This window comes from Hippopotamus amphibius, chromosome 1 (genome assembly GCF_030028045.1).
Source record: "Hippopotamus amphibius kiboko isolate mHipAmp2 chromosome 1, mHipAmp2.hap2, whole genome shotgun sequence".
Taxonomy (NCBI): Eukaryota; Metazoa; Chordata; class Mammalia; order Artiodactyla; family Hippopotamidae; genus Hippopotamus; species Hippopotamus amphibius.
Window position 1 is genome coordinate 130,552,852 of NC_080186.1, and position 72,089 is coordinate 130,624,940.

At 39.6% G+C, this 72,089-nt stretch overlaps 2 protein-coding genes across 5 annotated transcripts in view; both read right to left on the bottom strand.

Moving 5' to 3' along the window:
* Positions 1 to 8,679: 8,679 nt before the first annotated feature.
* C1H5orf47 (chromosome 1 C5orf47 homolog) lies at positions 8,680 to 25,151 on the bottom strand. The gene is made up of 5 exons (XM_057715834.1): positions 25,120 to 25,151; positions 19,179 to 19,609; positions 11,750 to 11,835; positions 10,229 to 10,328; positions 8,680 to 8,739 (listed from the first exon to the last, which is right to left on the bottom strand). The coding sequence occupies exons 1-5, from the start codon at positions 25,149 to 25,151 to the stop codon at positions 8,720 to 8,722; spliced, it is 669 nt and encodes a 222-aa protein (XP_057571817.1). The 3' UTR covers positions 8,680 to 8,719.
* Positions 25,152 to 39,045: 13,894 nt separating this feature from the next.
* CPEB4 (cytoplasmic polyadenylation element binding protein 4) overlaps positions 39,046 to 72,089 on the bottom strand; it is a 60,977-nt gene continuing 27,933 nt past the window's right edge. The window contains exons 3-10 of one of the 4 annotated variants that reach the window (XM_057728838.1): positions 63,528 to 63,578; positions 55,809 to 55,832; positions 53,899 to 54,102; positions 49,398 to 49,487; positions 48,768 to 48,886; positions 47,265 to 47,379; positions 45,928 to 46,109; positions 39,046 to 43,460 (exon numbers count right to left, since the gene is read on the bottom strand). In XM_057728838.1, the coding sequence (XP_057584821.1) occupies positions 43,233 to 43,460; positions 45,928 to 46,109; positions 47,265 to 47,379; positions 48,768 to 48,886; positions 49,398 to 49,487; positions 53,899 to 54,102; positions 55,809 to 55,832; positions 63,528 to 63,578 (1,013 nt within the window). In that variant the 3' untranslated portion in view covers positions 39,046 to 43,232. The remainder of the gene's footprint in view (positions 43,461 to 45,927; positions 46,110 to 47,264; positions 47,380 to 48,767; positions 48,887 to 49,397; positions 49,488 to 53,898; positions 54,103 to 55,808; positions 55,833 to 63,527; positions 63,579 to 72,089) is intronic. The other 3 variants (XM_057728843.1, XM_057728849.1, XM_057728857.1) reach the window with 3 other exon arrangements.

Genomic DNA, 72,089 nt, shown 5'->3' on the forward strand with positions numbered 1-72,089 from the left:
TACAGCCCAGGAATCCATATAGATTCTCGCCATGAGTCACTTCTGTAATAAGTGGATGGTCACTTAAGTTTTCTTTGTTGGAATCCTAAGATCTTCACTAAAAATTCAAGCAAGCCTTTGAAACTTTGCAGCATTTATCTCACACCCTCTGGAGTACATGTGCATCATCAAGGCTTTCAGAGTACTAGCCACCTCTTGTTTGACCTGCCTGCTCAGCATTTAATGTAATGGATCACTTGATGTTCTGTGGGATGACCAAGCAGGCCAGATCTCTTTGGACAACATTATGATGAAAGGCAGGAGAGTTAACATAGCCTTAAGGCAAAACTAAATGAACACTATCTGCCCTGCATGAATGCAACTGTCTCTGACCTCTGATTGAGACGGAAAACAATGCATCTGCCACATCAATAGCTACATATCATGTTCCTGCTCTACCAGTGGTACTTATCCAGCACAGCAGCTGCAAACAGCACTACTACTTGGTTAAGGCTGCAGGGGTCTACAGTCCTTCTTGGGGATCCATTTAGCTTTTTCAGGGATAAGACTGGTAAATTTAACAGAGTTATGACAGGAATCACCATCCTTGCATCCTTTAGATTTTTAATGGTGGCACTAATCTCTGCCACTCTCCCCCCATGCCACAGAATGTGATCTTGTTTTTTATTTAATATCTTGGCTGGGAAAAGGGGAAAGTTTCAGATACTTCCATTTGTCCTTCCCCGCTATGAGAACCCTTATGTCAAAGGACAGTATCCAATGTGAAAATTACCTGGGGACTATGGAAATGACCATTGAGAAGTCTGTATATCCAGTGGGCCTATTGTGAGCCAGACTTTAACCAGGATTCCATTTAGCACCTGGTCCTGAGATGCCCCCACTCTAATCAGAGTGCCTTGAAGATGCTTTGGGGCTCCAGATACTCAAGTAAACTCAGAACCTGTGTCTAAGAATCCTGAGTATTCCTCTTTTCCCATGTACCCCAAGAAAGTTCCAAAATGTCTATGAATTCTTTATTACCTATATAGTTTTATGTTTCAGCCCCTTTGATCAAGCACCTCAAAATCCAATCCTTGGGGTATGTTCCACTCTCATGACACTGCATGCTAGCTAATTTTTAGAGTTCTTTCTGTGTATAACCGCTTTCCTACCTTATCCAGCCTAGCACTTTTCCAGTTAGGTTACACTAGGCTTTAACCTTAGTCATGGCCTAGCAGCTGGGAGAGGAGGTGAGGGCAGCTTCTGAGGAGGGCACCCATTGCTTTGAAGGGGAGGGGCTTCTGCAACACCTTTCAGCACAGAGGAAGGGTGGACTACCTCGCAAACTCCAAGGGTTCAGAGGAATCTGCAGAGCCAACACCTTCAGGGATATCCATCCAGATAGTGCCATTACACATTCCAGGGCCTCAGATTTCCCCGAGTTGTGCCCTGACTTTGTGATAGCAGATCTGCCTTAACTGATCATCTATTCATCTCTGGAGCTCTGCAACTTTCGCTCTTAGACACTCTAATTGCCACTTAACAAGGTCTGCTCTTCCACTGCAACAGATAAAAACTTTACGATAAACTACCAGAGAGACCCGCTGGTCCTCACATTTATTCTTTAACTGCTTGTTAATGGACATACGGTTTCTTACCATCCTCTCTGTAGAATGTTAATACAACATAGCTGTAACCAGACATCTGAACTATGTTTGAAGGTATTACTCAGCCCATATCTTTCGAATGCTTGGATCATCATACCTGCAGACGTTCCACTCCACTGTGAAGTTTTCCCAAGTGACCTCAGTAGAGATCTTTAAGAATGGGACAACCACCACATGCCAGGGACTATCCACACTGCACATACCACTCAAGAAGGTGTCTTGTCGCCATCTAGATGGTGAATACACCATCCCAGTACCCCATCTTACTGCTTACTTTATCAGACCACTCCCCACATCACTTGCATTATTTTGAGTCCTCTCAGATGCCAAGGTGGAATTAGATGTGCAGGTATTTACTGGAGAAACACCTGTGAGGGAAAACTGAGCGAGCCAGGGGAGACTGGGAGAGCCATCCCACCATGACAAAGGGCTGACCTCTGCAGCAGAGAAAAAGAAGGAAAGAGGGTTAGGTAGGAAAAGTCTTAGACTCTCTCTCTCTCTCTCTGCTGTGGTTCTAAGAAAGTTTCAGCAAAGCAAATGAGTTTTTGAGGCATGTCTCGCAGAAATGTGTCTGTCGTAACATCCCTGCCATGCTTAATCAGTGGCTAGGAGCAACTAGTTGGGAAGCAGGGCCTCTTACAAACGCAGTAGTTGATTCACAATGCAGTACAGGTGGGCCATCGGTCAATTATGACCCCCATGGTAGGAAATCTGAGAAGCATATTTACCTAACTGCCATAAATATATGGTCCCTGACTTACGCAATTGGGATGCTACTCCACTGGCATACCAGTGCCCAGCCAAGCTTTCTCCCTTTAATTAAGGATGCACTAGTGTGTTTCCACCTCCACCCCCACAGTCCTGGCTCCCAAACTCAAAACGGGCCCTTCACCGCTGTATTATAAGTCAACTCTCAAAGACCCTAGGTTACCCAAAACTTTCCCCAAATTTTAACCTTTCTTCAGTTTACACTAGATGGGAACATATCTTGAATTTGACTTAGGTCCTTTGCTAAAAGATCCCACTGGTTTTTCCTCATAATTCCAAAGCTCACCTGAAATCTTCCAGATGACTGGAATAAATGGCTGATTAATATTGTGAAGTACAGACATGTTTCTCCTCTATTCTGTACTCACCCAAATCCTTAATTTGAAGCACTAAAATATCTTTTCTCCCCACCCTGCACAGCTAAGCACAAAACACCCACGGCAGAGCTCCAAAATGGAGTTGCAAATACTAGACTATTGGGCTAAAATAAAATGCCTTTGGTCTAAGCACAAGAAAGGAAAAGTCAGGTATACATTTGGCGAGTGAGTGCTCCTACTCATAGAGACCAGAAAAAAGATACTCCGGGCTGGAGATGAAGAGAAGGCAGGACCTCAGAGTAGTGTGAGGTCATTTAATGTAGGCATCATTAACTCCTTCTGGAATTACAGAACCAAAAATAAATCACAATATCATAGTTGATATTCAGTGATGTGTCAGCAAAGTTTTATTATATTTAGTATATTCTACTTAACAAAACAGAGATTTAATATATTTTCACCAGATATTATTAAATAAAAATTTAAAGGTTTAGAAGCAATATCTAGAACATTCATTTTAGTAAGAGTCTTCTTTTACTCCACAGTTCTAGAACAGTGAGACAAGCTAAGTTTGCATCCAGCATGAGACTCATTTTTTAAATCTAATAAATATTGACACCCTGGATAAATTAAAACAGACTACTTTACTATGTCAAGTAGTATAACTCACATAAACATAGACCTACATTGAAGGGAACCTAACATCCTCACTCACATTCATCAAAACCCTTTACGCAGCATAAACTGCAGTGTAAACAAGTAAAGGTCTCATTCTGCAATGATTTAAATTGTATAAGCTAAAATTGGAAGCTTCACCCAAGAATTTAGCAGCCTGAAAATTTTCCCAGTGAACTCCAAAGAAGTTGCATGACCCTCCCTGCCAGGAGACCTTTGGACACCGCACGGCAAACAGGGCCCATTCACTCAGGCAATGTGTCCTTCAACTGGAAACAGGCGGATCTGGTAAATAGTCACAAGAAGAACATGTTACCATAAATCCTAGTCTGTTCCAGTCTAATGAAGTAGTTAACTTATAACTAGAAGGAGAAACAAAACTATGAATTATTTTACAATCCTTACACATCTTGTACCATTTCATGAGCATTCTGTATTATTGCCACTCTGTAATGCCATTGTAAGAGAAATGAGGAAGCTCAGCCTCTCAGTACCCTCAAAAATAACGGATGTCACTGTTATCATGCTGGATAAAAAAAGAGGATGTTCACCTCAAGGGAAGAAGCAGGAGTGCACGTGGAGCCTGATTAAGAGAAAACCTCTTTTTGTCTCCTCCCTCCCATGTTTTCAGTTCAGCCTTTGATACAATTTAGGGAAAGAGACTGCATCAGCAAAAAGCAGAACTTGCATAGCTGCTAGATGATTACTACTAACATTGGGTAGAAAATAAAGGGACTTCACTGAAAAACACTTCTAAATTATTTTCAGAGATCTGAATCTCTCATTTATTGATTTAAAAATAATGTATCTAATTAGGGGCCTAGAAAGGAGAACGATTCCTCTGATCTTTATCCAGAAATTTCCCTAAAATACTCCATATTATAATATAGAATTTGCATAAATTTACTTTTTATCTTTTCCCTAGGATAAAAAGATGGCTTAAATAACTATTAGTTTAAATACCCAAAATAATTGTTGCTATGTAAATGGTAGGTTTTTATCATAAGATAATTGAGAAATTTAGAAAAAGTGAAGCCAAAAATAATTTAAATGAATCCAAATTTAACTCAAAACAATTAAATCTATATGAAGGGGTGAATAAAGCAGTGGTTGCAGACGCATAAATACAAGGGGAAAAGTTGGCAATTTTAAATACATGAGATTATACTGATATGCTAATTTAAATTTTATGTAAAATATTTGCAAATGATATGATCAGTAGGGGTTTAACATCCAACATATATAAACAGCTCATACAACTCTACATCAAAAAAAATTTTTTTACGTGGGCAGAAGAACTGAGTAGACATTTTGCCAAAGAAGAAATGCAGATGGCCAATAGGCACATGAAAACATGTTCAATATCACTAATCATCAGGGAAATGCAAATCAAAACCACAATGAGATCTCGCCTCTTACCTGTCAGAATGGCTATCATCAAAAGAACACAAATAACAAACGCTGCCTAGGATGTGGAGAGAAGGAAACCATGTTACACTGTTGGTGGGAATGTAAGTTCATGCAGCCACTGTAAAAAACAGTATGGAGGTTCCTCAAAAAATTAAAAATAGAAATACCATATGATCTAGGAATTCCACTCCTCGGTATATGTCTGAACAAAACAAAAACACTAATTCAAAAGGATACGTGCATCCCAATATTCACAGCAGCAGTATTTACACTAGCCAAGATATAGAAGCCACACAAGTGTCCATGAACAGATGAATGGATATATACATGCAATGAAATACTACTAAGCCATGAAAATGAATGAAATTTTGCCATTTGCAACAGCATGGATGGACTTGGAGGGTATTATGCTTAGTGAAATAAGTCAGACAGAGAAAGACAAATACTGCATAATATCACTTATATGTGGCATCTAAAAAATAAAACAAGCTGGTAAATATAACAAAAAGGAAACAGATCGCAGACATAGAGAACAAACTAGTGGTTACCAGTGGGGAGAGGGAAGGGAGAGGATTAAGGGGTACAAACTACTATGTATAAAATAAATAAGCTACAAGGATATATTTTACAGCAAAGGGAATATATCCAATATTTTATAATAACTATAAATCGAGCATAACTTTTAAAAATTGTGAATCACTACGTTGTACACCTGAAACTTAGACAGTATTACAAACCAACTATACCTCAAAAGAATAAAAATTTTTTTAAAAAAGCGGCAGTTGCAGACTCATTAATAAAAGGGAAAAGTTGGCAATTTTAAATGCATGCAATTATATTGATACACTAATGTAAATTTTATGTAAAATATTAATTTGAATAAATATGGAATAAGTATTAATTCTAAAAATAATGCTTGTATGCATGATAACAATATTTAAAATTTTTATTAATTTGCAAAGAAATACTACTAATTCATAAAGAACATAGTTTTTTCTGTTCAACTATTAAAGTTCCAATTCCAACAAAACACATCAAAATTAACATACAATTATGATTTAATTTAAAATTCCATCTTTAAACTCTTCATAATCTTCTTTGGTAATCAGATCCAAAGATACGTTAATTCTAAATAAAAGATGACAAAATTGAATCTTGTTAATATAAAAAGTCATAATCAGTAGTCACTGAAAAAATATAACATTTCTAAGACTGCAAAGCAACAGACTGCATTTACTGTTTTGATGACTTTTACTTTCTCCAGTTGACCATAAAAAGCTTCCAATGGATTCAGTGTGTAACTCATATTTTCTTCCCCACTCCAACTCCTGCCAATACCCTTGGTGACTTCAACAGCCCCAATTCCAAGAACTGTGCCACAGAAACACTATCCCACAGGCCTTCCTCCCCAGGCCACTTCATCCACTCACAAACAAAGGCACTGCTTGGATGGTCACCATCGTCACTTGGAACTTCTACTTTACTTCTAAGTGCTGGAACTCCTAAAGTGTTCCCAGCTGATATGCTCCTATCCCCACACTCTCACTGAACAAAGTCACTGCCCTCCTTTGAACTGTCAATCCCTTGATCTCCTGCAAGCTTCATTTGTATCCCCCCAAGCCACAATCATTTCTCTCATTACTCCTAATTAAGCCCCTAGGATCCCTCTTGGAGGGACTGAAACTTCCTCTTCATCCTAGACATGCCTGACATTCTGTTCTCAGTCCTCTCCTCTCCCTCCATCCCCACACTGAGGTTTCATCTGCGTCTACTGCTAGGACCTTTATGCAGTATAGATATCACACTGGCTCTGATACACTTCCAACTGCTTACAATTTTCATCTGAGTACCTATCGCCCAAAATTCTACATGCCAAAATAAAACTCAGTAGCTTCACAAAGCCAGTTCTTTCTCTTGACTTCCTTATCTACTCATTCTCAAACCTTAGTATCATCTTTCATATTTCCCTACACTTTTCCCACGGACTGCTAATACAATCCCTACATTTTCTTTTCCACCTTCTGTCTTGCCTCTATTCCAAACCTCTTCACAAAGCGACATTGTATTCTTTTTAAAATGCAGATCTGATCAACCCACTGCTTTAAAATGTTCTATACTGATGATGTACAAGATATTTGAGTAGTTTCTAATTATCTTTCCATAAAATACTTACTAACTACAAAAGGAAAAATAGTAACTATATATAGTGGAAAAATGGACATCTTAACCAATAGATCAAAGTTAACATCCTCAATAAGGGATAAATGAAAATCACATGACTCCAGATGTAATGTTCTGAGAAGGAAATACCATTACTTATATAATGTTCCAGCCAAAAATGCAAAATATGAATCAAATCATGAAAAGGTATCAGCAAGTCCAGAGGGACAGTCTGAAAAATAATTGGCCTGCATTCTTCAAAAATGTCAATGTCATAAAAAACAAAGAAAGGTTAAAGAATTGTTACACATTAAAGAAGACTAAAGAGACATGACAATTAAATGCGATACATGGCCCTGGACCTGCTATCAGGAAAAAAAAATGCCATTAAAGACATTATTGGCACAAGAAAAAACTGGAATATAGACTATAGATTATATAACAGTTTTATACCAATATTAAATTTCCTGAATTTGATAACTGTTGTGTGGTTATAAAAAAAGATATCCTGGTTCTTAGGATATATACACTAAAGTATTAATAGGCAATACTTTATACACATAACACAGAGAAAGAGAGAGGGAGTAGGATGACGATAACGCAAACGTGGCAAGATGTAAAATTCGGGGAACCCAGGTAATGGGTATTCTGAACATCTTTGTATTCTTCTTGCAATTTTTTGTATACTTGAAAGCATTTGGAATAAAGGGTTAAGAAAGGGTTCTGTGTTTCTTCATTGCCTACTAAACTGAGTACAAATCCCTGGCCAAGTATCCATGTGAGACCATTTGAAATACAATGTCAGTATACTGTATACCTTTCTTCACTAGGACTACCTTAAACAAGCTTTAATCGAGCTGTACGTTCTGAAACATTTTCCTGGACTCCATGAATTTGCTCATGTCCATGTCTTAAAGTATACTCCCTTCCCCCCACATTCCCACTTATAAAAGTCTAATTTCTCTATTCCAAAGCCCATCTTACTTACCCTTTCTACTACTTTCCAAACCCCACCAAACTGGGTGTAACCTATTCCTAACAACTGAATGACCCCAGATGATTAGTAATCATTTGGGCACAATTGAAAAAAAAAGAGTGGGAGGATGACATGCTCAGTTTAAACCATGTGGCATTTAAAAGTAACTGTAGAACAGTCTAAAGAAATTCAGAAGCAGAATAGAGATTTAAGGGTCATACACCCAGAAAGAGTAATTGAAGCTATAAAATGGGTGAGTCATCTCAGAATAAATATGTAAAGAGAGAGTAGGACCAACAATTCCTCCTAGGGGAAGCAGTTGTTATTAGATGGTAGCAAAAGGGACAAATAAAAAATACACAGAAAATATGGTCAGAAAGGTAGAAAGAGAACCATAACATAGTCTTCAGGATAATAAGTAAGAAGAAAACTTTGAAGGAGTAGTAGTAAAAAATATTAAATGTGACAGCATGCTCAAAAAGAAAAGAGATATGGACAAAAAGAAAAAACAAAAAACTTGGACCATGGAGAGAGCAGTTTCAATAGCATTGTGAATACGAGGCCCAAATGAAGCTTATTAAATTTCAACAAATATTTAATGAGTGCCTTCTATGTGCCAAACTCTGGGTTTAAGGAAGGAAACAGGCTGGAATTAGCAATGGGTATACACTAAAGGTTGCTAATGGTAGGATGTAAAGGGGAAGGAAAAAGTCTGTACCTTTTAACTGTCATCTAAGTGGATTCTTACCAGAAGATCACAAGAAGATTCATCTTGTGTAATTTAAATCTAGGAACAACATAAAATATTAGGAAAATTCAAGTTGGCCTCTGGCACTGGTTTTCTCATTAATAAATATATATTAAGGCACAAGAATTATAATACATTTTAAAAATATAATTATTAGTTTCTATAATCTGGTTTAAAATTATAATAGAAATAATGAATTATAAGGATACCTTTCATTTATAAGAGGCTACTTCTGGAAACCACAACATATTATTTTAAGTTGCTAAATAATCCTTACAAGATCACTTGATATTTAGTAGAAGGTCTAGTGCTGAGGCACAAAAGAACCTGACAAGTTCGAGGTAATGGCCAGACCAAACTTAGATGTAATCTAGTACGTTTATTAGAGTAATTGGGTCTTGATTAACACTCAGAACAATGTCCAGGGTTTCTGCACATTTCTCTGCCTGTTCAAACATCCTCGTCACCTAAGAAACCACTGTCAACTTTTTTCCTCCGAACTCCCTCTCCTGCCTCGTTCTCCTTAATTGGATAAGAAAAGTAAAACAGAGTATCACTAATGTGAACATTAGTTTATATGCCATTACTGCAAACAATTTATGCTATTATGAATGCAATATTACAGGAACAGTAACGAGTTTCCACCATTACATTGCTTACAAAATGGCATTCTGTTTTAATTATCTTATGAAAATATTCTTCACAAAATCAAATTCTGCAGATTTATTGACTATCAAAATAAAAGTTGTCATTGAGTGACTGTACTAAAAACTTATAGAAGCATTCAGCATGGTATTATATGTATTAGGACACTGCATGTGAAGGAAAGAAATTCACTTATGATTTAGCAATTCATGTGGCATTATTAGTTACATAAGTTTTATCCAACTTAATTGAGAATCCAAAACTTCCAATTACTTTAATAAATATACTAGATTATATCTAATTTTGCTCTGGCCACAATATCCACTCAATTTTGATGCAGCTTTAGAACATGGTTTAATTTATAAATTGTTTTCCAGGAATGAAATGATGACATCAAGGCCATAACTCAAGGGCAGACTTTGCTAAACACATTAAATTGGACTGCAGCATCATGAAAAGGAAGTGACTGTATGAACTGACACAGAATGTATACTGCTATAATGCAGTTAAAATCTTTTTCTTCATCAATATGGGTGAATTTTGTAATCTGTATTAAAAAGTTGGCATTTTAAAAAAAAAGTTGGCATCAAAATTCAGATTTAATAGACAAGCATGTTCCCTTGGCTCAGTAAGTTCCAGTCAACATTCATCTTCTGCACTCTTCCACTCATGCCTACACCTGTGGTCTACTCTACACTCAGTGCTTTACAATGCTTTGTACTTTTAGTTACGATGAACAGTGATAATATGTTAGCTTTTTCTCTATAGCTCTATACACTGAATGTGACAATTAGGAAAACTACTGGTCTAATGTGATCCAAGGGTAACTAAACTATTAGAGAAGCCAGTTCTCTTTAATACAATGAAAACTGTGTTAACTTACTGTCACTAAATAATTGTTGGCATTTCAGCCTATGTCTGTATTTTTCATTTTCTTCAAGCATTTTAGAAATGACTTTGTACACCCCATTCCATACTGAAACCTTAAAAAGACAAGCACAGTTAAGGAACACTGAGCAGAGAACCTGGACCACACTGTGATGCAGGCAACTGAGAGCGAGTCAACTGTGTTGCATGCACGATTTGATATTATCATTATAAAGTAATATTATACTTAGAGATCTGAAAATTAAACATGATTGTTTTCCCATATGCGATGAATTCTCTGGTATCTTTTCCCAAATTCCTAGCATTCCCTCTCTGTAGAGTTTAAATTAATTGTCCTGGATGAAAGCAATGTCTTTCGAAGGCAATATCTAGTAAGTCCAATAGTTTCAACATACTCAATTTTGTTTTGAAAGGCAGTAATAACAGTGAACTTCTCTTGCTATGTCTATGTCTAAACCACTGGACAATGATATGATTTTTAATGTATTTTATTCTAGTTAATAATTAAACATTTCTCCTAAGACATGCCACAGCAAACTTACTAGAGAGCATGAAGACACTAGAATAGGAGGAATGGAGACTACAGAAGCAAACAGACAGATTTGGGCTCAGATTCTGGCTTCACCACTCAACCAGTTGCTTGACATTGGGCAAGTGTTTTAAACTCATTGGGGAATAACTTCAAATACTGGATTATTAGAATTGATGAAAAGGATATGTAAATCACTTACCCCAGTGTCTGGCACGCAGTAGTTATAGGTAAATATTGGCTATTGCCCAAGAGGAATTGATTCTTAGAAGAAAATTTTCTTAGTATAATGGGAAGATTAAATGCTCACTCAAAATACACTTGCTGCAAGGGTTAGTCACTTTGCATGCTATTTCATACTCTACATGTGTTAGAAATCAAACAAACTCAAAGCTCAGAAATAACATGATTTTATGTGTCATCCTCAACCAACAATGTCTTTAAACTGAAGTGTAAAATATATGGTGGTAAACAAAAATTAGTAGAGTAACAGATCTTGAATATGTTTAAAACACTCAAGTTACCATGACATTTGGACAACCAGACATGAAAATGGTTCAGCATAAAGGTTTGTGCTTGTCAGCTGTCCTGCTAGAAACTCATACATCTCTTGTTTTTAAAACAGCAATGACACCAATGTAGATAACTTTTTCTTTTCCATGAAATCCATGATTTTCTTATGTTACACTATGGGAGTTTGTTATAGTCTATGGAACATATATTTTCATGCTTTGAAAAAGCTCATGGTCAGTTACGTTTTGATGAAAATGTATCTTCAAATACTCTAAGAACTATTTTTTATGGTTAATAAATATTTCCAAACCCAGTTTCATTTCTGCTAAATTAATTCTATTCTCTCATTTCAGTAAATTAAATTTTTCAAAAGATGGCACTATTTTTAATGTCTTCAGTATCTTCACATGTTTGTATTTAGACAGGTTAATCCAAAATTCAAAATATCATTCATTTCCCTTTACAGTAATATACCTTTTTCTTTTTCTTCATTATTTTGGAAGTTTCATTCAAAGGTATGGGGAAGTCAAACTTTTTAGCTAAATTCTTCTGGGTTAAACCTAATTTAAAAAAAAAAAAGAGTGACAAGGTAAAATATCAAGCTCAGCATATACTTTAAAGAATTCACTATCTTGAGAATTGACGATTATAAACGTCTCTTGAGCTCTCTTTGGGGAGTTTTATCCTTGCTGGTATATTTCAGATCCCTAGATAAATACCAGGTTACCAATTAGCTAATATTATACTGGAAAAAAAATAAAACAAGAAAACTAAGGATAAACTATCTTAGGGGTGCCTAGATCTCCTTCCTTTTCTGATTTGAAAGGTGAGCCCCAAAAAAGTCAGCAACAGAGTAAACAAATACCAGAAACCACATCTGGCCCAGGCTATCTCTACAGTCTTTCTCTGTTTAACTCCATGTACACATTAGGCTTCCAACTGCACAAAAAGACCAAATGGTTCCTCAAATATGTCTTGTTCTTACCCCTCCCAGCCTTTGCACATGCTGTTCTATCGGGCTAGACCACTGTGTGCATGTGTGCCTGTACACACACACACACCCCGCCAGCAGGCAAACATCCGCCTGCTTTTCAAGACAGCTCACACATCACCTCTTCTCTACAGTCTTCTCTCAAACACCCACAGCCCCGCAAACAGCACTGGTTCCAGGAACACTTTGCTCCCAGCACTTGGCACACTTTATATAGCATGTGTTTATACTGTTTCTTCCGCTAGGCTGTGACCTCCTGAAGGGGTAGCGTCACTGTGTACCTTATTCATCTTTCTATCTACACTACCAGACACATAGTAGGTACTAATAAAGGTCTGTCAGTGATAAGTTTTCTGACTCTACTCACTAAACCATACTGCCTTCCCAAATATTAACTGTGAAACAGAAAACCTAAAGGCTTGTCTGTCCAAAAGACAAAATTGTACAATAATAAGCATGTGTTCCCTGAAAGCCTTTACATTTATTCTCCTTTTGTCTGTAACACCCTGTACATACCCTAACCCTTCCCCACCTCATTCCTGCCCTAACACCACTCTATAGTTGGCTTTCTTCTACTCATCCAATATTTAGCTTTCCAGGGGCAAAAGGGCCTTCTCCAATTTCACAAAGCACAGACATAGCACTAAAGAACATTAACTCACATGGTGAGAAACATTCCCTTCCAAATTCTTTTTTAATCTTCTGATTACATCAAGGAGAAAGTCTGGGTTTGCAACAGTATCTCATTAAGACTTTTCTAAGACTTGCTAATCTCACTTTATGACTGCAGCGACCTCCAGCAGACAACCTGTTTGGCTAGAATTTAATAATATTGTTTTGCCTTTATTAGATTGTTTTTAATTAATTTCTATTTATGGAAAATGATACATGTTTTCCACTGAGGTAATGATCTAAACTGTTCTAAAAAGAAATTCAGTGGGAGGAAAAAAACGCACCTATTTAAATAAATATATTAAGTAAATGATAGTGCACATGAGGTACAGATATAGCACAGGAAAATAACAAGTTTGGGAAACTGTGCTCTTCATATACCCATATGGATCCTTCTCTCTAAGTGCCTACAATGTTTGGAATACTGTACTTGCATCATTTCCAAATGTTTTCTGCTTGTAAGTCTTATCTAACCTAGACATATACTCCTTGAGGTCAAGATAGGAGCCATCGTACCTATCTATATTAGTTGGGAATATAAAATATGTCAAAATATGTACTTTACTGAGGCTGTGGCTCCAGTGTGTCATAGATTTTGTCTCAGCTTATCCTTCAAATCTGTCTCTACCCCTTTCCACACACTCTGACCCAATCAAAATATACTTCTCTTTCTTCCCTAATCATCATCCATCACTGATCCATACTCGGTGCTTTGCTAACATGTTTTTCTCACCTGTAATCCCCTCCTATCTCAGGAACATGTGTAAATCTCATGGAGCTACTTCCACCACCATGAAGCCTTCTCTGATTCCTTCATCCCCAAATTATTCACCACCTCCAAAGCATTTATTTGTACCTCCACAACAGCATTCATCACCCTCTACTATATATAAATTATGGGTATTATCTCCCAAGTTCTGTGAGAACATGGAACCAGCTTTACTTACCAGTCTTGTTTGAGACATTAGAAGAGTTACCTGACTTGCCGGCCCCTGGATTTCTAAACTACATCTCACACACAGCTTACAAGTTTATCTTCCAGAAGTATATGTGTTTCTGATAACTTGACTTCCATCATTCAAAAATCTGCAGTGACTATGAGGGTCTCCAAGGCAATCCACAATGTGGTCCAAAATTTACTTTTCATTCATTTAATAAATATTTAGTATACAGACACTGGGCTAATCACCCCCTTTCCCTCAAGCCATTTCTGCTGAGTGTGCCAACATTTACTGGGCACCTACTCTACACCAAACACTGTGCTAGGCACTCTGCATGCATTATTTCATTTAATCTTCACAGTAACTCATTAAGGTAGGAACTATTATCCCCATTTAAGTTAGGAACTGAACATCAGAACTGTTAACTAACTTGGCCAATGTTACACTGCTAGTAAGTGAGTCAGCCAAGATTATTACTCTCTGACTTCAAAGCCAATGCTCTTGATAATATCCACTGTCCTACTAGCAATTTCTCCATTCATGTACCTTGATTTCTTGCTTCTATGTCTCCCTTTTCCTGAACTATCAAAGCCCTTCTAAGATGTCTCTCTCACAGCAGACTAGCTTATATTTCCATTCTTCATGTATAAGTCCCTTGAGAGTAAAATATTTGCTGGATTCATCTATGTCAATAGCAACTGACCTAGTGCCTACAGTATTAATGTTATTGAATGGATACATAATTCACCTTTGTTTCCCAGAGAGAGCCAGGCACAAGTATTCAATGAATGTCCACTTAATATTAAAATTATATACACCCAAGAATGAGTAAAATCTAAGCACCTAAGGACTTTCTGGCTTGATTGAAATATGTCTACCTCAGGACCCTCTTCCCTTGATTCTGTTGTTGGTCTGACAAGCACAGCAGAGTGGTCATCAGAGTTAATGTCTCCATCATTCACCCAGCTGCCCAGCACAGAAACTTCAGATTTGGTCTCAACCCGTCATCAATCCTGTCCATCCTGCCTCCACTGCCACTGTCTTACTTCAGGCCTTTTACCTGTCCACTTGATTACTGCCTCAGAATTGGTCTCTGGTTTCCAATCTCTCCCACCCCGACTCCCTCCCAGTTATCCTTCCTCCAGCTCTGATCATGTCACCCCTGCCACAAAGAAACATCAATAAATTTCAAAATTTCAGAACCAAACTTCAAAACAAATTGCCTTATCATTTCCCACCCCAGCAGAGCTGCCAACTAGAGGAAAGCCATTCTAGGTCAGCACAAACCAGTTAAAAGTGCAGAAAGCTGCTTTCACAATCTCAGCTCTTTGCCATTCTGTTATTTCTACCTGACTTACGTGGCGATCTCCAATCAATTCGTGCATCCTTTCCCTTCCCCCATGAGCTTCTTCATCTGTTTCTCAATATTCTTCATTTCCAACCCACTACCTTGGTGCTGGCCTATTATTTGTCTCTTTGATCTGCTGGTGCTAATGCAATACCAGATCTATTTTATTCTTTCCGCACTCCCTGCTCTCTACCCTTTAAAGCTGAAGAACTCACCACCACTACCAACATACTCTCTCCAATTCCTAGAATAAATCTTTTATCTGTTTTTATTATTCAAAGGAGCTGGAAACCTAGTGCTAAAGTTTCTTATACTACCCTTTAATTTTTTAATCACTAGCACAGGGGCCAAAAAATCTCAAAAAACCTGAGGGCCTTTTTAACAACGGGACCTTTGGAGGGGCATGAAGTCTAAAATAGTGGCCCTTCAGTGTCTCTGAAGAGCTCATTATCAAGAGTCAATCAAGTTACACAGAGTACAGTTGTATACTTCTAAAGTATCAAAGCAAAATTAAGTAAGTTCTGAAAGGATACCAAAAAAAATATTTATATGTTTTTCAACTTGGGCTTTAGTCTTGCCTGCCTCCAATTCAATCTCCCCTTTACAGTATGAACTAAGTAAATCTGACCCTATTACTTCTCTTGTTCAAAACTTTTCAATGCAGAACTTCTGGGTCGTTCTAGACAATGGGGTGGGGGGGGCGGGGCGGGGGGCAGAAAGGGTATAGTAATCAACTTCCCCAAATGTCTCCCCGAACAAACTTTACATTATAAAAATTCTACACAAAACACACCCTCAGCATTATTTGAAGACAGAGAATGCTGAAAATGCAAAATAAATGTAAGTAAAATGAGAAAAATCATTAAAATCGTGGTACTATGATTCCATTTGCTCCAACCTCACCCTAAGTAGGGCTTTGCAGTCAGCAACAAAGAGAAAGGAGGGACTCTAGAAAAGGTGCCTGCAGGAGAGCTGGAGCAACCAACAGAAAGATGAAATCCATCCTAACTCTGAAAATACTAGAAGATAACTAGGCAGATCACAGCACAGACTACAGGAAAGAATTTCAATGTACAATTTAAAGGGCCAGACACCACATAAAGTACCAAAAGCATGCAATTTAATGGGACTGACTTCATTAAAGGGGCAAGGATGATTTAAAAGGATAAACACAACTGAAAGGGACAGTCTTCCAATCTCTTGGCTTAGGGAGGAGAAAAAGAACCAGAAGGAAAGCTCACAGATTAGGTCACAAAGAAAACATCAGTAACATCCATAAAGTGGAGACATGACAAACAGCACTCTGATCACAATGCAATAAAACTAGAGTTTACTAGGGGGAAAAAAATAAAGAAAAAGAAAAGTCCTGGAAATTTTTGAAAAATTAAATCTATTAAGCAACTCTAGAGTGAAAGCAATAATACAAACTGAAATTACAAAAAAAAATTATTTTTAAATAGTGACAATAAAAGCACTATATATTAAAATCAATGGGATTTAAAGTAATAGAAGAAAACCCACTGTACTAAACACATCAATAAAAAGGAAGAAAAAATTAATTAAATTTCTTGCTCAAATATAAAAGCATAGAAAGGACAAAGTAAACCAAAAGAAAGTACCCACAGGGGAATAACAAAGTTTTATCTTTATTGTTTATCTTTACTTATTATTGAGGAAGAGAGTAGAAAAACAAAATACCTAATTAACAAATCAAAATCCTGTTTTAAAAAAAATTAACAAAATAGACAAAACACCGGCGAACTTGATCAAGTAAAAGGCAGAGAGCACGTACATCAAAAAAATGAAAAGGGGGACGTAACCATTGAAATATAAGAAATTTTTAAAAATCATAAGACACTACTTTGCAGACCTCTACGCAAACAAATTTGGAAACCAAGGTGAAATGGATAATTTCCTAGGAAAATACAGATTACCAAAACTGACCCATTAGAGTTAGAAAGTGTAAAGAGACCAGTTCCCAGAGAAGATACAGAGAAAGTTATTAAGGAATTATCCCACAAAAAGCACGAGACCTAGATGGTTTCACAGAAGAATTCTACCAAATCTTCAAACATCAGATAGTCTCAATGTTCTATAAATTATTCCAGAGCACTGAATAGGAAGGAAAAGTTCCTAATTCCTTTTATGAACTAAGTATAACCATGATACCTAAACCAGATGAAGTACAAAGGAATAAAAACTACCCTGTCTCAAATTCCAATGCAAAAAATCCTAAACAAATTATTAGCAAACAGAGCTCAACACTATATTAAGAAAAGAGTACACCATCACCAAGTGGGATTTATTTCAGGAATGCAAAGTTGGTTCAATCTTAGGAAAGCCATTTGTATCATACACCATATTAATAAATCTAAGGAAAAAAATATTTTCACAGATCTAAGAAAGCCTTTGACAAAATTCAACATCCATTCTTGGTAAAAACACTGAAGAAAATTAAAATTGAAGAATACATTTTACTGTTTCAAATATATACACTTCAGTCTTAAAGTGAATACCTTATTTAATGGGGAAATACTAAAGGGATTTCCCTAAGATCAGGAACAAGGCAAGAATGCTCACTATCTCCACTACTATTCAACACTGGATTCACGGTATTAGCCAGTGCAATTAGACCAAAAAAAAAAAAAAAAAATCAACTGCAGGCATACAAATGGGTTAAAAAGAAATAAAATTATCTCTACAAATAATACAATAGCATACCTGGAAAATCATGAGCATTAATGACAAAATTAACTCAAATAATAAAAGAATTCAGTGAAGTACTAGGATCAAAAATTAACATACAAAAAACAATAGGCTAAGTGAAAGAAGCCCCAATATTGTATGATTCCATTTATATGAAATGTCCAGAACAGGCAAATCTACGGCGACAGAAAGTAGGCTGGGGTTGGGGGCAGTGAGGGGGAATGGTGAGTGACTGCTAATGAGTACAGGGTTTGTTTGAGGGGGAAATAAAAATGTTGTAAATTGATTTTGATGATGGTAGCACAACACTGTAAAAACCACTGAATTGCACATTTTAAATGGGTAAACTGTGTGGATTGTAAATTACATCTCAATAAACTATTTTTTTTCTTTTAAAGCACAGGTAGAGGGATGGGACCTCAAAAGAGAGGCAGGATTTTTCCAGGTGATGGAAATGTTCTAGATCCTGATTGTGATGGTGTACTACCAGGTGTATAACTTTGTCAAATCTCCTCAAAGTTGTTGGGTTGTTTGTTTGTTTGAATCAAGAGGCTTTACATACATAAACGATGACCATCTGGAGGACATTATGGAAGAGGAAACCCCATTCACAACAACAGAGAAGGTAAAATGCCTAGGAATAAATTTAACAAGATAAAGGAAAAACCTCTAGAAGGAAAATTTTTACATATAAAACATTCCCGAAAGACACAAAAGTAGCGTGAAAATGGAAAGACATCCTCTGCTCTGTTTTCAAAGAGAAAGTGACATCATTAAAGACGTTGGTCCTCCACAGGCCAACTGACAAACTCAATGAGTCCTAAGAGGAGTACGGACACACGTGCCAAGGCCCCCATCATTCTGAAGGACTTCGGTGGCTGCGTCCAGGGGCCTCCCCTCTGGGATTCGGGTCTCGGGCTTGTCGCAAGTGACCTTCACTTGCACTTCCGCGCCCCCTCGGGGAGACACCGAGGCGCAGGCGGGCCTGGTCTCTCAGCCCCGGACCGACAGGAGGGCCGCCGACGGCGCCAGGGGCCCGCTGCCCGCGGCCTGGCGAGGCTGGGCCTGGCGGCCGCGGAGCTACACAAGCCCGGAGCGGCCCACGGGGAGGGAGGCTGACAGGAAGCCGACGGGGAGGCCGCAAGCTGAGAAGCCCACCGCCCTGAGCCTCGGATCCTCGGAAAGGCCGGCTGACCGGCCGGGGGCCCCCGCCCGAGTCCCCGCCCGCCCAGCCCTTCGGGCCACCTGCTTGTGCCGCCTGCCGGGGCCGGCTCCGCGCGCTCGACGCCCGCGCCGGCGAGGAGGTCGCAGGGGCCCGGGGCTGGGAGCCGGGGGGCAGCTCCCCGCCGCCCGGGGCCCCCGCCGCCGCGCGCGTCTCCTCCTGGCTTCGGCCGGCCCCGAGCCCGCGGCTCCACGGGCCCTGAGCCCGGCGGCCGCCCAGCCACAGGACGCCGCCACACTGGTGCGAGCCAAAGCGGTTCACGTAGACAAAGCGCGCCCGCTCCCGCTCCCGGCCTGTCGCCGCCATCGCTGCCTTCGTCGCGCAACCGCGGCCAGGTGCCCTCAGCGACCAGCCCCGCGCGACGGGCGAGCGGACGACGAGGGCAGGAGGGGGCACCTGGGGGCCAGACCACCGTGCGTGTGGGGGAAGGGAGCAGATCTGACGGAACGGACCACTGTGGGGCGGGGGGGGGGGGGGCAGAGCTGAGGGAAAGGACCACTGTGCCTGACGGCGGGGGCAGAGGCGGGGAGGAGAGGGGTTGGGGGTTGGGGTCTGACCCCTGTGCACTGCATAGCAGATGTGGGGCGAGCTGTAGAGCAGTACCCCGGAGGGGCGGGAGGCGGGGGCGGGCCATATGGGTTGGGGAGGGATAGGGATGTGGGAAGAAGTAGGGGAGTGAGAGAACCTAGAGAGTCCAGTCACTCTGTGGGCAGCGGCAAAAGGGGAGTTTGGACCACTCTGCAGGGAGGGGGGAGCTGGAAGATGTTTGGTTTGGGGGGGGGGGATGGTGGACCACTCATCTGAAAAGTGTGTTAGAGTTTGGGGACCAGATCACTTAGTGGTGGGGAGCAGACCACGACGGGCAGATCTCTCTGAGGAAATGAACTGAACCAAGAACAGGGTGGGGGAAAGGGAAGAGACCAGGTCAATTCGCTTTACCACGGACCATCTCTTTAAATCCATGCAGCATTTTACAACAGAGGGTCTGGGGCTCCAAAATGTGGAGTGACTTCCGCAAAGTAATAGAAAGTGACAGACATACTCTCTTAAACTTCAAAGAAATTGAATTATAAATATGTGCAGAAAAGTGCATCAATCACCAGTATACTTACGGATAGATTTTCACACAGTGATTACAGCCACGTAATATCCGCTGAGGTTAAGAAATGGTGCACTGCAGAAGCACCTCATGTCCTTGCCCAGTTCCGATCCCTTTCCCTTCTTTCCTGATTTCAAACAGCATCAGTTAGTTTTGCCTACTGTATTTGACTTCTTTCACTCAAGTTATGTTTATGAGATGCAAGTTATTGTGTAAGTTTATACATTATTTGAATATACCACCATTTATTCATTCATTCTACTGTAGATGGACATTGTTTCCAATTTACAGTAATCATCAATCAATAGTGCTGCTGGGAACAACTATATATGTAGTTGAACATATGTTGTAGGATATATACCTTAGTGTGGAATTGCTTAGGGTATTTGAATGTTCAGCTTTAGTAGCTACTGACAGACAGGAATCTGAAGTGATTGTACCAATTTTCACTCCCACCAGCAAAGTATGAGAATTCCAGTTGCTCCACATGTTCACCACCTCTTGGTGTTGTCAGTCTTTTTCATTTTAGCCATTCTAATGGATGTGTATATTAGGACTCTCCAGAAGGAGAACCAGGAGGGTGGTGTGTGTGGGGTCTGTGTGTGTGTGTGTGTGTGTGTGTGTGTGTGTAGACAAGTCCAAAATCTTCAGGCTAGGTCAGCAGACTGGAGACCCAGGCCCACGGAAGAGTTGATGCTGCAGTTCAAGTCTGAAGGTCATTCTTTTTCTATTTTTTCTATTAAGGCCTTCAACTGAGGCTACAATGCGGTCCATCCACATTACAGAGGGTAATCTGTTTTACTCCAAAGCTACTGGTTTAAATGATATTCTTATCTAAAAAAATACCTTCACAGATACATCTAGAATGTTTGACCAAATATCTGGGTACTATGGCGTAGGCAAGTTGACACACAAAATTAACCATCACAATGTGGTACTGCTTTCTTGTAATTTGCATTTCCCTGATGCTGTGTGAAGCTGAGCTCATTGGCCATTTGGATATTATCTTTTGTGTTTTAATATCTTGTCTATTTATATGGGGTTCTCATCTTGTTCTCATTTATTAAGAGGAGTTCTTTATATATTCTATATATTTGTTATTTGTTAGTTGTATGTATTGCAAATTTTCTTCTCACCTGTGCTTCAACTTTTTATTCTCTTTATAAAGTCAATAAATTAAAAAGTTTAATGTGGTCCAACCTATCAATATTTTTCTTTAGGATTACACTTTTTGTGTTTGGTTAAATAAACCTTCACTTATTCCAATATATTCTCCTCTGTTGTCTTCCAGGAGCTTTACTGTTTTATCTGCACATTTGTATATTCAATCCACTTGGAGCTGGTTTTTATGAGTAGTATGATGTAGAGGATCAAGATTAATTATTTGTCCATATGTATATCCAGTTGACTCTAGCAAAACTTCCACTGTAATATTGACTACAAGTGATGATGGTGAACATCCTTGTCTTGTTTCTGATCTCAAAGGGAAGTTTCAGTGATTCACTATTAAGTATAATATTTGCTGTAAGTTTGTTTTTGTCATATAATTTAACAGATTAAGGAAGTTGCCTTCTATTTTTAATTTGCCAAGAGTTTTTGGTAATAAGCAGGTGTTAAATTTTATCTAATGCTTTTGCAATAATCTATTGAGATGACTATTTTACTTCTTTATTCTGTAAATGTGATGAATTACATTGATTGATTTCTAACGTTAAACCAACTCTGCATTTTGGAGTAAATCCTACTTGTTTGTGACATATCATCAATTAATATGTTTGACATATCTCTAAGTTTGACTTAATGTCTTGTTTAGACTTTTTACTTCCATGTTCATTAGAGAGAACAGCTCCTTCTTATGTGATTGGTAGAATTCACCATTGAAGATATCTAGGCATGGAGTTTTCTTTGTGAGAGGTATTTAGTAATTATAAGATTATTCAGATTTTCTACTTCTTTTTGTGTCAGTTTCAACACATTGTGTTCTATGAATTTGTTCATTCCTTCTATCCTTTAAAACTTGATGGCAAAAACATGTTCAAATATGCTTTCATTATCTTCTTAATGTCTCTAGAAGCATGGTGATATCCCCCTTTTCATTCCTGATATTGTTAATTTATGCACTTTTTAAAAATTTGATCTCGATAGTAAGTTATCAATTTTATTAATCTTAATTGTTTTCTAATCCTTTTTTATAACATCCTAGATGGATACTTAAATCATTGATGTTAAGCCTTTCTTCTTCTCTAATGCAAGCATGTTAAGCTGTACATTTTCCTCTGAGCATAGCTTTAGCTGCATCCTACAACTTTTGTATGTCATATTTTCATTTATTATTAAGTTCAAAATATTTTAATTGTAATTTTTATTAGACCTATGGGTTATGTATAAGTATATTGTTTCACTTTCAAGTATTTAGGAGCTCTCTACTTTTTTATTATTTATTTTTAGCTTAATTCCATACTCTGGTGAGTGGTTAGTGACCATACTCTGAATGATTTCAGTCCTTTAAAATTTTCTGAGACTTGCTTTACAACCCAGCATGTGGTCCACCTTTAGGAAATATCTGTATGCATTTGAAAAGTATGTGTATTCTGTAGTTGTGTCTAGTGCTCTATATGTACAAATTAGATCACATTTGTGAAGTGTCTTATCTAGGTTTCCTGTTCCAATTATACTTGTTGATTTTTTTTTAATCTATTTGTCCTATCAGTAGGTCAGATTGTTCTATCAGTTACTAAGAGGGGTAGGCTAAAAAATTCCCACTATGGCTCTGAATTTGTTTGTCATTTAGGTTATGTTAATATTTGCTCTGTCTTTAATTGTTGTTAGGTGCCTACACATTTATAATTGTTATATCTTTTGGTAATTTGACTCTTTTATCTTTAGGAAGTGTTTATTTCTAATGGTGTTTCTTGTCATATATTCTTGTGGTTAGTGTATCACAGTGTATCTCTTTCATTCTTTTACTTTCATCCTTTCGTCATTCTTATGTTTACAGTCTATTGTAAGCAGCATATAGATTTTTTTATATTCTAGAATATATTTTAAACACCTTGAGACATTAAATTATTATTGTTTTATATAGTCAATATTCATTTTGATTTTCTGATATGTTTACACTTTCTGTTGTTTTTTATTCATTCTTACATATCCATTCTTCCAAATGGGGTTAATTTCCCTCTACCTAAAGAACAGCCTTTACACATTACACTAGTGTAGTTCTACTGGAGATGAATTCACTTCATTTTTGTTTATTTGATATGTTTTTTTTAACTGTATTTTTAAAGAATATCATAGCTGGGTATAAAGTTCAAGGTTGCCAGCTATTTTCTTTCAGCACTTTGAATACATTCTATTTATGGCTTCTACTATTTCTTTTGAGAAGTCAGCTGTCAGTCATATTACTGCCCCACTTGAAAGCAACGCATTATTTTTTCCTCTGCCTGTTTTTCAGATTTTCTTTCTGTCTTTGCTTTTCAGCTGTTTTACCATGACAGAACTGGATACGATTTTCTTTGCATCTATCTTGCGTAGACATCATAGTGCTTCTTGAACATATGATTTGGTATCATTCATCAGTTTTGGTGATTTTACTCTAGTCTTTTGCTTCTTTTATGAGACTCCACTACACATGTTAAATCTTTTTACTCAATTCCATTCATCTCTTTTTCTCTTGTCTGTAGTTTCTGTCTTTGTTTCTCTTGAAGCTCTGTCTGGTTATTTTCTACTAATCTGTATAGCAGTTCACTAATCCTCTCTTCAGTACCATCTAATCTGCCATTAAACTCCCTTATTGAGTTCTAAAGTTCAGTTATTATGTTTTTCATTTCTAGAATTTCTGTTTCCATTCTGTTGAATTTTCGTCTTCAGAATTTCTTCCGAATATTTTCTAGAAATGTTGATCAGAGTTGTTTTCAATACCATTATGATAACTGCAACAACTTCTTTCTCTCTTGTGTTTTGGTTATCTGATTTTTTTTTTAATCCTGGTGTAATGGGGAATTTTTTTAACCAAATATCAGATATTGTATAATGAAAACTGTAGAGCTTATTCAAGGGTTGGGATGATATTATCATCCCCCACAGAGAATTTACTGTTGTTTCTGGCAGGCAGTTAAGGTAGTGGGAGTTCATCTTAATCCTATCAGAAGTTGAGCTGTTTATAGCTTGGCTTTGGTCTTTGTATAGGTAAGTGTATGTCTTGTTTGGTCTTACTCTTTACAGTATAGCTCTTCAGGTGTCCCAACTTAAAGTCTAGGACATTTACTAGGACCCTCCTTGACTGGCCCTGGACTCCAAGTTGTGTTCCTTTAGCCCATAAGACTGCTCGTAGTTCTGCTCAACTTCTCAGCCTCTAAGCTGCCACTCATAAACCAGCAATGTCTGGTGAGGGAAAGCTATGCTGAATATTGAGTCACTGCAGTGCTTTTCTTGTCCCTGGAAACTTGACTCCTCGAGGTCTTACCGCCTCAGTAAATTTCCAGTGCTTTTGAACAGATTTTACTGTTTCATTCAGTGTTTGATCTTTTTCTTGGTGGAAGAGACAACAGATCTGTCAAGAACTAGCTCCCCTTGGCCAGAAGAGGGATGGGACAAACGTAGGGAAGTCTGAAGCCACTATACCTCGTGAGTCTACCCACATGGAGCAGTCACAGAGCTCACTGTCACTGTCCCTGTCCCCTGGGGCCTTCCCAGTGCTCCACTGGAGATCAGCATGGGTGGATACTGACGGGATGACCAGCAGGATGGCAAGAGAGCCTGGTGGGTGAAAGGGGTTCACACAGCCAGAAACTTCTCACGTTCAGTTCAGCCTATAGGTCCCTCCAGAGAGCACCCGTCCTGGGACCCTCTCTCCAAAGCAGCACCTGTCCCCTCCCTCATACATGGTCTCCACCATGGCCTGAAATTGTCTTTGTCATTTAGTGGTTTACTTATTTATTGAGTGCCACCCTCTCCCCACAACCCCCACAATTGCTGCATGAAAGTGGGGACCTTGGTCCTGTTGTTCCCACAACATGTGCTCAGGTGCCTACCACAGTGCCTGACACACACAGGCATTCCACAGTCATCTGTTGTACTAATAAAGAAGTACAAGCAAGCACACCTCAGAGATATGTGGGTTCAGTTCCAGACCACTGCAATAAAGCGAATACTGCCATAGAGTCGAATGATTTTTTTGGTTTCCCAGTACATATAAAAGTTATGTTTACACTATACTATAGTCTATTAAGTGTGCGATAGCCTTGTGTCTAAAAAATGTACTTCCTTTATAAATATTCTGTTGCTCAAAATTTCTAATCATCTGAGCCTTCAGCAAGCTGTAGTAGTAACATCAAAGATCAGTGATCACCATAAAAAATATAATAATCATGAAAAAGTTTGAAATATGGTGACAATTACTAAAATGTGACACAGAGACAGGAAGTGAGCAAATGCTGTTGGAAAAAAAAGGGAGGAGATGGATTTGTCCAACCAGGGTTGCCACAAACCTCCAATTTGTAAAAAAAGCGGTATCTATGAAGTACAATGAAATGAAGTCCAGTAAAATGAAGTCTGCCTGTAACTCAATGAATGGCCAGACAAATTATAAAAGGGCAAGAGTAGAAGGAATGAAGGGCAAAAATCCCACGAGAACCATCTCTTCCACACAAGACCTTTGCAAAGAGCATGTTTCCTCTGTTCCTGACTCTTGCTCTCTCCCAGCCCCACCCCTCCCCGCCGGCAGCCTCCTGCATATCTCCCAGAACTCACCTTCTCCCTCAGAAAGTTCACCCTGCCCAGGAGGAGCTTATCCCTTGGTCCCTTCTTGTGTCTTGGAATCCCAAGTAATGCCTTTGGTGTCTGCCAGACAGGCGGTGGCCTTCTCCATTCTGTCCTACCGATGGGGAGAATGGTGGTCGGACTTGAGTTCTAAGAATGATGGTGGATGGGAGGGTCCCAATCCCAGCTGGGTCTCTCTCTCAGCACAGCTGTTTCTCTTTACTACGTCACTTAGTGAAGATAAACATTCATTTTCTGTGGCTACATACAGGCCAGAAGTCTCTGGAGGAGGAGCTGTTTATTTCCCCGCTAGCATTAGAGGCCAGGTCTCTAATTCTCTCCTGTTCCCCATCTCACCTTGTTGATGCCATTTCAAAAGAAGCCACCCCTGTCATTAAGAGTGTTTCCAAGGGACAGCACCAGCTTCCCCATGTCAGCTCCCCTGGCTTCCTTTGACTTTAGCCTTCTGATAACAGAGGGAGAGAGTGTGCTGGCTCATCTCACCATTTACATAGCCAACATTGCCTCCTACATACAGCCGGTAATCAACCCTTTGTACCAGGGTGTCCCACCCCTGCTGTTCCACTGACATGACAAGGTCATTCTCCACTTTTGACCTTGCTCTCCCTACTTAACCTCTCCACAGCTCCCCATTGCTCTGAAGAAAACACCCAGTCCCCTTCATGGGCCTCAGAGGGCTCTCGGGGCGCTGGCGCCTCCCTGCACCTTCACCCTCGTCCCAGCTCCCCTTTGGCCTCCAGCCCCACCCAACCTCTGTCAGTTCCTCAAATGCACTGAGTCTGATTTCAATCGTAGCCATTGCAAGCAGCATTTTAACTGCTCAAACCCTCTTCTCCTTGCCTCAGTTGGCTACTTCTTTTCATCCTTCAGAACTCAGCTTACAGGCCCTGTCTTCACAAAGCATCCCCCTCCCCAGATGGGCTAGTTGCCCCTTGTGTGTCCTATGGCACTGAGGACCATCCTGGAATAAACTTATTACAAATTATAATTGCCCGTTTACAGCTCTGTCTGTTTTGCTCTTCATGTGGTTATTTGCTTGCCTGTGCCTGTTTCGCTCCAGACAATGAACTTGATGAGAAAGGGGCAATGTTTCTGCTCACTGTCATATCCCCAGTGCATGGCAGCACACCCAGCACATAGTAGGTCCGAAGGTACCCACAGCCCCATGTTTTTCTCCATACCACCAACTAACTTTTACAGAATGCTTTCTATGCACCAGATTTGTGCTAGGCATTTGCAAGGAGTATGTAGCTTATTTCTCACAATCAGTCTATGAGATAGGGACTGTCATCAGCCCCACTTCACAGATGAGGAAGCGGATGCGCAGGAGAGGTGTAGCAGCTCAGCCAGAAAGTCACATTAAAGTCCTAGAGCAGGGATTCAAACCTGCGCAGTATGGCTCCACCACCCACGTCGCCCTTAACCCCTACTCAAGACTGTCCCTATCACAACATGTAGCCCCCTGTGCAGTGGCTGGCCCTCACCTCCCCTCCACCCAAGCTTCTCCCCGTGACAATGATTAAGCAGAGGAGGGAAGAAATGACTGAACGTCTGACTCAAAGTAAGCAGCCTTTTTAGTTGCTCAGTTAACATTAGCCACCAGGTGGCAGCCGCACCTCCCAGATAAAATCATCTCCCCCTTAACCACACCCCCCACCCCCCGACCCCCACCCCCTGCTTTAAGAAAGAACTCAATTTTTATATTTACCAAGGAACGAGTAGTCTGAATTCAAACCTCTACCCTTTTCGGTTGAGCTTTTTGAAAATGGCACTTGGAGAAAGTGCATTCCTCATTCCTAGGCGCCATGGGGTGCCTGGCCCTGGGCTGCTCTGCCAGGGCAGGTGGAGAAGTTCAGCGCCTGCCTGGCGGTGCCCTGCATAGAAAGACCAGGAGCAATCGTGCAAGATGTCCTGTGTGCCCACAAAAGAGATGATTTGCTCCTGCCTCCCCACCCCTCATCAAACAGCTGCAGGAGCAGAAAACCAAAGGATGCGTATTCCTAGTCGTGAATTCCATTTGGCCAGGAGCAGGCATGGGGACATATGGTCCCCGAGGAGATATCCACAGATAGTGTCAGAAAAGGGCCTTCCCACCTCATCTGTGCTTGAAAGGTTGTTCCTTCACTCTCCACTGGCTCTGCCACACGCTTCTGGCAGCTTCCACCATGTTCCTGAAAGTGGAATGTGATTGGGGGCTGGAATGGTTCTTGCTGCCAAGCCCACCCTGACTTTCCAAAAGCTAACCCCAGGACCTCGAGAAAGAAAGAAGCCCAGGCCAATTCCATGGCAGCAGGAGGGAGGCAAGAGAGAAGGTATATTTTTTTTTAAATGAAGAAATTGTGATGTGTTTAAAATACTTACATCAAACAAATAAATGCTGTTAACCCCCAAAATACAATGTAACAGAATTATGCTTTTCTCCAAGAAATTCCAGGAGTTATTTTTAAGACTGGATTCTCTGTTACAAGCAGAAGGTGTGATAATGGCACCCGAGCTTGAAGGTGTGTGATGGCTGGATTCTGCTCTCATACCTGTCACTGGATCTCTGTGGCCTTTGTTTAATGTCAGCTGTCTCCATGTTTGGCCCTTTGTGAAAGAGAGGCTCTTGAGTCCCAGCGGACCTAGCCTAACACCGAATTTGTTGGGGCCGAATGGATAGGAGGACTCCACCCTACGGGGAAATGAGAGAGAATCCTGTAGACCTGGTAGCAGGGAAATTGAGCCCTTCCCACCTTAACTGCTGCCTCACACCACTAAACCCACACACACCCACACCTACACACACACACTCACACACACGCATACCTCAGCTCCTGGTTTTTGAGCCTGATCTCTAAGATTAATTATCTGCATCTTCCATCTATCTCGTCTTCCTTTCATACACCCTCTCCGAATCAGAATAACGCTTAATCAGAATTAGAGCCTGTTCAGTGCTGCTAAGTGCCACTCATTACTTGTTAAAGCAGGATCTCTTGTGCCCTTTCAAACGAGCGAAGCATTTTAATGAGCCTTCAGAGGACAGGGAGGGGACTGGGGTAAAGATCACCCTTTGTAATCAATACCCTCCTCCTGAAGCTTCTGTGGGTCTGGGTAGGATTAGGATGGGCCTTCTTTCCCGCTGCTTTCACAAAGGTTTTGTCTTTGCTGAAGTGTTCCAAGGGAGTGGGATTAGTACTGCATGGTAAATTGTATCTCCTCCAAAAATTGTGCTGCATGTGGGATTTTGCCAAAACTCAAGTCATTCTCATGTATCTTCCTCACGTTTCCTCCAACATGTATCACTAACATGCCCACCTCTGTCCTTTCTGCTGCTATCAGCCTGCCTCAAGCCATCGCAGGAAAGAAAGTGGGGCTGGAGATGACGGTCACACCCTAGGTCTCAGGTGAGTCCCTGGGATGGCTGCCAGGTGTGGGTTCTTGGCTTTGTGCAGGAAAGAATTCAAGAGAGAGCCACAGTAAAGTGAAAGAAGGTTTATTTAGGGAGAAACACACTCCATAGACAGAGTGTGGGCCACCCCGGAAGGCAAGAGGCCCCAGGGGATGGGATTCTCAGTTTTTATAGGGGTGGGTAATGTCATAGGCTAATGAGTGGGAGGATTGTTCCAACTATTTTGGGGGAAGAGGTGGAGATTTCCAGGAATTGGGGCACCGCTGACTTTTTGGGCTTTTATGGTCAGTCTCAGAACTGTCATGGTGCCTGTGGGTATGTCATTTAGCATATGCTAATGTATTACAATGAGCATATAATGAGGCTCAAGGTCCAGTGAAAGTCAGTCGTCTGCTATCTTGCACCTAGTTGGTTCTATCCAGTTTATGTCGCGTTCTCAATGGCTGTCATTCTTTTAAAGGTTGTGTGCTGCCACCTTCCTGCTGCAAAGCCACTGTCATCCACTGACATTCACGGTCATCCACCAACATCACTCACAGAGACCGCTGCCAACCCTTCCTAAATGGTTCTTCTGCTCCCACAATCTATGCTCCTTGCAATTGCCAGAGTGATCACAGATCAGTTCCTGTCCCCTCCCCTGCTGCTACTGTTCAGCGGCTCTCCATCCAATTTAAAATAAAATCCAAAGTCTGTACCCTGGCTAACAAGGCCCTGCCTTATCTGGCCTCTTGACCTCTCTGAGCTTGTCTCATGAGCCCTCCCTCTTGTCACGGTGCCCACCTGCACTGCTCTGCCTTGGATATATCAAGCTCAGTCTTCCCTCAGGACCTTTGCATATGCTGTCCCCTCTGCCCAGAAATACCTTCTCCTCAGATTTTGGCAGGGCTTCTTTTTCTCTTATTATTCAGATCTCAGCTCAAACCTCACCCGTCCAAGATGACTTCTCTAATCTCCCAGTTCAGGTAGCCCCATTCCCAGTCTCCACCATATTATCCAGTTTTGCTTTTCTCATAACACTAACAGCACTAACATTTTCTCATTTATATATGTACTTGTTGATTGTCTGGATTCATCTTCTGAATATAAGTGCCACAAGATAGGGACTTTGCTGGCTTTGCCCCCACGATTTTCCAGAGTCTAGAACAGGGCGAACACGTGGATGAATGATTGAATGAATCAGAAAACTCCTTGATATGATTCTCCTTTGCAGATTCCCACCTTTGGCGAACAGAGAGCAAGTTCAAAATTCAGATTCATGATTCTGTGAATAATTAGAATGCCTTATCTTTGTAAGGCATTATCTCCTGAGATCCACCCAACAACTTCCAACCCTGGGTGTGGGCATCACATTTCACTAGGGCTCAGATTGCTGAAATGACTCAGCAAAATCACATAGCTACACACACAAACACACACAGAGTTGAGGGCTCAAATCCAGGTCTTTGTCTCCAGAATGTAAACGCCAAGAGGACAGAGACTTAGTGTGTCTTATCCCCACAGCATCCTCAGAACAATGTGCAAATATTTGTTGAAGAAATGAATGAATACATGAATGTGCAAACTCCTGGATAGAATTCTCTCTCTCTCGGGGACTAAGGAAAATTTTAAACCATAGCAGCTTGCAGCCTCTTGCTGTATCTGGCTCCTCTGTTCTAGCCTCAGGAGAGGCCAGCTCTTTGCTGCTCCCCCTCCGTCCACCCAGGGGCCTGGGTCTCCCAGTCTCCAGTCCAGGAGCTGCACCCATAACCCAGCCAGACCCTCTTCTCTCAGCACCCACGACTCGCCCTGTCCTTGTTCCTCCAAGGCTTCCATGGGGACTTGCTCCTTTCTCCAGCCTCCATCGTGGTCTGAGAAGTTTGTTAGAAATGCAGAGTCTCAGGGTCCCAGGGAGGGGGCTGAACCAGAACCCACATTTGAGCAATATCCCCAGGTGAACCCGGTGCCCATTAGCATTTGAGGGATCTGAGCTGCCTTTATCAAGCATTCCGATCTCTGTTTTGCTTGGGAAATACCTGAACCTTGGGGCCCCACTGCAGCACAGCCATCCTCTTAGTGGCAGTTCTGAGAGCCGGCCTTGGAAAGAGAACTAACGCCAGGATTCTGTGAGTCACCCACTCGGCAAACATTTAGTAAGATTTATAATGTGTGGGGCGCACGACAAGTCCTAAGGACACAATATGCTTAAGACAGCATTTGTCTCCCCCGCCCCAAAAAGCAGGTACACAAATTATATATCGTGATAATTAGACACTGTAATAAATGCTAGTCAGAAGAAGCGCTTCTTATAACACATGGAGTGTGATGATGGCGAGTGGGGGCGGGGGGCGTTTAGAAAGAGTGATTCAGGAAGTTCTCTCAGAGAAGGTGATGTTTAATCTACGACCCAAAGGGCCAGGTCTGTTCTGAGCTGAGTTGAAGTGGGGGAGAGGACCGAGCAGGGCGGGCGGGTGGATAATTTCTCACCGGAGGAAAACAATGAGGGCAAACACCCTGCCCCAGGAAAGGGGGGTTTCGCGTTGGAGGAGGGAGAGAGGAGACGCAGAGAAAAAGGAGAGGAGGATAGGTGGGGGGCGGGGCTAGATCACGCAGGGCACCCACGCCTGGGAAAAGGTGCAGGTTTTATCTCCAAGGCCATGGGAAGCTGTTGGAGGGTCTTAGCAAAGCTTGGCAAAGCCAGATTTCTGTTCCACTCTAGCTGCAGGGGGAGAAAAGTTGCAACAGGGTGAGGGTGGCAGCGGGGAGGGGCTGCCAGGAGGCGCTGCTGCAGCGGGCGGGGCACTAGGCGTTCACATGGCTTGATCCTCACCCCAGTCCTGGGAACACAGATGGGTGGGGTTGGGTGTGGTATGGCAGAGGGGAAGGAACTTTCCCAAGGGTGTTGCTGCCAGCAATGGCCAGATCCGGGACAATAACGATAATGAGAGTCTCTAATGTTTATAGAGTGTGTTGGGGGGGGGATTTTTTTATGATTGTATCATTTAATCTGCACCTCAGCCGGATCATGGAAATATTATTTGCCCCTTCTGATGGATGAGACGACCAATGCTCAGAGGTTACCTAATGTGGCCAAAGTCACTGGGCCAGAGGTGGCAAAAGGACAGAAATCCTGGGGGTCTCTCCCCAGAGCCACGTCCTTAATCCCCGTAATTTCTGTCTTTGGGGTTTGAGCCCAACTCTGCGTGGCTTCAGATCCAAGTGGCCTCTGCTGTCCCACATCATGCTCGGGTCACTGCCTGCAATTTGCTGTTCACAAGGGCAAATGGGAAATAAGTGAGGAATTGAAAATCATATTTCCTCAAAGGCAGTATAATGGAGCTGTCAGCTAGGAGACACAAGGCCCACTTTTCAGCTCCCACTCCTCTTTTCCTGCTTCTCTCCCTAAAGAGAAAGATTCCAGAAAACCAGGGTCCCAGGACATAGCCCCCTGGAGCGTGGGCTCACATTGGTAGTACAGACTCAACCCCTCTGCAGCAGCATGTGGTCCCCCCCACCCCCCAGGTGGGAAGAGTCCTGTTCCTGAGATGGGAAGGAAGATAGCAGGAACTGAGCGCTGTGGCAGTGGGCGCTGGGCCTGGAGTCTCTGCTTTCTCCATCTCCATGGCAACTCTGCCAGGCTGGAGCCGGTGGACCGGTGAGAATAGGCAGGAGGTGCGAAAGCAGCATCAGAGGGTTTCACCTGCTGCCAGTGACCCTGCCGCCCACTCCCGCCCCCCACCCAGCACAGGGACTGACAATTGGTAAGGGGGTAGGTAATAATAGCACAACTACCATCGTGATCATGCTACTAAGAGCAGATAAATGTACTGAGTACTTACTCTGTGATAACACAGCACTAACTCCTATCAGAAACAGACACAGACAGAGCCCAACTTCCGAGAATTATGGAGCGCCACTCTCCATATGTAATAAAAAGAAGAAAATATTATGATCTGAAACAAGTATAAGGAAAGCCAAAAAAGATTCCAATTCCAGCCGCCCCCCGTGGGTGGCTGCATTATCGCGACAAAGTTGCCTTGTGCTGGGAGAGAGAGAGATGAGATTATGATCAGGAATGTGGGAAGCTGTGTCTTGGTTATGGAGGGTGTGTGTGGAGGGAGATGCCCTTGGCTTCTGGACACTAAATTGCACTTCAGCTGAACTCCACTGCCCTTCTCCTCCCGTCCTTCCCATTCCCTCCACGATCCCCTTCACCCACACTCCTCCCTGACACCTTCTGACACCCCTTGAGGAGGCCTGCTGATCCTGATTTAAGTCAGACACTTCAGGGCACTAAATCTGAGTCCCCAGTTGCACCCCTTCCAATTTTAGAATTTTGCATTTGATCTTTGATTTGAATTCTTTGGGTGGCAAATAAAAAGGAAGTTGCTGATGACTCTATTTGGCTATGGCCTTAATATCTCCCTCAGAAGGACTGTTTTGAGGCAAATCTATGTCTCAGAATTCTAAGTTGGTTCTTCCAGGCTCCACAGCGTCACATCTGTTCAGGAACAGCTGTTCAGGCTGCAGCAATGGTTAAAGCTCTGCATTCCAGAGCTCTGGTGCTCTAAAAATGGCAAATGCTTCATATATATATAAATCAGAAACATAAATTCTCTGCAGAAATCTAATTTTAATGATTCTGACATCTCAGCCTGGAAGCAAAATATTCAAGTGCTGTTTTGAAATTCGACAAGACACACCAGTAAGAAAGCCTCTCCCCGACTCCTTTGGATTTTCAGGACTATTTTTGTTCTGATTACAGAGATGGTGCAGCGTCTCAAAGGATGAGATTGATGAGGACGCCTAATTTCTATATAGCATGTGTTATTCAATTGTAGTTCTATAGAAGGAAGTAAAACCTTTTCCCTTTGGTGGTATTTTCCCTGAATCTAAAAAAGAAAAGAAAATCTGATGTATACACATACACATGTATGTCTTATCTGTATCTATCTGTCTGTCTGCCTACTTACCTACCTACCTATCCATCTATTCATCCATCCTCCATCCGTTTATCCATCCATCCATCCATTCAGCCAGCCAGCCAGCCAGCTAACTAGAGATCCTTGCTTGGCATCCATGTAATTCTGATTGGTTGCACCACTTCCTAGTCAGCTGACAATTTAGCAAGGGTAACAACCACAAAGAACAGCTATCACCTTATTGTTAAAGATATCCTTGTCAAACGAAATAGAGGAAAATTTTTCATGGGTTGCTAAAATGCTATGTATCCTTTCGTGTAACTTGGTGATTTCTTAGGCAATGCATGGGGGAAATAAGAATTTAATGGAATTTCTCGCTCTTGGTGGAAACTTACAAGGGGTGGGGTGAAGCAGCACCTGTGTGTGAACCCTAACTTTGCAAACAGGTTCACCTTTCTGAATCTTGACTGCCTTTAACATGAGCATGCTCACAGTACCTGTCTCACAGGGCTGTGGCGGGGAGACAGAGGCACGATGCCTGCACCCGGTAAGCACTCCATGCATGTCAGCAGATGCTGTTCTCATGATTCTTCTTCTCACTCCTGGGACTGCTTGTGTTTCTGGAATTGGGGGGGAGGGGGGTCATAGTACTGGAGAAAAGGCCCTTGCTTTTTCCTTGTTTCCCACCCCAAAACTGATATGTGTCTTTTCCTGGTGGGGAAGTCAAAGAGAAAGGATATGCACTAAGAAGTCTGTAGTTCCTTGCAGTAAATAAAAATGACACAACTCCCTTGCCCCTGCTCCTGGAAGTGTATACCCCAGTGTGGTTGCTGAATCACAGACAGACATTTAAGGGAGGCCAGTGGGGCAGAGAAGAATTGTAGAGGTAGGCGGGAGCCACCCAGGCTTCACAGACAGAAGAGCTTTGGTCTCCTTACCTGGCTTCCAGTACCCACCTATATGACCTTGGGCAAACCCTTTAGCCAAGAACTAGTTCCTTGGGCAAACCCTTTAGCCAAGAACTAGTTCCTGGGGAGCAAGTGGTCTCATGTGAGGACTCACAATCAAAACTCACCTTCTCTCTAGTGAATTGCTTCCTCACCCTTTCTCGGCACTTTTAAATATGAGAGCTTGTACCCAGATTAGGTTTGTTTGTTTTTTGGGCACACGGGCTTAGTTGCGCCGTGGCATGTGGGATCTTCCTGGGCACACGGGCTTAGTTGCGCCGTGGCATGTGGAACCTGTGTCCCCTGCATTGGCAGGCGGATTCTTAACCGCTGCGCCACCTAGGAAGCCCCAGATTAGGTTTAAGAATGAAACTTTTTGTTTTAAAAACAAACCTAACTTAAAAGAGAAAAAAATGTCCGTTGCTACTCCAGGGGCAATGAGGTTTATTAGGGAAAGAACTGGGGATGTGGTAGGTGGGGACTGGAGTCCAGGCTTCACCACATACTAGCTGTGTAAGCTTGCAGGTCACCCGACCACTCCCGGACACAGTTCTGTATTCTGTCCCCCCACCCCCACCCCCCAGTACCTCAAGGTGGGGGGTAGGGGGTGGGGTTTAACCTGCCAAAGTGCCTGACCGCACCACACAATTGATTAGCAATTGCTAGTTTTCTCTTCCAGAACTAAACCATCATCACTGCAGAGTCGTGAAGCCATTCCACACCCCGCCCCACCCCCACAGTTAAACACACAAGGGGCCACTTGGCTTGAGAGGTGAATTGTGCCTCCATTCGTTCAAATAAGAAGGCTCAGGTCTTTCCTGGATTCTGTCTAAAACCTTTTATGGTTTCACAGACTTCTATTACCTCCAGTTCTCTTCCTGGTAACAAGTTTTAAATACCCTCTTGCGTTTAGTGGGGGTCCTTCCTGGATACGTTTGGTTCTTTTCTTCTCCCTTTTGGTGTTGGGGGTGGGGTTGGAGAAGCTTTGAAAATCATCTCCTTAAAAATCGTGACATCTGCTTGATTGCACTGACATTCTGATGGTGTCAAAGCCCTGCTTGCTGAAATAGAACGGCAATGAAAAGGATGGAGTGCAGGCTGAGCTGCTGGCATGGTGATCACTGATTCACCACCCTCGCCCGCACCTACCCACAAGCAGGCCTTCACTGACACTTACTTAACCAGATTATACGCAACACAAGACACTGCAGGTTTGGGCCCACACTGCCATTCATTTTTAACTTCCTTGAGACAAACTGTACGTTTCCAACTCTGGTCACCGCAATGAATCACAATAAGACACTTTTTTTCCAGCCAGCCAACGACACCCAATTTGACTAGAAAAAGATTCAAAGTTAAAATACAGCAACAGGACTCAAGCCTGCCAAAACAAAATGTTCTCTAATAAGAGAGATCGAATGAGTACTGCTAGGTAAAAGGGTTCATAGCAGGGCTCAAACGTTCGTTTTCTGAATTCTTAGTTTATTCAAAGCCTGTGGTCCCTATGCTCAGAGCATGGGGTGCCGGCGGGGGGGGGTGCTGGGGGAAGTTGGCAAAGGAAATTTTTGAAGGAGGGAAATGATATGCATTATCTGAAAGACAGAGTACCAGAGAAGGCAGATTCAGAGCACAGATCCCTTGGGTGACGTGGTACTTGTGGCACTTGTGAGAAATAAGGGCTGATCCGAGCCAGCAAAGAGCGTGATCGAAATAGCTTTGCAAGGTGATAGTTCCTGTCGCAGAGGAAACTCATCTTGTTCTCCTGGGGTGGGAGTAGAGGGAGGAGGGAAGGAGGGAGGTGAACTGGAAATGAGACAGGGGTTAGAGGCTAGGCGTTGAACCCCAGTTAAGTTCGCTGCGGACCACGGCAACAGCCCAGGATATAACTCAGGCGGGGCAGGAACAGGAGCCCTTGCAGAATACAATCCGAAGTGGGGACATACTAACACATAGAGCAGTGTGCCCCAAAGTAAATGCCCCGGGATCCTGCATTACCTGGAAACAGAGCCTACAGTCAAAGCCACTTAGGGGGGAAATACTTGAAACAAAGCAGATAGGTTTCTTCACTGCAGAACTTCTCAAAGCCTTGATAAGCCAATTGCCTATTTTGATTTTCCAAGAAACAGGGTGCTTTACTTTCTAAGCTAATTTAATGACAGAACTTTTAATTTTTTGGTTCTTTTCTTGTGGTAAGGACTATCTCAGTGCTCTTAGGATCAGAATCTGGGAAATAAATGTTGAGTTTCTTGTTTATTATTCTGTCATTATATACTTCGGAAAAGTAATTCCCCTTTAAGTGTGTTTAACTCGCTCCATTGACATCTTCAATGTTCCTTAATTTTTAAAATCAGGATTTTCCCAGTGACTTTCTATCTGACTTTAAGTATTTCTCAAACTTAAAAAAAAAATCCCTAAGAAAATGACATTTTCCTTCTGAACTGTGTGTGACTACAAGCCCATTACTCAGTTAAGAAAGGAGTAGAGAGTTTTCCTTTTTCGGTAAGCTACCAGTGAACAAAATAAGAAAGTGCAGCTCTTATAACCTCACACACCCTTTCCATTACCATTCTGTGACTTAAGACACCAGAAGTATTGCACCTACATATTACTTCAAGATAGTTACATCACTTATAGTTGACATATCAATTGCCTAAAATAAATATTTCTTGAAATAAAGAAACTAAATCTACTCGTATCTTTTTTTCCCCCTCTCCTACAGTGCTGAAATCATGTCAGCATGCCCAGGGATACTGCAGAGATGGCAACCAAATGCTACCCACATCTCCTGTGTCCCTGGGACTTTCTCAGGAGCCCTTCCCTGAATTCTGAACATAAGTTGTGGCTGATGCCAGAACTGCCCGCCAAAGCTTCTGTCACCTAGTACTCCTGGGGGATGTTATGCACTGCTGGTTCAGCCTGTATCTCAGAAACCCCTAGAGTTGGAAGAGTTGCATATTGGGAATATTTAGACAAATTTAGAAGCAAAAGACCTCCAGAGTCCATTTATCTCAGGACAAGAACTGCTCCTTCTAGTCTTAAGAATACTATACTCAAGGTAAGAAAGAGCAGAAATTAAATTTGACAAAACGGGATATATTCAGTGTTAGTAGGTTTTATGTTATAATAAACCCTTAAAAGCTTGAAAATGCAGTCTAAAAGATAAATGACTAACACATCACAGTATGCAGTAGTCCCCACGGTTTATGGACCAACCCAAAGATAATACTTTCAGTTCACATGCTCTATTGATTATAATCCCTGAGGCCACATCCTGTGATTGTAGGATCTAGGGAGGAACTGAGTGGTTAAAATTCAAGAGACTTGTTAACCTGGATCCTCTTGTTAGAGTGGCCAGAAATCAAGGCTCTTCACTGACAAAGACCCCAAACCAAACTTCTGAAATACTCACCTTCCCTACTAAATAAACATGTATTCCCTTACTTTCATCGGACGTTTGGCCTTAAGAAGATGACTGCACACTCGGATCCTAGGCTTAGGCCTCACACACACACTGAAGGCTGCAGATGAAAAGACCTCTGCAGAGCAGCGTGTGAACCAACAGTGCAGGCCAAAGACAACAACCACTGACATTTATGGGTTTACATAAGCAAGGCACACTGGCCAGGAGTACTTATATGACCGGACATCTTTTCATTTCGGTTTCTTCTGCTTTGGCCAAAGAATATATTCCGAATATTTTTTAAATGTTATATTCCTAACCGTGGAACAATAGTCAATCTACTTATGTTGAAAATAAATAAGTATATTAAAAGAAAGCTGAGTTAAAAGTTTTATTCATTCAACATCTCACATTACAAATATTTAAAAATTATATGCATACTGGTATAAATAGTCATTTGCAAACTATTTAATAACATTAATTTTCCACTAGCACTTCAACAAATGAACTCTTTTAAAAAAGAACTGTGTTATATAACTTAAGAGTAGAACATACAAAAATAGGAACTTAACGTGAAAATGACTTTAATAAAAAATGAATTACCCTTATTTAAAATGCTATAATAAATACTACAACCTCCCCATACACAGTAAAAACTATATGGAAATTCAGCCAAGTAGTACAATTAACTGACATACTTAAATAACTTTTCCTTCTGATAATATGAGCAATACACTGGAAAAAAAAAAAACATTAGGGATTAGTAAAAACTAGACACCCACTTGCTAAAAGTTTCACTTCCAAAAAATATAACAAAAATCTGATGAAAATTATAAAAACTAATTATACTTTAAATTTTAAAAATATAAAAAATAAAACAGTTGAATACAATATTGTCCCAATTCTTACAATGCTATCAATCACAGTAGCTTTAAAATAAGATAATAAAATAAAGCAAATGACCAAAACCTCTTTTATTCCATTTTTAAAAATAATCTCAAATTTACATTAGTAGAAAGATTGATTTCTGATTCTTTTCTTTAGAAACACCAGCAAGAAAGAGGATTACTCTTAACAGTAGAAAAAGACATTTTTTAAATGTCTGCAATTAAAAACAAAGAATTACACTGCAAAGATCTTTCAAAAGTTTGAAATAAGTATTGCACATAACTTGAAGTTAACTTGCCACAATTCATCACATTCAAGTTTTAAATCACCTTTTAACAGAAGATTCAACTCTTCAAAACAAAAAGGGTGAATTATCAAGTCTTTCCAACAGCACTCTCATAAAATGCTAAATTCATTCACTGCAAGTTTTATTTTGCATTCTGCAGAGGTCTGTGTATGGAGAAGTATATATATTATACCAAAGCATGGGGACCAGAAGGGGAAGGGAGAAGGTTCCTTTACATAGAAAATAATCAGAAACACTTTATTTTACATTGCAAAAATAACCATGTAATTACTCTGTAACTACATTGTAAGTACATGGCTGGGGCCATGCTAGTGCGCTAGAACTACATGCTTGGTACATTGAAGTGATACCCTAAAATCTGTAAACTAATTACATGTTAATTATGTTTTGAGTTACATGGTAACTCCCAACTACAATCCCATGTAATCTGAAGGACATGTAATTAATAAAGTTCAGAGTAATAGATAATAATTGTTTATGCCCTGTAAATTGAAGTGTAACCAAATAATCTGTAAACACGCTTGTCACACAATCACAAGTAAATATTAGTAGAATAACAATTTCTTACATTAGTCATGCATACTAACATTACACACCTGTCCCAATGCAGGCTGTTCTTTTTTCTTTATATATAATTTAAAAGAGCAGACATCTCTGAATCAAACACTTAACATCAATTTATTAATATTAAAAATGGCTAAACATTCACCAAAAATGTCTGCATTATGAATAATTTTAAAAACTTAGTAAGAAGCTGTAGACAATTTTGTTATTTTAAATTTCTACCCTATGCTTATGCATTAAAATTTTTTTTTTTTTTAGGAACTACAGTGTTATCTGTCATTTTCATGCGAATTTTTTTTCTCATTAATTTGTGACTTTACATAGACTATTTCTTAAATTATAGGTACACCAATAGCTGGTGCTGGGGAAGGATGTTTAAGCAACATGCTTTCTCTTCTCTGCAGACTCTAAAATAGCATTGCCAGTGCACAACATTCATAATTTAAAATGTATGCAGAGCACTGAAATGTATAAAAAGCAGAATATAAGAAAATAAAATTTATTAAAATTATTTATATTAAAAAATGAAGTATATGAAGATCTCTCAGTAATAAAAGTACAAAAAGCTACTCTTTGCAATATGAAAAATTGAGGTATTGCATAAAGAGATATCCCGTCAGTGAAAAGTGTGCCTAAAAATGTTCACTGTTGGAAAAACAAGATATACAAAAGTAGTGCCTAACAAATATACATTATGTGCATGACAAAATAAGTTAGCTACAAAAACACTGTACCGAAATTCAGCAGGTCATGTACAAAGGGAAAAATTATTATTCAAAGCTAGTTCTCAAACAGTGTTATTTCTCATCAGCTCATCACGCCTGTTTACTGAGTAGGAACAGCACGATAGCACACCCCAAGCCACCTACGAGCACTGAAAAGAATAAAAAGAGGCAAATGAACACTCCAATTAGAATTATGTCGTTCAGGAGAAAAGAAAAAAAAGTCCCTGACCAGCTACACAAGAGCACCCTCCATTCACATGACCGCTTTCAATATTTGCAGGGGATTCTTTCAAAGCAGCTCCCTTCCTGTGTCTGACTATTAAGACAGCAAATGCCTCCATTTTGACCTTTGGAACTAAACAGGTATATAGTTCATTAAAGCCTGGATTAAAAATAAAGGACTGCTTTTCCTAAAGATGATCAGTGGGGATCATCAGCCAGGTGGTTCCACCGCAGTGCTGGGGCAAGTCTTTGGTTTTGAAGGATCCAAGATGGTACTGTCAGGTAGCACAACTAGCAAGATTGCCATTCGATATTTTTTTTTTACCGTTTTGCATACTGATGATAATCCTTTTCATGGTGGATTAGGGCATTTCATAAGAGAATGTCCGTTAAAATAAAAGTTATTTCCATGACCAGGGCTTCAAGAGACTATTTTCAACTTACCCCTGAAGCATACTGTTCAACACATAATAACGCCTTTCAAAAGCGAGAGTTTTATTTATAATAAAGCATGCATTACTTGATGAAGTTGGCACTTCAAACACTGACTATGTCCCATGCTAAGTTCGGAAACTGTAATGTTATTTTATTTTCTAGGAAGAGTAAGATAAACATACGTACCTTTGCACAGATTTACACAGTTACTTAGTTCAACAGTGCAAAACACTTTGCAACTACTTACTTTTTTTTTCATTTTCTATGTTACAACTAAATTACAGGATACCCAAAGTAACTTTAAATCTAAAAGTAAGCCAATCAGCAGCCAATTTGAATATTGGTTTTGTCTTCCAGTTTTGGCTACACATGGTAGTCTAACACAAAATCAAAAATGATATCCTTGAGGTATCTCTAGATCTGTTTGTCTTTTTTTTTTTTTAACGTCAAAATGGAGAGCAAAGGCTGACACCTGATGAGTGTTAGTAAATTAGGGTATAGAGTTTATATATAACATCAAAAATAAAATTTATACATTTGTTCTTTAGGAGAGGAAATGCTAGTTTTCCCACCAGTTGTCATTAACTCTAGCTTTGGTAGGTTTCCCGGGGCTGTGACCAGATAAGTAAAAGTTCAAAAATAAATAAGTGCACTCCCCTCAGAAGTAAATGTACCCAATTTTTACATTCTAAATTTAAAAACCTGTTTGAAAGAAAATAAACCTAGCTCTGCCTACTTTACTATTTTTTTTTCTGATGTGGTAGTAACTTCGAGGCATAATGAAATTATATTCTGCCTCTAAACCCTTAAACTTAGTAACAATGCTGCTTCAATCTTGCTCACGCATTTGTGTTTGCCTCTTCCCTGTTAATAATTGTTAACTTCCTCCACTGCTGTTAAAAGAATAAAAAGGGGATGGGGAAAAAAAAGAGAGAGGCAAAAAAGATGGAAGAAAAGAAAGAGAAAGGCAAAAGCACTTCCCTGGGGGAAACCCCGCGTCAGGAGCGCCTGCTAGTGTTATTGTTATGTGGTTACTTTCATAAAAGTATTCTTATCTGTTATATTCACAATAATTTAATTAAAAACCCAAAATACTCTATTGTTTCATTTCTCTTTTAATATTTCTCTCTCCTCTAAGAAAATGTTGCAGGAAGTTTGGATCCTCTTGGTCTCCTGCAAAACAAGAGGATGAAACTTCCGTGCAACAGGATGGCAATACAAAAAAGGAGTTCATACATATTGTTTTCAGTGACACGAGAATCTACAAAACACCTATATTATAGGTCATTCTTTCCGTTAGACTATTGTTAAGTTACAGACTGCACAAAAGGACATGCCAGCGTGAAGAGGTTGAGGAAGGGGGCAGAATTAACAGAAGAGTGCACTTATTCTGAGGCCTGAAAATGAGCGCTGCAGTTATCCTTTAGTTCCAGCGGAATGAAATATGTCGAGGACGGTCACCGCCTTCCTTCACCAGGGGCTTGTGGAATTCCCTGCCAGCACGAGAATGAATAGCAGCCCAGCAATATTCACAGTAATACTGCAGACAGGTAACATTAGCACAGAAAAATGGAGCAAATTTTCCCCCACAACGGGCCCCCTGACATTCATCACACAGCTGATCATCCAAGACATATGGCTTAACTTCCACCTGCAATCAAAAATAAAAGAAAGGTGTTTACATCTCTCAGTGCATGGACCAGGCAACGCTGACTGTGTGTGTACATTTCCAGCCACTGTCTGAATGCACCTGCGCCAGTGTGTTCAAGAGGAAGAGGCAACTGCTTTTACTGAAATTAAATTATCATCTTTAAGAAACTGGTAAGGCTTTTACACCATTTTACATTTTTGTCTTACTACAGAAACAGTTTTTAAGGGGAAAACAAGATTCCAGCAGAAATTTAAAAGTGAAGCCAACTTAATGTTTAAGAACATGATGCGGTGAGACCCACAGGCGAGTTTTCAGACACAAACCGTCACTTTAACTAGTGGATCTGGACTCTCGCATATGTGGAATTACAATCTACACAAGAGCAGCTAAGCGATCCCCAGCGCCCAAAACAGCACTTCAGTGTACAGATCAGAGGGCAGCTGCCTGACTTTCGCATCACAAGCCTCTGTGCCATAATAAGGTTTGGGTCACAGTTTCTATTTACAGTGTACACACACATCTTGAGTTATAATCACAAACCTCGAACTCCGGGAAAACAAGAGGCAGCCATGGTACTCATAATCTAAAACCTTGCTTTGTTCTTTGTCAGGAAGCACGGTTTACTTCAGTCTAAAAGTCAGAGGTGAATTTATAAAACTGGGTCTGTTCCAGTGTTCAATAGGCCAATCTGTCATTTGAGCCTCTCAAGCGTTAAAAATAACCTGGCTATTAATTCTCCAGGGAGAAAAGAGTTGGTTATTTTTAGTCTTGGAGAGACTCATGACTGAAGCGCCCTCACACCAGGCTGTGACTACCACTGGTGCCATCCACTTCTGACCAGGAATCCTAACAAAGGTTAGCCATGAACAAAAAGAGAAGAGTGGCACAGAAGGCAGGAAGAGCAGGTGTAACCAGAGGAGGAGGCTTCTGGCCCCGAGGCCATTCCATAACATCTACAGGAAGGCAAGAACACTGGTCAAAGAACTGGATCGTAGAGGAATGCAAATTAAGTCTGAATTTCTAATGGCTAACCTTACAACTCTGAAACCGATGTTGGAATGAAGTGATGAGGTGGGAAACGCTGTTTACTTGGATGTACATATTTTTTAGTGTGAATGAAAAACAAGGAGGCATGTTAACATATACTGCAACTAATCCTGCCCCCTTCCTCCATGTTTATAATAGAATCTATGCCTTTCTCCTTAATATATTCACAGTACGATGACCACTGGGATGGGAAATTTTCAGCTGCCCGATGTGGAATACACATGAAATGGAACATAAGCAGCAAGTGTAAACCACTAGTGACTTGATAGTTTCTACATACTGAATTGAGAAAGACTCAATACAGTCAATCAATAAAGACTTTTTTGAGCCTCAGAGTGTTGGATATCTAAGTCAGCCCTAGTGAAAGAGCCAGTCTGCCATGAAATAAGGGGCTGACACCAGAATGCAAATCAATGCACTACCTTCTTCATCAAGAAGGTCTTTCTATGAAAAAAATCTCAACTGAACTATAAACACTGTGCTTATCAAGGCAGTGGATTCACATTCTGGTGTAAATTCCCATCTCACCACAAATTCGTAACAAACCATGTACCAACTCGAAGTCGGTTCACGGCCACACTTTGAGTAGTACTGGTGTTCAGACAGAGCTCCACACACCAGAATATACACCCATGAGGACAGGGACTCCCTGCCCTAGGCACTCAAATATTTGTTGAATGAGTGAAACACAAAGATAAGAAATTTGTGAATGCAAAGAAAAAAGACGCATAATGGAACACAGAGTCTCAGATACAATACATTAAAAAACGGAAGCGTTAGCTTTGGGGTTTTCTCCAGCCTTCTGATTCTGAGGAGAAATGCAGCAAAGAGGAATTTAAAGTCTGAAAATAATGCTAATGAACTACTCCCTAATTTCAGGCAGTAAAACAGATTACAGATGAAAGGATTCTGAGTTCTTCTACTTCATCTGTTACAATGAAATATTTCTTAGATGTGCAGTCCTCCGAACAAATTTATTCAATCATTTGTTACATAGTGCATAGGAAAATAGGGCTTGCTGAGGTATTCTTGATATCCCAGGTTTCAAAACAAAAAAAAAAAAGGTGAGGAGATCTCAAGGGCATTCTTGTTTGTGTATTTGATATAGTACAAAGGATTTGGCAAATATTTATTGAATGATTAACTGAATAAATGAATGGATGGAGGTGACAGCTTAGGGATGATTAAATGGACTCAAGCAAAGTGACTGTAGTCTTCTGGTTAGGCTATTCAGAAAACTACGAGGCAGAAGAAATTTCTAGGAGACTTTCAGATTTATTCTAGAGCACGCATCTGATGTGTCCTCTAGGCATAGGCATCAACTGTCAACGTATTGTCATGTGAAATTCCCAAATTCCAAGCTTGGTGATGACACAGAGGGCCATTTCTAGAACTTCCCAGAACGTAGTCCGGGACTTACCCGTTTATCTATCTCTCCATGTTGCAGCTGCACGAAGCGGGCACTGATAGCAGCTATGTAACTCTGTTGATTAGAGAATGCGACTCGCCCAGCTCCTTTTGGGTATTTCAGCTCGGGGTCCGTATCAATCCCAGCATAGCACACGCCTCCATACAGCCGGTCCATTATCATGGCAAGCTCCACTACAAACGGAAGGAGCAAACAGGACATTGGAAATCTCATCTGGCTCACCAAAGGTTTCATCAAAAGCAGTGCATCTCTCTGTCATTGTAACAATTATTAAAGTGAAACTAGTTATTTTAACCAGTTGTCCATTGTGTTTATCTTTAACCTACTATAACTAAGGACAGGGACTCTGCTGAGCATTTCACATGTTCACTTTCAATCTACACAACAACCCTATGAAGTAGGTAGTAATTGCCTGGGGGAAACTGAGGCACAGTGAGGATGATCAATCTGTGCAAGGTCATCGGTAGTTAAGTGATTATGGCGGACTTGGCACCCTGGTCTGTCTGCTCTATGCCACAATGTGTCATATACTTACCAGTTAACAATGTACTGCTTAATATAAATAATCATTTGAACGCTAGAAAGCTGACTGGCAGGCTCTTTGGGGGTCCTCCGAGCATATTTCCATCAAAGCCCTTTCAGCTTTCCCGACAGTGTAGCTATTTGTAGCTATTTGACGATTTTTCACATAGAAACTTGAAATAATAAATGCAACTTCTTCTCCATGAAATGTTACAATTTTGAAACTGCATTCATGTTCATTTTATTATGTTCTTTATCTCACTTATACTATTAAACCTCAAATTATTTGAAGCTGGGGACGAAATTTCTTCTGTAAGCACTGCTCTAAAAACACGATGCACTGCTGAGAACCCTGTTGTATTTCAAAGCGCAGTAAGCAGCTGCTGAGCACATGGGGATGCGGGAAGCGGACAGCGAACCTCTCGATACCTAACCCATCAGGGATGGGCTTTTTCTCTTCAACGATGATGAGACTGACGACGTTCACATTATGAGGCCCTGCACTGAGCACTGGGCATCCGCAATCTCATTTAATATTCAAAACAACTCTACATAAAGGACATACTTATAACTCCATTTGACGGATGAGGAAACTGAGAATTCGAGAAATTAATTTGTCCAAGGTTACTCAACTGTTAACTGGGAGAAGACCACACGAATTCAAGCCCAGAAACATGGATTCGAGGACTCTCACTCCTAGACATTATAACTCAGATGCTTATGGAGAATTTATCCTAAAAAGTCTGTATATTTCTTGTGCTAAAGGATAAACAGGGTTTTTTGTTTGTTTCTTTGTTCAATCATACCAGCTCGCAATGGTCGGGGAACACCACCAACAAATATAGTTTTTCGTGGGTCAAGAGGCTGTGAACCATCCATCACGAAGTCACTGTCACTGAGATTCCAAGGCCGAATCTGTACCTAGAGAGTGTGCAAATCAAAACAGCTCATTCTCAACACAATTTACAGAGAAAGGACGTTTAAAATCATTGCAGAGAATTTTACTTTTAAAAGCAATAATCTATATCATTACAAAAATCAATAAAACTGGAAAACTAGAAAAGACTTAAAAGTAGCATATGCCAACCCTTCATTTCATATTTAAGAGTAAACTAACCGAGGTGGAAAGTTCAATTTAATTGCCTATTATAAGCCAAATCACTTAACACTAACAAGCCCTTAATTACCTGTAAGTTAATATTTTACAGCTTATTTGGGCCTCTATCCTACCCAACCCCCCAGTAGCCATATAATTCAAAGTTAGCACGGTATTTGATGTTGATCAGTATACAGTGCTAAGTAAACTAGGATTGTGTGTCCAATCCTATATCCAGGAAATGCAAATTAGCCCTGATACTAACAAGTATGTTGCATTCTTTCAAAAAGCATTTCAGAATAAAAATACTGATGATATTTGCAGTAAACTTTCTATGATAAAACACTTCAGTGTGTCCATTACAACAATCAAGAATCAAGTACCTCAATTCAACTGTTTGCATTTAATAATTGTTAACAAATGCCCACACCAAAGGCTAAGGGGTTGATAGTGGGGTATTCCCAACAAGTATACCAACTGAGTCCCAAGGTCAGAAGGTCCCAAATTTAAATATTTAAATTTAGGGACTAACAGGGAACAAATAAGTCAAACAGAGTCTAGCCACACAGGAATTCTGGGACAACCCCATGACACTAAAGGAGCTCCACAAATTACTGCTTGTGCTGAGCCCACTGGCGCCTCCATTCTGAACTGGACCCCATCACTAGGTACTGGCTGAGTGATAACAGATTGTTGGTTTGCCAGATTTGTCAAAACAGGCTAGTTGCTACTATTCCTAAAGGCTAAATTTTATAATAAAAACTGTTTCAAAAGGAAACCATATGCAATCTACATTTATATATATACATAATTCATTTTACTTGGCGAGAGTACCATATGCAAAAAGTTAGTTAATGACAGTATTGGGTAAAACTTTGATCAAAGAGAGGAAGGAGAAAGACATATGTACTTGTGAGTTGAGTTCTGTTATTCAGAGGAAATTCGGGTACTTTATATTTATCAAATGCATTACCAGGTGAAATCTTTTAATAGAAAGATTCACCAATATTTTAATTAACCAAAACTTCAGTGTCAAAATAATGTGCACAAATATACAGAATGTCAACGCTGGGAACTTGACAACAACTAAAATGTTTCATTTCGAGCCTACTTACAAAGGTGTCAGATAACAGATACATTAAGATGTCTGTGGGGTTTTCAGAGCTAACAGAGGCAAAACCGAGAAGCTATTTTCATGCTAGACTGCACTTACTGGCTTGTCTTTGATAGTGGGACTTGATACACACAGGTAGAGTTTTCCATCTTCTTCAATACAAGCATCAATGAGAGCCTGAACAGAGCTTTCATCTTGAAATAGCAGGAATGCATAGCCTAGTAAAAAATTTTGAACAGCTTTTATTTTTCCTATTTTTTAACAATTCTCCAAGGCTAAGGAAGCATAAAACTAAGGAAGGGAAAAGGTGTAGAAAGAAATGACAACGAACAAACAAAAACCCCTAAAACCCCCCAAACCCCTAACCTCACCCAAAGTCTAATAATATCAACATTAAGTTCAGTTTTGTATTATCTTGAAACCTCTTTTAGAGTAAAATTAAATTTGTATTGAGGGCTTCCTAGGTGGTGCAGTGGTTAAGAATCCGCCTGCCAATGCAGGGGACATAGGTTCGATCCCTGCTCCAGGAAGATCCCACATGCCATGGAGCAACTAAGCCCGTGCGCCACAAAAAAAAAAAAAAATTTGTATTGAAAGTATATATTAAGTACAAATTTTAAAGACACTTGGGAAAATAAGTTTAACAATGAAAAACTGTACAGTGAAGGTAAACATTTATGAAAAGAATACAGGATACACTATACATGTATATTGAATATTGAGAATTACCTTTAGGAGGAAAATAGGATTTGCTCTCTGCTTTATGAGGCCAATCCACAATCAAAGGGCCAAAGCGACGAAAACTAGCTGTGATCTCATCTAATGAACAGCAAACCAAAAAAGCAGATTTAAGTATTTTTATGATCACTTTTGGGAATAGTTTAGAAAAAAACAGTTTCAACTCTACTATTTATAAGAATAGTACACCAAGACCTCCTGCATCTCCTTCACCTGGATTCCCCCACTGTTAACATTTTTCACATTTGTCTCTCTCCTCTTCCCCTTTCTCCTTTCATCTATGCCCGAATCTATCTATCTGTCTATCTACCTACCTACCTACCTATAATCTTTTTCTGACATGATGCTCTAAAACACAACTAACGGTACCTGCTCAAAGCCAGGTCACTCCCTTATGTGCCACCAAACAACCCCCTTCCAATCAGGAAATCAACACTGATACAAGACTCTTTCCCAATTCACAGACTCCATCCAAATTTTAAACTATCACAATAATATCTCTTTTTTCCTTTCTGATCCAGAATCCTATCCAGAACCACGCTACATCTAGACGTCATGTCCCAGGTCATCAGTCTTTTTCAGTTTACAATAGTTCCTCATTCTTTCCTGTCTTTTACATACTTGATAGCTTTAAAATATATAGGCCATTCATTCTGTAGGATGGCTCTCAACCTGGGTCTGTACTGTTTCCTCATGACCTATGCATTCCAAACAGGAAAATCACATTAATGATGTTATGTCATCCTGTCCTTTCACTAGGTATGTTATCCTGATCTGCTAATCAAGTTGACAGCTGCCTGATCTCGCCACCAAAAAGAAACCATTTTTCCCTTTGAATGTGATTAATATTTTGTGGGGGAATATTGTGTTCTCCATTAATATCCTGTTCCCTCATTAGACTTGGCATCCACTGAAGACTCCTGCCTATATCAACTATCACAATGATAAATGCCAAATGCTGGTTATCTCTTTCTATCAATCCTTCTACATGTACTAGTTAGTCTTATACAGTAAGGAAGAGTTTTCCCTTCTCCCACATTTATTTAGTCATGTATTTATTTACATCAGTATGGAACTATTTTATTCAATGGCTTGTAATCTGATTCTCTCCTTTTTTTTATTGTGATGTTCAATTTGTCCTCAAAATTGCCCCTGATTTGGCCGGTGGGGGTTCCTATGTCCTTTTGACCTATCCCCCCCATCATTCTGCAAGGGCTTCTATACTTCCTGACCCAAGAAGATACTCCAGGCTTTCACCTTGTTCTTTCTCTGCCCTAGCCCTAGAATTAGCCTCCTCCCCACCCCCTCCACCCTCCCCCCACCCCCCACAACCAAGAAACCCTGGTTCCTTTCAGTGACAAAAGATATTTAGAAACTAAGATTTGGGTATTCCATATAGTCATTGCTGGTAGATACTATTTCCAAGTCTTCTCAGAGGACAAAGCTAGGAACTATATGGATACACACACAGATATATTTACAACTGTTTCTATATCTGTGTGTACATTTATAAGAATGAGTTCATACTGGTACTGACAAGTCCACTTCAACATCTCATGTTCTTTTCTAGCCTTCCCCCTTCCCATGTTTGTAAATTCCCTTCTCACTATGAGAAACCAAGCTCTCACTATCCTCAATATGTTTGCTCCCTTGCTCGATGTGACCCATCTTTCCAGCTAGCTGCCCTGGCAGTCTCCTCTACCTTCCACCCCTGCACCCTAGCTCTTACTGCCCTGATTTACTGGACACCATGCACACTGCTGCCGAGGCCTCTGCGCAGGCCCCCTCCGCATACATACCTACACACACCCTCCACTTGGCACCCTCCTCCCCCTCACCAACCACCTTCTTTGGACACCAATATCTCTGAGCCTTATGAAGAAGGAAACGGAAGGGCACATGCGATGGACAAAGAAGACGAGCATATTTTACTATTAATGTAAATAATACCAGTTATGCTGTATTATATATTTGGACAACTAATGAGTAGATTATAGGAAAATAAATTTTCAGGGAACTTCTAGGAAGAGTAGGTAAGCATAAGATCTGGGAGTAGGGCAGGACAGAGGAAGGGAAGAGATGAGAAATGTTTCCATTTCAGTCTGCTGGAACTGTTCTCATCTTCTCCAGACTGTGAAACAGTAGTCTGTGCGAACTGCTGTGATGCCTGCTTCTACAGTCCCGTTTAGTTCATGTGAGACTGATGAATAGCGGAATGATGTCAGTGTAACCTAGACATTATACTGCTTCACAAATGACTTTTCCTAAGCAAGATGAGCTAGCATAGTGGGAGAGCCATAACTTTCAGCAGAAAAGGAAAAAGCCCCCAGCTTGTGTGATGTGCAGGCAGGAGACCCTCAGCTCTATTATAAAAAAAATAAAATTGAGCACAGCAATCAAGGCTCTCTGGTCAGAGAGGTTGCAGGGCTGCAGAGCCTTGCAGGGCTCTTACCTCCTGAGAGTTTGCATTCCTCAGCTGCTCAGAGATCCACTGTCATCTGCGTTGCCTCGAAGCTAGAGAGCCAGAATTCCTGCTCTATTGGTTTTATGCATTTTCAATATTCTTTCAGGCAGCCTCTAACCATACTGAGCTACTTGTCTGAATTGTCCAAGTTATTTCCAAGGTACTACTTCTCTTTCTGTTAGTGCTTCTGGTACAAAATTCATTGGGTTCTAAGTGATCTGCCTCTACCCCCATTTGCCCCATTCTTAGTACACCATTCTGCAGAACACAATATTCTTCAGGAATACATGTTTCATATTTTAATAGAAAGGCCTGCCCACCTAAATTGCTACTGACTTATCAACATCCGTGGTCTTGAGGATAAAGCAAGATGACTAGCACAATTCCCATTAATTTTGCTCAGTTTAAACCACCTCCTTTGCCAAACTGGTCAAATTTATCTGTGCCTGTAAGAATTTTAGGAACGATACATTTAAGACCGCTCAGTAATTTTCCTAAAAGATAGAGACTATCTAGGCCAGAGAAGGAGTTTATCCCAAGTAATGTCAGATAAAATTCAGTCTTCTCTTTTTGTACATAAGCATATAATTTCCTCATCAAAGTCCATCCAGGGCTCAGGAGTGTTAAAGATTTGACCTGCAAAGGTGCATAAAACCTAGAATCCATAATGCTAAGGAAAGTGAGGACTCCAGCTAGAGAAAAGAAAAGGTCACACCCAGAAGCTCACTGGAGTGGACACTATTAAGATGAGGTGTTCAGCCCAGGATGAACACTCTGAACAGAAGCTATGCCTTCTGAAGACAGAATGGAGTCTGAGTTAGTCTGGCCTGAAATTTCAGCACAGCTTCCTCCAGGGCATTTTATCACAGACCCTTCCCCTCCGCCCAAAAAAAAAAAAAATTTCTGTGTTTATTTCAATCTTTGGCTGTTTTGAAGCCATTTTTGTCTCAACCTTTCAAAAGATTGATCATCTTAAGGAAAATGTAGTGGCCCAGTAAATTTACTCTCAATCTAAATGGGAAGTTATTAAACCTCATTATTAGACCTTTTAGATTTTTAGAGAATATTCTTCCATCCTCCATAACATTTCTTTCCATTTCCATTCAGGAAACCAAGACAAAACAGATTGGGGGAAAAAAGCAAGCAAGGATATATGGTTTCTATTTGGTCTGCTACTCTGATTTCTGTCAAGGTCACTTAGACCCACAGGTGAATAAAATACTTCTGGACAACTAGTCCTCTATATCTCTTTGCATGACTGGCTCCTTATTCAGGTCTCAGCTCAAATGTCATGTCCTCAAAAAGGATTTCTTTAACCACCTAATCTCAGAAGTCCCCCTTCTGAGACTTTGCTATATTATATCGATCTGTTTTCTTTACAGTACTTATTCTCTAATATTTTCACACATTTTTTATCTCCCTTCCCCCACTAGACATCACCATTATATGAGCAGGGGATTTCTCTCGTTTACTACTCTAAACAACCCTAAGAACAGTGCATAACATTCAGAAAGCATGTAAATATTTGACAAGAGAAAAAACACTCAGAAAATGATATAACTCTTAAGATTCCCTACAACTCTAGGCTATATTTTTCAAAACTTCAGGCTTAATCTAAGATTTTAAACTTTTAAACAATTAACTGTACATTTATAGAGCCCTCATAAAAGGTAGAAAATAGGAAAATGAATAACTGAATTTGGCCACGGCAGGACACACAGACAAAAATGCAGTTAGCGTCTGCGTTTGCCCACAACAGAATCCTTGAGGTTTTCCCAATGATGTTTACTCTTTGATTTAGTCCAACCACTTGCTTCAGCTGGTTCCCAAAGTCCTGCTCCCTTTCCTTCCATGAACTAGTCTTACATGTTGTGTTAGGAAGACAGGACAAGAAACTGATGCAATCACAACTGAACACCTGGAGCCAGATAAGACTGTTATTATACTAGCAGCAACCATTACCTATGTGTTACCTACTATGCGCCACAGTCTGGGCACAGAGCTATAAACGGCTCTTTCTAAATATACCTTCATCAATGTCAGGAGGTAATCCGCCCACAAACACCTTGCGAGAGTATCGTTCCACTCTTTCTCCATTCTGGTGAGTGAAGCAGTGAGGTGAACCCAGGCCACTATGAAGAGGTTGATCCCCACGGCCATCATCCAAGAATCCATCTTCCATTGGAAACAGTGAAGACTGACCTGAAACAGAAAGCAGGAAAAAAAAAAGAGCTAACAGAAAATGCTCCTTGCCACTGATTATCTTACACAAGAAACAAGGAAAACAGTAGATCCAATAAAACTGCTGCTTTTATTTTTCTCGCTGAACAACAAACCACTTAGATACGCTCTTGAATTTCCATCACCTTAAGGTCCCAACTGAGTCAGAGAGAAAGGACATGGTTAAACAGAGGGCTGCTCAACCATCCCACTGGGATCCAGACACTTGAGCGAGGTGAAAGTACAGTAGGAGAGAGCACTCTTTTGAAAACAGTTGGCAGCAGGCTGCACCGCCCTGGCAGGGCTCCACGGCCACTGGCAAGCTACACACGTACACTAAGTATTAAACTTGACTATCAGATGCTAGATCACTTAAATTTCTTTAAAACATCATACAATATAGCCTGCCCAGTTTCCTCTAAGAATGTCCCTAAAATGAACAAGCTGATTTTTAAAGTGAGCACTCATCTTTGTGTATCTTAACCAGTGGGATGTCATCAAAACCTATTTAATGCTGTTATCCAACTGTTGGCTATTCTTACAGAATTTAAGATTTTTAGCCATGCTAAAGGTAAATTTTCTTTTAGCTGAGTAATTATCAGCTGGTACAGGTAGTATCTAATCTTAAAAACTAGTCATTATGTTTGCTGTTAGAAAATCCTATCATTCAGAATATAAAAACAGAGAAGACCAGAGATGCCAATGTGGTTAATATTCTTCCCATATTTACCTGCCAGCAAAATACAAACTTATAAATCATAAGCAAAACAAAGAGCTACAAAGAACTGTAGAATCTCTCAAGCACTGGTTTGTTACTTTTCAGGCTGCCAATTTACTTCTAGGTACTACATAAGGAATTCGTTAATGGATCCTGCAGAAATATATCTTAAGTGCTCTTCCTTTACTAAAAACATTCCAATGTCCTTTTGTCACCACACTTGTCTTCCTTTCAACTTTCATTATTAAACACAACTGACCAGTATATTTGTTAAGAATTTACCCTATAAAACCACAGTTCAAAAGAGTTAAATAATGAGGATAAAAAATTACTCTAAAATTGGAGGTTATTTCTGAATCTTCAAAAGTCACATTTTAAAGCTATGCTATTTAACTGTCTAACTTTCTTATAAAAAGGCAAAGCTGTAGTACAGGAGGCAAAACTAAAGTTTATTCAGACACCTCTAGGAAATGATTCTTTGAAATTCTCTAAAATGTCTAGAGCTTTTCCCCCCAATGTCTGAAATTCATAAGATTAGTCATCTGTTTAGTTAATCTCATTTTAAACCAAATGCAGTATTATGCTTAGTAATAAATAGATAAATAAAAACTTTTGAAAGTCGATATAAGGTATTCAAGCATAACTGAACCTCCAGTATAATCAGGTATTTTGAGACCAGTCGTACAATATTTTCCTTTTCTAAAGATTCTTAATTTTGTTCTCCTAAGAAATTCCTTTGAGAAAGGAAAAAAAGGGAAACAAATCTTCAGGTATAAATAAGGTAAGTTTGAAATGATTTCAATTCAAATCCAAATCCTAACATTCTGACTCCTTCAAATTGGAATGTCTATAATATTAAGCATAAGATGTAAAGCACTAATTGACCACAGCTATGTTCTATTCCCCCTCCCCGCTTCCCAACAAGGGTTAGAAATTGAGCAAACTTGGGTCCTCTCTAAATACAACTGATACATTCAAAAGTTAGAAACAATAATGTTACCTCTCCTTCGCCCATATGTCCTTGCTGCATGTCAAATGAGAAAACAAAAAAACAAAAAAAACAACCTTTCAAACATTGTCAAATGAATCAACTGTGATTTTAACTACCAGCTTTAGAAACTGAAAAAAATTAGCTATATTTCTCATCTCCTGGTAAATATCTCCAAAAATATGGAATTTGGATAGTGAGAGGTCGATTTAATGTATTCTTTTTTTTTTTTTAAGTTTTTCAAGGACACCATAAAAGTGTATTGAGCCTTATTTGTTTTAAGGGAAGCTTTCTACTGTATCTGTCACCCAAGGTCCAAACTAGTATGAAACTAAGGGAGTACGTAACATGATCTAAAGGAACTCCTATTGACCTTAATTTCTTCCAGAATTCCCGGCGAATTAGCCATTCAATAGATATTTCGATGTTTAATTCATGACTTTTTTTAACCACTACAGGATAAACAGCAATTTTACACTATTTCTCAATTATTCCCTAGTAAAGACACTCATAACAAATGAAATCTTTAGGTACTTTATAAACTTCCTTTCAGCCAGTTTATTGTCCCTCATCAAATCTACCATGGCCCAAATGTCGAAAAGTAAAAAGTCTGGCATTTTATCACGAAGTAGGTTCCAACCAAGAAGAGAAGAAAAAGAATATAATATAATAATATAGGCTTACATAATTATTATATGTATATACCTGAATACTCACAAAATAGCAGTACAAATTTCAAATCAGGAAACTTTTGATAAAATGTCTTCCCTCAAACAAACTGGAACTTGTACGTGCAGTCTGTCCAATACTCTTAATTCTATTCAACAAACATTTCTTGAATGCCTAAGCACTGTGGATGAATAGCACATGGCTCTTGACTACATGGAACTTGAAGACCAGATGGCCACATAAGCAAATAATGATAATGCAACCATTACAGCAACAGGCATGTGAAGTGTTAGGTGCAAAAGAAGCAGAGGAGGAGGAGAAACTGGTTCTGATTAGAGTCAGAGAGTGGAGGGTGTGGCTCTGAGATGGACCTTAAAGGGAAAACAGAGAAAGGGTATGACAGACCTGGCAATGGCACGAATAGAGGTGCTGTAATGCTCAGGGAAAGATGACCAGAACAGAAGCGTATAAGTGAGCTCTTGGCTAGAGAGGAATTTTAAACAGGAAGCTTAATTCCCAATAGGTTTTCCAGTTAGAAAGTGTAGTACCTTTTAAGAGAGCATTACACGAACTGGTCAGGGTTTTCATTCTTAGCGCTCTAGATAAATGCTAAGTAAGTACGACTCAGTTATAACTGAGTTACAAACATAACTTAGAAGTACAAATGTGCCTATTTTCCAAAATGAAATTATGTCTCATACCAAAATAACTTCGATCATTGCTAGATAATACTGAAGTTCACCAAAGTACTTGGGCAAATGGATTAAAACCAATAAAATTTCCCTCAGCAGTTAGGTTTTTGCTTTAGTAGTTCTTAAATCTGGGATGGGGGTGGAAGTATTTTCTCACTTAGTCAACCTGACAAAGGTTAGAAAGACAAAGATATCACAGAAGTAGATGTTTGTTTAAGAACATCCTATTCATACAACAGCTTCAAAGACAAGGGAGTCTGGGGAAATGATTTGAAAATGTTGGTTCTGTCAATCTTAAAAAATTGATTGATGCTGCTTGGATTTCTGAGAAAAAAAGATATTTGAAAAGAGTGGGCTTTTAAAAGCTACAAAATTAACATTAAAAATTCTCATAGCTTTCACTATTTCAAAAATAAATACAGTTTCAGGAAAAATAAAGGCTATAGATCAAAAGCAAAAATCAAATACTCTCAAAGTTCAAACATATACTTTCAACCTTTGATTCTGTACCATAAAATTAAGCTGGTTAATATAAAAGAATTCACAGTTAAATTCCAAAATTAAATTCTAAAAACTATTTAGAAACATCTTCCCACATTTAGGGAAAACCAGTGATCGGTGTACAATGCTTATAGCTACAGAAACTGCCCGATCAAATAAATATAAAGTAGTACCAAAAAAATAAAAACAATGACATTCTGGAGCACAGAAAATATGTTTAAATTTTTCATTTCCACTTATTATTATAATGCTATACATTCATTTTAATGTAGATTTTGACATATGGCATATATACAGCAAAGTACACAAAGCATAAGTGTACAGGTCAATGAACTTTCCATAACATGAACACATCTATGTAACCAGAACTCAGATATTAACAGAATGGTAAGTGGTGTCACTTCATCTATGTATGAATGAGGTACTAAGCACCGTTCTCTCACCTCTTTCAAGTTATACTTGGTAGAAACGTATTATGATGAAATACTTATAACACAGATCTTCACCACTTTCCTGAGGAAATCTAAGCAATTCTGTAAAGAACAGGACTTCGGGCCATAAGGAATAAAATGATGACTAGCTTTTAGTGGGCAATGAAAGACTGATCCTATTTATGCTACCTCTGGCCTACCTCAGGCTCTCCATCTACCTCTCATTGCCCCCATCTTGAGAAGGCAGACAGCAATGCTACTTGGAAAAACAAGGGGAGAGGGCTAAGATTAAAAGATGTTATCAAATAACTGATTTTTCCAGTAGAACCAAATAAAAAAAAAGTATGTGGAGGAATCAGTCAAATTAGTAAATCAGTTAAAAAGACATAAATCAAAGCCTGGAAGCTAAAAGGAGTTAACCTGTTAACAAAAGAATAAAGGCAGTAGAACCAAAAAGCAGATAATCCTCACAAAGAGCAAAGCATACAATTCAACAAAGATGCAAAGAATCATTTCAAATGGTTTTATAAATTACCTCTTAATTTCTTAATGGGTTCACTGTCACAAACTTATTTTAGATATATGCTTAACAGAATTTCCTACATCACATTGGCCTGTGTTTATACTAGCTCCCTGGTACTAACAATATTCAAGAATGTCAAGATATAATAAAGATATGAGAGGATTATTTATAAAGAACTATCTTACAGAAGGGCAGCGAATGAATGTAATTCAGTTTCTGTATTTCCCTAACTCGCAGTTTCTTATTTATAAAAATGCAGAAATGAGGAGAGAATAACAAAAGATACCACATGTATATATGATGCTCAGACAGTCAGACGCTCAGTAAATAATAATTTTCTCCCTTCTTCAAAAGTAAACTCATATGTATATATCCTTAGGTTGGTTTTCAACAGTTACTTTCAGCTTTTCCTTACTATTCCAAGGCTAACAACTGTAGAGCACTTAAGAGTTTACAGTATGTTTTCATACTGTCTTTTTCATGAAGAGATCTTTCAACATGCTCCTTACTGTAGCAACTAGAACCATAGTATATACATTTTCGGCAAGTGACTAGAATCTACATTTCTCCTGGGTAAAGTATACCCTCCTTTTTCATAGATTTCTGTCTCCCACCCCCTTAAGCAAACAATCTTCTCCCTTTCCTTTCAAAGAACTATAATTAAGAGATGTCGTTCTATGCTAACCTTTAAAAGATCTCTTATTGATCTCCTCTTCTGGGACAAGCAAGTATTTTAGCTGATGCTTCTAAATGAGAGACATCCGTAAAGGATACATGCATCTGCTCAAAGGAATATATTTTGCGGTTCTATAACTTTCCCTGGCACAAGGTTCACTTTTGGAGCAGTTAATCCTAAGGGCTAAAGTGGTGAAACGGGAGGTTGGGGCAAAACGTACCATGCACAAGCACTTTTACACACAGGTGGTGGTGGTTAAATGTTAGTTTTCTTGGACAAAACAAAGCTTCAAGTTGGGTAAAAGGAAAATTAATCATTTAATCTGTGTCCATCTCAGAGCTAAATCAAGACACACCAGAGGAATATGAGATGAGTCTGGCCTATGCTTAGCACTTCTTTCTGACTTTGCTGAGAAACTGAGTACGCTTCAGGATTGCTTTTCAGGACCATAAAAAGGGATATTCTAACTATATTCCTACTACATAAGATTAACTAGGAAACAGTATCTATTATGCGATGAATAGTTTCCTCCTCAAAATTCACATGCTGAAGTCCTGACCCCAAGAACCTCAGAATGCGACTGTATTTGAAACAGGGCTTTTAAAGAGGTAGTTATGGTTAAAGGAGGTCACCAGGGTTAGCCCTGATTCAATATGACTGCTATCCTTATAAGAGATTAGGACACAGACTTGTGCAGAGGGGAAAATCATGTAAAGACACGGAAAAGAGCTATCTACAAGCCAAGGAGAGAGCCTCAGAAGAAATCAACCTTGCTGACACCTTGATCTCAGATTTCCAGCTTCCAAGACTGGAAATAAATTTCTGTTTAGGCCACCTAGTCTGTGGTACTTGTTAGGGCAGTCCTGGCAAACCAATACAGTATCTAAAAAATAGCTAGAAAGGTATTTTCTTAAAAATACATTTAAAATCCAAGGATTTTCCCCAAGAATGCCCCTCAAACTAAATCTCTACAACTAATAATACAATAATAATTCCCTAGAATACACAATTATTATTTGTTGAATTATACTGGCAATGTCTTTCAAAAGTCATGAGTGGTAATATGAAGGTAACTACATAGTCTGAAAACTGATGACTGACATAGCCAAGGGGAAAAAGAAAGCAATCTGATCCACTGGGTAAGTGAGCCCTTTTTATCTTTGTACTTGCAAATTCCAATATTTTTCCAATATAAACTGCTGAAGCTAGTCGACTAAGTACTCTGATATCTTTTTTCTTTTTATTTATTTAGGATTTAAACCCCATTTCTTTACAAAAAGCTATGAGACTGCTTGAAAATTTCAAAACAAGTTATATGATAAAAATCATGTCGAAATTCAAATGTGCACGTGAGAAAGAGAGGAAACAGGTCTTTCATATTCTTATTCAAACAAAGCAAGAAATGATTCTCAACTCAACAGAAGCTTGGAAGAAAAAGCTCTGAAAGTTACGGTTGAAGCAAAGTAGAGTATATCTATATAATCACCTTTCTAACGGTTTTTAAAAGCCTGAAATAGACTATTTAGGTAGACAGGAAAGAATAGTTCCTGATGGTTCCTTAAAGTCTAAAATTGAATAATGAATATACAGCAACACAAAGTATTAGGCTTTTATTTTCAGTTTTAAGAAAAGGCTGAATGGATGTAAGATGCAAACGGACTTCATTTAAAAGTAAACTAAGTTTCAGGTTACCTATCTTAATAATAGATAAAGAAAGCATGTTTGATCACAGACAATTTTTATAACTCATCATAAACCCTTGTTTTGTGTTTTTTTCCCTTAAAATCTTTAGCCCTAATATTCCCAATCCCACCAAAATGACATTCTAATTATTTTAATTTGACTACATGCCAGGTACTATGCTAAATGATTGTACGCGCATTTAATCTCCACCACAATCCTACGAGATGGGTAGCATTTGTGATTTCTGAGTTTATCTTCATTAAACACAATTAATGCATTACACAGGATTTGCGATATGAGGACCCCCAAAGCCTAATAAGCTAAAGTGAGAACAAAGCGACTAAGAATCAACATGTGAATGAGATCAATTTATCTACAGAAGCAATCCACCATGGAAGATGTTTCATAAATTTGACTGTAGAGAATGGGCAATGCCTAAACCTAAATTGAGGTGACTAAAGAATGTCTTAACATCCCTCCACTACGACCTTGCTTTAATTTCAAGATTTTTAAGCCATCTTCTAAAACCTGGACTTTGCTATCAGAGAGAGAATGGGTCTATCAGTAAACTCCAGCATCTGGTCTACCCAGAAGCTGTACTCCTCATTATGAATGTATAAACTGGTATCTGGTCCTACTTGGCTTGCTATTAAGAACACTTGGTCAAATCTAACAAAATCACATTCTGGGACCTTGCAAAGCAGAACAGTTGATCTGAGAACATAGCAGCCATAACCCCATACTCTGGGTCTTGCCTGAGGAGCCAGCACATTTCCCCTCTTTGGCATCTCTTTTTTCTTTACCTTCCTTTCAGTCTGAGATAACGTTAACCTCAGTCAGTATACTTCTATAATAAAATTTCCATGTGTACAACAGTAAAAACCATCTAGTCTCCTTCTAGGGTCTATGGGCCAGTAAAATTTCAAAACATAAATATTTAAGGGGGAAAGTTACCTTTTTTCTTTGCCAAGTAAAGCGTGTTAAAAAATATTCTTAAAAGAGAGGATATTAACTGAGGGGTGGAGAGGATAAAAGGAAAGCATCTCAATAATAGACTTAAAAAAAAAAATAAAGTGAATTTGGCTTTAAGGAAAACCCACTAGAGAGTGTTTCTTTCTCTCATCTCAACAAAGATGAACCCCAGGGGCAAAAGATCTAATTTAGCGACTTCATGAAGCAATTGGGACAACAAACAGTTGATCACTTTGCCTAAGATCACACAGCAGTATCTCAAATCTTGGTTCACTGCAGTTCCCAGCACCTGACTCTGGAACTCGTTCCCCATGAAAAGATGAAACCATCGCTACAATGGCAACCCTTACATTACTCCCCTTTATCTTGATGCCACTGTCACCACTCTGTTTGGTTTTGCAGTCTACACACATTTATGCTGAAATATTATATTTTGGCATTACTTCTGGCAGCTGTAGCATGAAAAGACCAAAGACTGATGAACAAGTGAGGTTTTCACAAACCACACAGTCTCCAGAGGATCTAATGCACCCTGCAACTCTCATAAATCACATCTCCTTCTAACTTTTCTTGGCTCAACAATCCTACATTCTACAGAACACTGATTTTTAAACACTAACCAAAAAGAAGTCGCGTCACAAAACTGGATTAATTTTTAATTCCTCATTCACACTATACCATGGACAAGGAATAGGATTTTTTGGTTTTGCTTTGTTTTGGGAACAAGGAGAATATAGTTATTTGGTCAAGAATACTTCGCAGAAGTGGTGGGACATTTTAAAATGAGTTTTGGCAAATGGAAGGCATTATGAACACACAAATTTGAAATCCATATTCAATAGTAAAAGAGTGGAAAAGAAGTAAACAAGACTTCTGTATTCCACCCAGCTATAGCACTTAAATTATAGCACTACAAAAAAGACACTTTTTAATTCTTAAATTCCTTCTATGAGTAGATGGCCCCTCCTTTCCTGTGAAATTTAGCTTGCTTCAGAATACACACATTAAAAGGAGAACTCAACAGCACAGTGGTAATATTTCGAATAGGCAAGGAGAATTTACTGAAGGCACTGCAGAGGCTAATAAAACTCCATTTTTCTTGTTGTCATTAGACAGCAAACAGTGACTGACCTTGTCCTTTGCAATGTCCAGTCCTGTGGTCTTGGGCTGTTTTTTCTGATTTTAAATCTCTGATTACCTTCCTTTTCCCTTGGAACACTTTACCAACTACATGGAAATGATTTTTATGTTGACTTTTCAAAGGTCATTCCACAGAAGCTAATATTAGATTAAGCCATTATTTACGTGTCATTATGGGATTCTCATTTCTTCTCATTGTCACCAGTTTCAAGACAGCACATTTATTGGCTCTCAAAGTTTAGAAAAAGTTCCTGCTTTAATTTAGAGGAATAAATAATTATTCATAAAATAGCTGACAGATTAAGAGCAACTTGCAGTTATCATTACAGAGCAAACAAATGTCATTTCTCCACCTCTGTTGAAGCATAACTACAATATTTTCTACCCAGTACCAACTCATTTCAGTTCTGTGAACTTCACTAGGGTGAATCAATTATCACTTACCATTAATAAGCAGAGAGCTATCGGATCCTGGATATGAATAGTTTAGACGACCTGAGGGTAAAAGAAGGCCGTTACTAAATTTATTTTTTTCATAGATGGTTTAAATGTATTCAACAACAAAGCTGAATTAATCTCTTAATAGGTATTTAAAAAGCCATATTACGGGAATAAAACTTAGCTGTGCTAATAAACACAGAGTCAGAGGACATATCAAACAGCATGTTCACAAACACTCAAAAAGGGGAAGTTTGAAAGTGGGAAAAGAAAATATCCCTTATATTTAACTATTCGATTATTCTAATTTCCAAATCCTCATCCAAAGTAATTTTTTACACCATTATGTTTTAATACCAACTCATAATAACAATCTTAATGTTTTCCCCCCATAACTGTGCAATTTTTCTTTAATATGTAGTTTTTCATTGCTTTTTAAAAGCATGTAGTTAGCAGAAGTATTTTTCATATGATTCATACCAAATGTGCCAGTCTTACGCCTACATGTACAGAAACGCTAATGGGTTTAAATTCACATTTTGGGAATAAGTGCAGAAGGTAAAAAGACACATTTCATTGCACTTACACATGAAGAAAGTATCAAAGCACACAGCACAATGCCCAGAGGCACAGTAGCAGTCAATAAATGCTGGGTTAATTTCCTTCGCATTTTGAACCTAAAATGGACACCCAAGATACCCATGAAAAAAGGGCTTGTGAAAGTAAAATTTTTGGAGGATGTGCCATCTTCCAAATTGGTAGCCACAAATAAAGGGGGGACATGCATTTCTGTTTTGGAAGAGTTTCTACATGTAAGTTGAGGCAGCTAGACCACACACCATGTATCTAGTTCTATGCTGTAAGTTACAAAACTCATTATGACAACATTTTTATGTCTCCATATTACACAGGCCCTTCATAAGAATGGTGGGGAACCCTCAAGTCTTATTTATCTAAGGAATGGACAGGGAAACTTGACTGTTAATTACCCATCACAGTCCCGCACTCTATACATCAGGGGTAGTGTGAGAATTTAAAATTGACTCAGAATTACAAACATTCCAATTAAGAAACAGCAGTCTAAACTATGACCCCACAGAACCATAATAGACTCTCCAAGATGATGAAAAAGTGGATAAGTAGAGGTTCTCCCCTGCCTGGAGGATGGAGCAAGCTTCTTAGGAAGTCAGGAACACTCTACCTAGTTCCAATGAACAGTGTGGGAACCAGAGCTAATATGTGGTCCTATCAACCTATCAGCCACACATTTACAACTCTTCAGAAAGGAACTTTAGACCACAACTATCCTTCAATCTCTCAAAATCCTACTTCTCTGAAATAGTCTCCACAGAAACCAACTCATGTCACGAAAAGAGAAAACTGTTCTCTGTTGCTAATAGCTTTAATTAATCCACATGCAAAACTCGGGGGTCTAATGTGAAACAAAATCTGAACTTAATTTTTCTACAATTTAAAATCAAATACAAGGATTTTTAAAATTAAGTTGTTAACTGCTCCACTTAAAATTTCAGCTTGTTCCTATTAGGGAGGAGAGGTAGGGATGGAGATGGGCAAGGAGGAGGTGAAAATTAATTTTGATATTTTGATTTCTTCCTGAAAATTGGCTTTGTTATTTAATGCTTATATACAAAGCCAAGTATCCAAACCCAGTGAATTCCAGCTGAACTGCTTTAACAACAAGCCCCAATCATATGACCTGTCACAAGTATCTTTAAAAACGCATAGACTTGAGATGCTGGAACAAGAACATGACCTTAATTGTTAAAAACTTGGGAGGGAGGGAGGGAGGGAGGGAGAGAGTACTGTTTCTGAATCACTTAACTCAAATTAGCAGCTGATTTTCCAGGATGGAATATTTGCATTAATCTTGGAGCTGTAAAACCCTCTAGTAAATGAATTAACGGCTATCACTCACACCATTTTTTTTATCATAAAACATTTTCTAAAAAGATGATATAAATCCACACAGAAACAAAAATATTTAACAATATTAACTGAAGTTTAGAAAATGCTTTGCATTTCTAAGATACTCTAATTTTTTTTTAATGCTAACATTCCCATTGAAACAAGGGTTGTTCCATATGAACTATAAAGCCTGTAATTTGATACTAAGGAAGGATAATTAACAATAAGATTACAAAAGACAAAGTTCCAAACTAGCTGCCCCAGTTTAACAAATCAAGTTCCACCTTATCAGAAACTTACCTTTGGATTTCCTTTCAAGGAGAGAGAGATAAGAACATTTCAACTTGACAGGCACAAAAATACCCCTTAACTCAGTTCTCAGAGTCTGCCTCAACACACACCTCTTAAAGAGATGCCACCCTCCACCCCCAAGGGAGGTAACCTTTGAGGCTTTTTCTGATCCTTAGACTTCTAAATACAGTAATTCTACCCTTCAGCTAAGACAATAGAGCACTGAAGAATCACTGGCAAAATTCAGAGTTTAACTCTGAAAGTGATACTTGTTTTTATTTTTTGACCTGTTCTTATGATAGGAGTCCTGTCGGGCTGGAGTCAGTTCTGGCCTCTGAGTAGTGAAAACACCTGTAATATTCTGTTAGACAATCAGCAACACTTTCTTACTCAATTTTAAAATATTAGCAGTGACATTAAAAAACCTTTAGAAAAAACTTTCATAATGCTTCCCTACCCTACCTGCCCCATCCTTTTATAAATTCTTTCTATAATTAAAATATCTAGAGTCATCCACTCATGACATCTATTATGGCAAATACATTATCACTTCCTTTCTGGAAATCTTCAGAAAGCTCCCATTTTAAGTGCCATGGGACTTTCAAGTCTTCTACAAGCCTTTCACATTCTACTTGTACCCCTTTCATTTCTGCTCTAATATCCTCTCTGCTCTGTGGATGCCAATTTTCACTGGCATTTTTGCATTTTCTATTCCATGGCTAGATTATTGACAGTCCCCTCCCTCCCTCTGAGACAGTGGCCCTCTTTCTTTGTTTCCAATGGAGGATATCTTCAAATCTTTTTTTGTTTGCTTGTTTTTCAAATGTTTTTCCAGGGCACCTTTCCCAAAAAGGAAACCCCCTTTTTATACTAACTCACCAAATTTTATTTCTATCTATGCTGCAACAGCCAACCTTCTTATGTAATCATTTCAGCTACTGGCTAACTTCCTAATCTCTTTTAACTAAGAGCCCCATTTAGGAATTAGAGCTTCGCACCCCCCCACCCACATCACACAGGCTTACTGATCTCAGTTCCCTGACCACGGATTGAACCCAGGCCACGGCAGTGGGAGCCCAGAATCCTAACTACTAGGCCACCAGGGAACTCCCAAGAGCTTCTTCTTTTTTTTTTTTAAAAACGTAGATACCTTGAGTTTCCTGTTTGGGCACCAGGTAAGCATAACTAAGTTCATTCCACTGAACTTAAAACACCGGCCTTTCACAAATGAATAAAGTGAAGTAAAATAAAAATCACTAAGCTATCTAAATATGACTATAACCCAGCGTTTGTGGGTTTTGATAACTCATCTATTTATAAACATAACTCAGGTTTGGGCACATTTAGAATTGAATTCCTCAAAGGAGAAGAAAGGCATTAGTATTTCAGGCAAGTGAACCTATTTAGTGGATAAATTCAATCTTTGGAGGCTCTCAGTATTGATCGTGTTATAAATACAAAGGAATACTACCAGATCAGCAGTCCTAACCTTAAGGGACGCAATGACAGGAAAAGCACTCGTCTCTGGAGGCCAGCTGTGGCATCTGGAGCCAGAAGCCTGGCATACATCATGCAGAAGGCACAGACTCTATATTTGGTGACATGACTCAACCTAGCCAAATATAGGCAACTGATACAGTGTGACTCTGGGGAACTACACTACCAAATTCTACAGCAGAAAAGATTCAGACTCCAACTAGGCAATTCTATGCTAGGCATTTGCGAGTTGGAAAGAACCAATATTTACCAACCAGAATGACTAAGAACTGCTAGGGGGAGGAGGTACTCAAAAGAACAGCATGTACTATCATATTCTCTTAAGACACTAACTAAAGCAACCAAGTTAATGAGATGAAAGGAGAAAAGACTAGAAGGAAATACTCTAAAGTGTATCTATTACTTTCAAAATTAGGTAAAATAAGATATTTTCTAAAAAGTAACCCAGATATTATTGCTACTAATGATTCAGCAGGAAATGATACAATAAATGCTTCCGTTTCAAATACACAAGCAGTGAAAAATATCAAATGTTCTACAGTGCTATCAGATTTTATGCTATGACCTTCTCTGTTTCAGTCATGCTAGCATTGTCGGGGACATGATACAGGGCAAGGAATGATAACGGGATAACTTTGCAAGGTTGTCTAAAATACAGCCATGCAGTCCAAAAAAGTGACAAGAAGCATGAAATTCTGAGTTAATATTTTTATTGACTCACACTATAAAAACCTAGATACTCCAACAAAAAGGGAGAGGTTTTCGGTGGACATCGTTAAAAATTTCTCATGGGGAAAGGATAAGCACGGACTTACATTCATTTCTAAAACAGTTAACACACACACACACACACACACACATATTATTTGTTGTTGTTTAACTAGAGATGCTTCTCTTGGTTCTGCTCCTGCTAATTTTATTTAGTCCATATCTAAGTAAGCCAAAGCTATACTGCCATAAATAATTTTTTAAAGGAGGTGCTGTATCTGCCTTTCTGCATCTGCTGTTTTTACCAACACCGCCTGAGACTTGCAGCAAGATGGCGCTGTGGGGGCCTGGACAACACAAGCAGGGTCCAAGAAATGTGTAATAAAATCAATCTCTGAACACCAACTTTATACTTACACAAACACAGAACACATATTCATATGAACTAATAAAAAAGTGTTCGTTATTTCCTATCATTTAATGATACAAAGAAAATCAATTTTAATAATTTCTCCCATTGACCTAAAAGTAACTCCCCAAATCATAATCAGTAACCTTATTCTACCCCCTGACCCATCTGTGACACAACGGACTTCCAGTAAAGACGTTTCCATGCAAAATTACGAAGGAAACACCAGCTGGGACTGGCATCAACTGGATGGACAGTCTTGCCCCCTCCAAAAGAGACATTTAAATCACACACACACACACACACACACACACACACACTATTTAGGCTACCCAAAACCCCTCTCCAGGACAGATATGACTTTCAGTTTAAAGGCCAGGGCTTGTCAAAAATACTTGATATCTCTTGCCTGCCTCTCTAGGTTCATCTCTCCTACTGCCATCTCCCTTCCCACACTGGGTACTCTAGACATTCAGAACTACTGGCCCATTAACTTCTGCTTCTGGGTCCCTTCCTCTGTCTGGAATGCCTTCCTTTCTCTCTGTCCCCAGTGTTCCACCACTCAAGCCTCCACCCTTTTGTCCAGGTAGCTTCTTTCTTAGGCCTCACACCCTACGGGAAGTCCCTGCCCAAGCCACCTGCTCCCTGGTTCAGACAGCCCTATGGGCTCCATACAAGACTCTTTACACTTACTATATGATATTTAAATCACCTATTTCTAAACTGTCTTCCTCTAGGGCAACAAAATCTTTGAGGGCACATTTTGGGTCTCGCATCCCAGAGCTTAGAGCAGAGAAAGGTACTCAATAAATAGCTGTTGAATTAGTGAATAGAACAAAGCTAGCAGCTGGGGTGGTCTTTCTGCCACAAACCATGCAGTGCAAAGTATAGAGTTGGACCAATCCCATGTTGTGAGCTAGGTCAAATTACTTAGTTTCTCTGAAGTAAAACAGAGATACTTCTATTTACACGTAAGAAATTCATGAGACAGTTTTTGCATAATGCCTAGAAAAGTCCCCCAGTATAGAGTACGTGCTCAATAAGTATTAATCCCTTTCCGCTCACTAATTTATAAGCCAGAGATAACCAACAATTTTCTACTTGTGAGATAAAGAAAGAGGAAGGATTCATCTTAGGCAAATAAGACCCAAACTGGAACCTTGGAGAAGGGAGTGGCCATCTGGGGGATTTTTCGCCTTCAGAGAAATGAGAGTTTGTTAATGTTCTGAGTTACAAACGAATACAATTCTTCTCTGAGGGAGAGAAGAGAAAAAACCTAACTCTTTTCTTTATGACAGCCAAACTGCCAAAGTAACAGAAGTATTTTAGGAAATAAAAACTCTGAAAATTCAACTTAAAAATGTTCCTTTTAATAAAAGCCAAGGAGGAGCCAATAACTCAGATTTAATTTTTCAATTGTGATATGATAGCTGAAAACCAGAATGTATAGTGGCCAAAAAAAAAAGAAAAAGAAAAAAGAAAATAACATGTACCTGTAAGATAAGTAAAGTCAATGGGCTATGTTTCTACAGATTGAAGAAGGTTTCATAATAAAAGAAAGACTGCTTTGACTATCACTCAGGGCAGGTGCAAAGGTGGAAAATCTAAACGCATCTAAGAATTTCAGGCAGAAGGGAATGTCTGGAGAGACACTAACTAGCAAAGAGCTGACCCAATTAAGGAATTCAAAAGATTTCCTACTGCCAGTAAACCTAACAACAAACCAGCAAGCAGGAAGGCTATTTTTATCCCTGCCAGAGGCCTTCTGACTCTGGATGCTACATTTAGAGGACAGAGCAAAAGATAACTTGCCTTAAGAGGATGTTATGATACCAGTGATTAATGGCAATTTTTCAAGCTTTAAAAAAAGGCATAGTTTTTATCCAAAATAAACCAGCCAAAGCCGGTTAACAAAAAAAAAAAAAGAGAGAGAGATAATACAATGAAAAGAAAAGTGGAAAAACAGACCAATGGATACTAGGATAGCTTTAAGTAACCCAGAAATAAAGCCAAGGCAGTAAATTAAAATTCTCCTACCTTGCAAAAAGGTTGATTAAAAGAAACGTGTTATAAGAGACACATTTTAAAAGAACCAGTGAATAAATATAAATAATTGTAGAACTGGCCAGAAGGTAAAGATGATTTTGAGAAAATGGCTTTCTGTACTGACATGAAAAAGATAAGACAAACTTATGAAATCCCTAGGTACTATAAAGTAAGTTGCTTGCAAATGACTGAGAACTTTAGAGACGAGATAAACCATTCCTAACACTGGTTACTGAAGTCCCAACCCCAAAAAGCAATCAGCAAAGTCAGTAGTTGGCTTTCGGCATACACACCTGTCATCAACCCTAATCACTTAATGTAAATTCTGATGACTTTATTGAACCTTAACACAGAATGCACTTGAATTTCATACCTAATTTCATCTTTTGTTATTTCTCAAAGGGTCAGTTCTTACCTTCCTTTAGCAATACCAAAGGCACTGAGTCTTCCTCTTATTAATTAGCCTTCAAAACTAAACAACGGGCTGTTCAAAGATATCTGCAAATTATTTGGAGGATAAGCCGCATGAGGCCTAGAGTCTTAGTTTTCATTTCCTGATATATCCCAACAGCCTAAAATAGTGCTTGATATTTATTTGTTTTCTGAATGGCCTCGCATAGCTTTAGACTTTAGCTACATATCCAAAGTGGTTCTCCAATGGAGTGCGGGTGGGGGTGAGGAGGGAGAGCAGTCTATCTGAATCACTTCCACGATACATATGCTTAAGTCTCATGACAGACCTGGTGAATCAGAATCAGCGAAAAGAATAAGCCAGCTTGGAAAAGTTCCCTCAGTGATTCTATTTTGACCTCCACCCTCCAACAGCACCCTTCAATAAGAAATCAGCAGGTGTGAGATCTGAATCTTTTACAGAAGATTATGATAAAATACAGATTTTAAACTCTGTCCCCAGTCTCCTGCAGAGAAATTAAGAAACCTGAATGCCTGCTCTCTGTTTAAAGTATACTAAAACAAACTGTTCAAAAGTTTGTTTCCCTCACGAGTGCTACACAGTAAACACCTAAGCTACTGAACCAGAAGCCAGAGGCTATGTGTTCCTATCTTGGTTCTCTAGGCACCAGTTAGTTGAGTGACTTTACAAAAGCTGTTGTATCTCTCTGAACTGCAGTTTCTTCAACTGTAAATCGGAGACTACAAAACTCACATGGAAGGTTATCATACGTATATAAGTGAGAAATAATTCTCAGAAGGGACAAAGACTAAAAGTCAGAGAAATGCTATCAGAAGCAACTGCCCTTTCACTTGAAAATGGCTGTTAACACTGCTTCCTACCCAAAACGTCCAGGTCCACCTCAGAAAAGAAATATGTAGACCAGCATCAAATGTGTCCTGTGGTCTACTACTATCCGGTATATGGAATACACTCAAATATGTGTGGAGTTGGAATATAAGCAGAAGCTAAAATATAAGGTACTTCCAAACCATGTGACTTGAAGAAGGCCATCTCCCCCTCCTAACAAGCGCTGCCATGTTACCCCAATCCAGGATGCACCCCTCTTGCCACAGGGCTTCCCCTACCCCCCGGCACTGTGCCAGATGTAGCTTGAACGGTCCACACTCCTAGCCGTGTCTCAAAAGGCAAAAAGATGGCTTCAGATGCCAGAGACAACGTTCCAAAATGTTATTTGGTGGAGATGATAATCTAGGATGGAGTAAGTGACTCCTCAATC

Excerpts from the sequence above, each read along its gene's own strand:
- C1H5orf47 (XM_057715834.1), bottom strand. The coding sequence starts at position 25,151 with ATGGTGGAGACCATGTATGAGGGAGGGGACAG. Across the intron at positions 10,329-11,749 it reads TAATGAAGAAAAAGAAAAAG|GTTTCAGTATGGAATGGGGT; the intron begins GTATATTACTGT and ends TGTCTTTTTAAG. Across the intron at positions 8,740-10,228 it reads CCAACAATTATTTAGTGACA|ATTTAAATTACACAAGATGA; the intron begins GTAAGTTAACAC and ends TGTTGTTCCTAG.